Raw genomic sequence first — 72,089 nt, forward strand, 5'->3', positions numbered from 1 at the left:
GAGACCCCTGCAGACCCGCCAGCAGAACAGCGAGCGGAGGAGGAGGAGGAGGAGAGGCTCTCAGCAGTGAGGAGTATCTGGTCAAAGAACTGTGAGGGGCTGACTCCACAGCAGCAAGAGAGTCTATGGCAGGTACTAAAAGAGTTTAGTGACATTTTTGCCCTGAAAGAAAGTGATGTTGGCTTGACACACTTGGTAGAGCACGTCATTGAGACCGGGGATGCCCAGCCTATTAAAGTGCGCCCCCGCCGCCTGCCCCTGGCTCATCAGGAGGCTGCAGACAGGGAGCTGTGTGAAATGATGAAGGCGGGCATCATAGAACCATCTGATAGCCCGTGGGCCTCCGCGGTGGTGATGGTGCCTAAGAAAAAAAGTCCTAGGATGCGTTTCTGTGTGGACTACAGACCACTCAACAAAGTGACGAAGAAAGACTCTTACCCCCTTCCCAGGATTGATGAGTCCCTCGACTTAGTAGCCGGGTCCTCCTGGTTTTCCACCCTGGACCTGCGGAGTGGCTACTGGCAGGTGCCACTGTCCCCGGAATCCAGACCGAAGACAGCCTTCTGCACTAACAGGGGACTATGGCAGTTCAAAGTCCTGAGTTTTGGCCTTTGCAACGCTCCTGCGACCTTCGAGAGGCTCATGGACAGTGTGCTGGCTGGCGTCCCACGGCAACGGTGTCTGGTTTACCTGGATGATCTTCTAGTGCACGGGAGCTCCTTTGATGCTGCCCTGGATGCCCTGAGACAAGTGTTGGAGAGGGTGGCGGCTGCAGGCCTGAAGCTGCATCCCGACAAGTGCCACTTCATGAGGAGGGAGGTGGAGTTTCTGGGCCACAAGCTGGGTCGTGAGGGCATCAGCACTTTGGAGGAAAAAATTCACACCATTACCGAGTGGCCCACACCAGCAGACCAGAAACAGCTCAAAAGCTTCCTAGGACTGGCGTCTTATTACAGGAGGTTTGTGAAGGGCTTTTCCTCCATAGCCGCACCACTCTTCCACCTGCTGCAGAAGGACCGTGACTTCATCTGGACCCAGGACTGTCAGCAGGCGTTCGACACCCTCCGCAGATCGCTGACAGAGTCCCCAGTCCTTGCCCCCCCTGACCCCGCCCTGCCTTTTGTCCTGGACACTGACGCAAGTAATGTGGGGCTGGGAGCGGTGTTGTCGCAGGTTGGACCGGAAGGGGAGAAGGTGGTGGCGTACTTCAGCCGGGTCCTGAACAGGAGCGAGCGGCGCTACTGTGTCACACGACGAGAGCTGTTGGCTGTGGTGGCGGGGGTGAGACACTTTAAATACTACCTGTGCGGCACAGCATTTGTTGTCAGAACTGATCATGCTGCCCTTCAGTGGCTGATGTCTTTCAGGGAGCCAGAGGGACAGGTGGCTCGCTGGCTGGAGGAGCTCCAAGCCTTCAATTTCACCGTGGAGCACAGAGCAGGGACGCACCATTCTAACGCAGACGCCCTCTCTCGCCGCCCATGTGCTGCAGCTGGCTGCCGTTACTGTGAGAAGCGAGAGGAAATAGAGCGGGAACTCACGACAATAGACGGAGCAGCACAGCTCGCCTGCAGGGTTCTTCTGGTGGTGGATGCAGCGGAGTGGAGGGCACGGCAGGAACAAGACACAGACCTGCTGCCGGTCCTGCAGTGGCTGGAGAAGGGGGAGCAACCCCTTTGGGATGAGGTCACTGGGTTTTCCATCTGTACCAGGGGGCTGTGGGCCAAGTTTGCAGCTCTCAGGCTGAAGGAGGGGGTGTTGGAGCGTGCCTGGAAGGATCCTGCCACGGGGGAGGAGAGGTGGCAGGTTGTGGTGCCAAGGTCGCTGAGGTCAGCTGTGCTGGGAGCCTGCCATGGGAGCACTGGCTCTGGCCACTTTGGGGTCTCCAAGACTCTTCGCCGCCTCCGCCAGGGCTATTACTGGGGTCAACAGCGGAGGGATGTGGAGGACTTTTGCCGCAGCTGTGATGCATGTTCCTCACACAAAGGGCCACAAGACCAGTCCCGGGCTCAGCTTCAGCAGCAACCAGCAGGAGCCCCAATGGAGCGAGTAGCTGTGGACGTCATGGGCCCATTTCCTCGCACAGACAGAGGAAACCGCTATGTTCTTGTGGCCATGGACTATTTTACCAAGTGGCCAGAAGCATACGCCATCCCAGATCAGGAGGCTGAGACGGTCGCTGATGTATTAGTGGAGGGGATGTTCAGCCGCTTTGGAACAGCAGAGACCCTCCACAGTGACCAGGGGCGTAACTTTGAGTCCAAGGTATTTGCTGCCATGTGTGAACGCCTTGGGACTAAGAAAACCCGCACCACCCCACTTCACCCCCAAAGCGATGGGCTGGTGGAAAGGTTTAACAGGACGCTGGCCCAGCAGCTAGCCATCCTTACCTCAGAACACCAACGGGACTGGGATTACCATCTTCCCCTTACCCTCATGGCCTACAGGTCGGCAGTGCAGGACTCCACCCAATGTACGCCTGCCCTGCTCATGTTAGGGAGAGAGCTGAGAACTCCTGCAGAGTTGGCTTTTGGGAAACCCCCGGACGCGCCAGAGGCACCACCGGGCCGGGACTACGCAAGGAAGCTGCAGGACCGGCTGGATTCTGCACATTCCTACGCCCGAGAGCAGCTGGCGAAGGCAGGCCTGCGCCAAAAGAGGAATTACGACATCACCACTAAAGGGAGGCACTTCCGTGCTGGGGAGCTGGTGTGGGTCTACAGCCCAAAGAGGAAGAAGGGACGGTGTCCTAAACTGGATAGCAGCTGGGTGGGGCCTTGCAGCGTCCTAGAGCGAGTGGGGGAGGTTGTTTACAGGGTGCAGTTGCCTCCTAGGGGGAGGATAGTAGCGCTGCACAGAGACCGGATGGCCCCCTACAGAGGACAGTCCCTCCCCTCCTTTCCAGAGGGACGTGTACAGAGCGTCCATGACCCTGCTCAGAGGGGCCCCCGACCGGGGCTGCGTTCCCCCCCCCCGGACTCTTCACCCCAAAGCCCCGAAGCTCCGCGTCCTCCTCAGGGGCTCAGGAGGTCAAGGAGGGAACGTAGGCTACCGCCCCGCCTCAGAGACTGTGTCGTTCCCTCGGGGACGAGGAACTTATTGCTGGGGGGGCAGTGTAACGATGGTTAAGTGTTACTGGACAGTGACATGTTGGTTTTCTCTGCACACTGTTGTTGTTCCTTTAAGATTCATGTTTGGTTGGGCTGCAGGAAGTAGTGAGGGTGGTGTACAGGAAGGGGTGGGGGGACCTGGTTGTTCTGTGTGTGTGCCAGGCTGAAGAGAGGTGTAGTTCGAGAGCGCTTCCCCCTGAGTTAACAACCCGCTGGCTTATGTGCCGAATAAACGGACAAACTGAGACCCCAACCGTCTGGTTCTTGTGAACGTTACAATATGTAAGCATTTAAACACTGCAGAGAGTAGAATTAACAGTAACAGTATTGTAGAAATTCATTTCACCGAAACAATAACGTGGCGCACAGTGTGACGTCAAAAAATGTGCACACCTTTGACGCTGCGTTTTCTCAGTTTTCCTAGTCCACACATAAATGCAAAAACGGAGTTTTTAAAAATCTTCGTTTTCAGTGACCAAAAACGCCGTTTACGTGTGGACGAAAGGTGCAAACGCATAGAAAAATCTGCGTTTTCAAAAATACCCGGGTACGTGTGGACGTAGCGCATGCACCAGTTTATTGTATTTCCAGACTTGCTTTCGGCACAATTTACAATGAACGCTACTCTGTTTTTTGTCAGACTTGAAATAGCCGAAATACCTTCACCCTACGGAACTTCTATGGCTCTTCCGTTCGACAATCTCTCCGGCCTTGGAACCATCATCTGTTTTCTCTTCGGTCACGCTCGGTTGATTTTTCTAGTCAGCACACTCATTTCCTCCATTACCCGGGCGGTACGGTGGCTGGCTGCTTCCCAAACAAATACACATGTGCGGCTTGGCACTTGTGTTGTACGTATCAAGTCACGTGACGTGACGCTGCGGCTGTGATTGGTTCGGCTCTGCGCTACTTAATTTGGATTGTCTGTTCTTTTTTTCTTTTTTTAAAGAGGACAAGAGCAGTGAGGTCTATCGCGATAGTTGAATTTCTCTATCGAGTAAAAGTTATATCGCGATACATATCGTTATCGTTCTATCGCCCAGCTCTACTGTGCAATGAACTGACGACTCCTACATATGTGGTAGAATTTTTCGACAATGTATGATACTCAGATGTGTATGCTGAAATGTCAAAACATTGGGCTGCACTCCAGCTCTTCACAAATACATTCATGTGATTCTGATGTGGACAAACAGAAGGAAACTATTCACATAATCAGCTGAATCGTCCTGCATCCTGCAATCCAATCTAGAGCTGTGTGTTTGGCTAAAATGATTTGAGCTGGCTACTAGCTCCTTGAATGTGTCATACTCTTAGTACAATCAACCTAGTTACACTAGTACATCCTAGTGGTAGTGTGCCAATTCATAGTTTGCAAACCAGTCGCAACCAATAGCAAAAGCCAACCGAGAACACCAGCGTGCTGTGTGAGAAACATGCAGGAAAGTGTGCACCAGTGTACAGAGCCCTCACGGAGATCTAGTATAAGTCAACCAACAAGTCCCACATTCTCTAATGTTGTAAAGGCACTAACAGAGCGAGGCCCATAACATCACAGAAGCTAAAATAGATTTCTTATCCTAATTTTAATTTATTTTTAATGAAAAAAAGAAATACAAAACAATAGTTTGATATAGTTGAATAGTTATTCAATACTAAAAATATCTAAGTGTGTTAAATATTGATACCAACAGTGTCATCTTGGCCTCTTCGAGCTTACGGAGAACTTCATCACTCCTTCCCTCACTAACAGCTGAAGTTCATCGTCATCACTCTGAACAACATTTTTGGAGAATTTTCAAGAGATGTGTAAAGCTCTCGTTTGAACAACATTAAAGTCTTAAACAGGTATCATAGACGTCAACATTGGTCATTCAACTATTAACAATTATCTGAGTGCCACATTACAGTTTTTCTCAAATGTTAAAACACAAAAGCCAATCCTGTAACCCAAATGACCAGTAGTCTAAACACATTTACTAAATGTAGCCACCATATTCCAGTACCATAAACACATGTCACATGAAGACACAATTCACAAAACACAACCCTCTGTACTCATAAATCTAAACACATTTTTCCTTGCTAAAACACATGTTGCAAAACAACTCTGCTCATATCCTCAAATGAAAGCCCATGTGATGCAAAATGCTTGCCACAGTCACCAATCTTTGAACACAGGGAACACACCTGGCGTCATTCACTACACACAATGACTCAAAATTGAAGACACTTGTTGCTAATGCTGTACCCACATGTAAAAGCAAGTTCAGAGTGCACAGTATGCTGAAGGTTCCAAACAAACACAATGGATGAAGGCAGAGTCAGGGGAAAAGGAATTTGATGCAGAGGAGGGAGAAGAGCTGGCCCTGGAAGAAGAGGAGCAGGCCAATGAGGAAGAGGAGTTCAAATGAGAGGAGGAAGAGGAGCGACCAACGAGGAAGAGGAGAAGGCCAACATGGGAGAGGAGAAGGTCCAGGAGGGAGAGCAAGACAACCTCGCACCATCATTACGGACGAGATGCGAGCAACAGCTCAGCGACATGATGCCGCACAGTGATTGTGGTGTGTGTGTGGTGTGAATAACGTAAATAAAAAAACTTCACACCCTGTTCATGTTTTCAAGATTACTGTTGTGTGCAATAGATTCTGTTTTTGCATTGAGTTGTGTTACAGTAGTGTACGTACATGCAGGATTTTCTATAGATTTATACTACTCATATGAAACTCACAAATCTAAATGCCTAATCCTCTGCAGAGATCTACGACGATCCGTTACTGTATAGCTTCTAAAATATGCATTGGCAGTTATGAAACAAAGAACCTTCTCACAAATTGAGCATTGTGTTTTCAATTGTTTTGCTGTAGTGTGTAATGCTGTGTATAGTGTTTACAGTTTTGACAGCTTCGAGCTGCTCTCTTGGTGTGGGAGTTTGAGTTTTGCAGTGGGAAGGTGTGGTTGTGTTTATGTAGCTTTAGAGAAGGGTGTTGTGTTTGGACATTGGGGGACCTGGTGGTAACGTTTGTGAAATGTGTTTTAGCATTTGAGAAAAACTGTAGTAGTCTTTTGTTATTAGCATAGTTGCCATCATGTGGTGTTTCTTCAGATTTCAATCATTCAGTCCAATAAAGGACACCAAACAAGAGTTAACAGCTGAATAAGCTGTTTGGCATTGACAGAGAAGGCAAATCTTTCCTGGAGGCAACTTATTCAGCTCTGCTGCACTATCCACAAAAAGTCATTTTCCTTACAAATGTAGGACCATTTAAGTGGAACTAAACAGGCTTACCAACAGTGTAAGATGTATATGCATTTGTAACAATGTTACAAAAAAGAAATAGACAACCAAACAGATTTCCTTAAATTCTGTGCTGTAAAGCAGATATATTACGAATGGGTTCATAAATCTGCCTTAACAGAAAAAATATCTCTTGCAACCACAGCTTTTAATGAGCTGCAACTCGTAAAACAACATTTTTGTAAAAAAAAAAAAAAAAAAAAAGTTTAAGTTTAAGCATAAACTCTTTCTCTTGTGTCTCTCTTTTCTCTTTTTTGTGAGTTTATGACTTGCAGACTAGCAGGTTGCTTCTCCCCTGCAGATGCGTCAACTCCTGCCGCAAAATGATGAGAAATGAATTGATTATCTGCTGAAAACGACTTGTGAAATATTCCAAGTTGTGGCACTGTATGCTTTCAGGGTATGACCGTGTAATCGTGATCTTGTTAGACTTGTAATACCGGTTAACACAACTAATCTCCCCGAGCGTAGCAATACCTGAAGCCGCTGCTCAGAGCAGATGCGGTGAGAGGAAAGAAGAACCACGACGGAGGACGGCGTTAACCCGAACGGTGAAACTGGAGGTCCGGTAAAAGTTCGTAAAACATCCTCCGTACGGTCATTTTTGCTCCCCTGATGCCAAGAGAACTTTCCCAAGCTCCGGTCTGGGAACGCTGCTACGAAAACCCTGTAACATTCTGCGAACCTTCACAGGATGTCCCGTCGTTTCTGGGTATATTTGGTTAAAATTGACGATTAACTGCGGATTAAATATAAACCGAATTGACCGGTTGGTTCTAGTGATCACAAAAACGATGCAGTTTTCTCGTTTGTGTTGACTTTTTAGACTGGTAAGACCAATTGCTTCCAGTTAACACATTTCCAGTGGTAGACAGTGGTTTTTGCATAGCAGACACTCAACAGGTGTGCAGCAATAACTCACCTTCTGCTGCCGACGGGACATGTCGGTGGGCTGCTTGGCGTTGAACGGGTAGGCTATGCACCGGAGGACGAACACATAAATCTGCAGTTTTATTTTCCTCTCCTCTTCCTCCTTCTGAATGGACTCACGTTTCCTCTTTTCCTGTTCTTCATCTGTAGCGCTGTTCACTTTCGTACTTTTGCCGGCGAGGCTTCCAGGTGTCGCGGAGCGCAGCTGCTGGCTGCCCGGGGGTCCCGTTTCCCGTTTCTCTGCAGAGGAAGAGGCGTCCGGTTTCCTCTGAGGCTCTAAGTCGGACTCCCCACCAGTGTCTTCGCTAGAAGACGAATCTAACATAGTGCACTGTGTCAAAATTCTGCTTCAGACTGAGAAAAAAGTCAGGAAACAATTTTTGAGCGTCTTTTTGTTTGTTTTAGTCGACGTGGCCTTGACGTCTGCGTAGGTGGCGCGCTCTGAACCACGACTTCAGTGGAATGTCAGGTTACTGCGGAAAGCAAAGGTAGGCGGAGTTTTCATTGTTAAGAGGTGGTCTCCGCGTGCACTTCGTTCCTTCACAGCTTTAAAGAATGCGTTGGCGCGTGCACAATGTGTTGTGCCCAAAACTAATTTCCAGTGTTTGTGTTTTTTATGTATTATATCTTTGCTTATGCTGATAGCCTGCAGTCAACAGGATTTAAGAAGGGGCTGTGTGTAAAATAAAGAAATGATCTGTTTTGCAAGTTTGCAAGTCTTTATGGCTCTGTGTTATTGTACATACATTATAATCAATTCAGTCCTTTTAGGCTGCTTAAAATATCTCTATATAACTGTTATATTTATTGCAGCTTCTGCTTCCCTCTCGACCTGATCTATCTTGAAAAAGTGAAATGTGTATTTTTGATTATTGTTTTGAGTGTCATTTGTCAACATGGTGATATAAATTTATGATCATTGTTGCAATAGGGGTGGTTTCATCTTACTTACTTTTTCAAACTGACCAAAGGACTTCATCAACTGATATCAGCGCCGATTCCAGGTTAACACAAAATCAAGAACTGGTGGTGGATTTTTAGAAAGACAAACATGCTGGGAATGGGCATTGGCAAAACGGACTCATATAACCACCTGACCAATAAACTGGATTGGACTAACAATTCAAAGGCCATCTAAAACAAAAGTACAGGGCAGGCTGTATCTGCTAATGAGACTCTCAGATCTTTTAGAGCAAAGACATGTATAGATACACATACATACACATCATATATACAGTGGGGCAAAAAAGTATTTAGTCAGCCACCGATTATGCAAGTTCCCCCACTTAAAATGATGACAGAGGTCAGTAATTTGCACCAGAGGTACACTTCAACTGTGAGAGACAGAATGTGAAAAAAAAATCCATGAATCCACATGGTAGGATTTGTAAAGAATTTATTCGTAAATCAGGGTGGAAAATAAGTATTTGGTCAATAACAAAAATACAACTCAATACTTTGTAACATAACCTTTGTTGGCAATAACAGAGGTCAAACGTTTACTATAGGTCTTTACCAGGTTTGCACACACAGTAGCTGGTATTTTGGCCCATTCCTCCATGCAGATCTTCTCGAGAGCAGTGATGTTTTGGGGCTGTCGCCGAGCAACACGGACTTTCAACTCCCGCCACAGATTTTCTATGGGGTTGAGGTCTGGAGACTGGCTAGGCCACTCCAGGACTTTCAAATGCTTCTTACGGAGCCACTCCTTTGTTGCCCGGGCGGTGTGTTTTGGATCATTGTCATGTTGGAAGACCCAGCCTCGTTTCATCTTCAAAGTTCTCACTGATGGAAGGAGGTTTTGGCTCAAAATCTCACGATACATGGCCCCATGCATTCTGTCCTTAACACGGATCAGTCGTCCTGTCCCCTCGGCAGAAAAACAGCCCCATAGCATGATGTTTCCACCCCCATGCTTCACAGTAGGTATGGTGTTCTTGGGATGCAACTCAGTATTCTTCTTCCTCCAAACACGACGAGTTGAGTTTATACCAAAAAGTTCTACTTTGGTTTCATCTGACCACATGACATTCTCCCAATCCTCTGCTGTATCATCCATGTGCTCTCTGGCAAACTTCAGACGGGCCTGGACATGCACTGGCTTCAGCAGCGGAACACGTCTGGCACTGCGGGATTTGATTCCCTGCCGTTGTAGTGTGTTACTGATGGTGACCTTTGTTACTTTGGTCCCAGCTCTCTGCAGGTCATTCACCAGGTCCCCCCGTGTGGTTCTGGGATCTTTGCTCACCGTTCTCATGATCATTTTGACCCCACGGGATGAGATCTTGCGTGGAGCCCCAGATCGAGGGAGATTATCAGTGGTCTTGTATGTCTTCCATTTTCTGATGATTGCTCCCACAGTTGATTTTTTCATACCAAGCTGCTTGCCTATTGTAGATTCACTCTTCCCAGTCTGGTGCAGGTCTACAATACTTTTCCTGGTGTCCTTCGAAAGCTCTTTGGTCTTGGCCATGGCGGAGTTTGGAGTCTGACTGTTTGAGGCTGTGGACAGGTGTCTTTTATACAGATGATGAGTTCAAACAGGTGCCATTCATACAGGTAACGAGTGGGGGACAGAAAAGCTTCTTACAGAAGACGTTACAGGTCTGTGAGAGCCAGAGATTTTCCTTGTATGAGGTGACCAAATACTTATTTTCCACCCTGATTTACGAATAAATTCTTTACAAATCCTACCATGTGAATTCATGGATTTTTTTTTTCACATTCTGTCTCTCACAGTTGAAGTGTACCTCTGGTGCAAATTACTGACCTCTGTCATCATTTTAAGTGAGGGAACTTGCATAATCGGTGGCTGACTAAATACTTTTTTGCCCCACTGTATATATTGGAGGTATACCAAGAGCTAAGAGAAGGGCTCAAGAAGATGTGGAGGGTGAAGGTAACAGTGGTCCCAGTGGTAATTGGAGGACTAGATGAGGTGACTCCCAAGTTAGATGAGTGGCTCCAGCAGATCCCGGGAACAACATTGGAGCTCTCTGTCCAGAAGAGGGTAGTCCTAGGAACAGCTTAGATACTGTGGTACACTGACACCTCTACAGGAAAACATGTCTATTAATCATGGCGTTAGGGGGAGCACCCTCTCTCTCTCTGCCCTCCCCTTCTATCCAGTCTTTAAGTCTGACGTTATTAGCCGTTTCTGGGTCCAAACTTCGCTCCAGGTCCCAAAATCAAACGAACACTGCTGTATCACTGAGAGTTACAAACTGTCTAAAGTCTTTCATCTTTAATAAAACGATCAGCATTGCTGCTTTACCAGGTGTAACAATTAAGTTTAACATCCAGGCATCCATGAAAACAAAATGTATGAAATTTAATGGAGTTAGAAGTTAGTAGGAAGTTAGCTCGCTAGTTTCCACCTAAACATGATATAGCATGTTCTGACTGAGAGATCACAGCTGTTAGTATAATATAAACAGTGCTAACTTTTTTCCACTGGACAAAAGTTAACGCAAGAGTTCCCGATGGTTAGGGACAAATGCAATTGCATGGCAGGATGCTGTGAATGGACCAAACTTCAGTCGGAAGAACAACTGAGATAACCCATCCACAATACGAGGTTAGTCATTAATATACTGCTGCATGGGCTGAGCTGTAGCTATATTGTAAGGTTTTAAAAACTGAGCTTTAAATAGTGATTTTATATATATATATATATATATATATATATAAGAAACAAAACACAACAGTTGTATTAAAAACACAACAGCCTTAATAGACGCAGAGTAGTTTGGACCTGAAAGCAGGATTCATACCTCATGACTTAACGACCGGATACGGCTGACTGGAGGATAAGAGATGGTTGTCATGGTGAACTACAGGAGGCCTTATTACAGGGAGATGTCCAGAAGGCGTAAGATGACCCAAGAGATGGACCCACGCCAAATAAGGGGGATCAAGTTTAAACTGCAGTCTTTCCCCAACCTTTTAACCAATCATATTAATATTTTGTTCGTCACATAGGAAAAATGTTTACTGCCTGGATGTGGTGCTGTTTTGTTCATTTGGTTTGCACAATGGAGGAAGAGCCATGGCGCCATTATTAATTAGAATCTTCAACTGCTTAATAAATTGAGGAAAATAAATACTTTGAGTTTCTTCATCTTCTCTCATAAATTGAACCTGACAGTATGCAGTGAAGAAGTAAAAATATTAGCAAGATAATCGACCTACGTGGGAGTAGCTCTTCTGCACCGTGTTGGCACAAGCATTTGAAGATAACAGTGGATGAATTATATCCTTAAACTTAGTTACGGCACTTTCAAAAAGACATCTGTTGTGATGAAATCTATTCCCCACTGCTGTGTAATCCATTATTGTAAAGGCTAAGCAAGGATAAGCATCAGGTTTTCAGATGAATTAAGAATTTGTCTAGGTCTTTAGGTCACAGTTATGAGCTAAAATTAATTTTATTAGGAAATGTGTCCAATTTTAGTGCAAAGTGTTTTATCTTTGCATTTCCATACTCTTGGCAGTGGAAAATCTTCACCAGCTGATGCTATTAGTCCCAGAGGAGCTATGGAGAAAACAGAGTGTTAAAGCTGGAGTTGTTCCACTGATCATTATGTGGAATGTTAAGTGTTTGAACCATGAAGTGGTTGAGTACGGTGAACTGATTAAGATCCAAAGAGGAACACTGAGAGCGGACTTTGATGTGCTTCATGGAGTATTACAGCTCATTTCAATCCTTTATGCTTCAGCTGAAATTTGTGCCAAAGCTTTATCTGTAACCTACAACTTAACCTGATGTGCAGGGTCAAGTGATGGGTTTATAAGGTAAAGGTATAATTACTGTCACCTTAAAGACCACTGGTACATAGTCCATTAAAAGAGATAAATCTGAAATTATGATCAATCTAAGAATTAATTAATGGTACAGCTTCTTTTAAAAGACAGAAGCAACCAGTGATTGAACCATTCTGATTAATAGATGCTCTACCTGCTGAGACATTTATCTGTTTTATTTGTGATAAATAACGTAATCTTGTAATCTATCTTATCTGCATCACCAGGAGTGTAAACCAGACTTGGCTTCCCTCAATTGATATACCATATTTTCTAACAGGCTGCGGGTATAAAAATGATTACATCAATAATAATCTATATTGCACTTCATGTGTCACTCGAAAAGGAATTTGTGAAAATGAGGCTGGTCTGATATAGAACAGGTTACGTGTTCAAAATTAGTTGCTATAATTATCTAGATAAGACAATCCCCATTGTGATATTAAAAACTCCCACAGAGACCAGCAGTTGTTTCTGATGGCATGTGTGCTGTGGATAAACCTCTGGTCTGTGATGGCAAACTGAGTGGAGACCAGCAGCTGATGAGCTTCGGTGATTTATCATTGTAACACAGTGGTTCTTAACCTTGTTGGAGGTACCGAACCCCGCCAGTTGCATATGCGCATTCACTGAACCCCTCTTTAGTGAAAAATAAAATATGATTTTTTTCAAATTCAAGACATAGATATGTTTTTTACTGGTGCACAAAATGAGCCGTGGTGGAGGCTCTGCCGAACCCCTGAGACCGACTCACCGAACCCCTAGGGTTCGATCGAACCCAGGTTAAGAACCACTGTTGTAACAGGTGAGTTTTGTCTTGGTGAATATGGTTGATGTAGAAAAGGTGGAGTGTGAAAAAGTTATCAATAACCCCTTTAGTACAGGGCGGGCCATTTATATGGATACACCGTAATAACATGGGAATGGTTGGTGATATTAAAGTCCTGTTTGTGGCACATTAGTATATGTGAGGGGGCAAACTCCTCAAGATGGGTGGTGACCATGGTGGCCATTTAGAAGTCGGCCATCTTGGATACAACTTTTGTTTTTTCAATAGGAAGAGGGCCATGTGACACATCAAACTTATTGGTAATGTCACAAGAAAAACAATGATGTGCTTGGTTTCAATGTAACTTTATTCTTTCACGAGTTATTTACAAGTTTCTCTTTGTTCACAGCCATTGACATGTCGAAGAGGTTAACACGTGAGGAGCGGATCGAAATTGTGTTGATATCTGGTGACCACTTATAAAATGTGTTCAATGTGCTGCCCATTGTGTTGGATTGTCAATGCAACACTCTTCTCCCACTCTTCACACACTGATAGCAACACCGCAGGAGAAATGGTAAATGGTAAATGGCCTGTATTTATATAGCGCTTTACTAGTCCCTAAGGACCCCAAAGCGCTTTACATATCCAGTCATCCACCCATTCACACACACATTCACACACTGAGAAATGCCAGCACAGACATCCAGAATCCGTAGTTTCAGGTGCTGCACATCTCGTAGGGTGTCTTGCATTGAAATCTGCTGCAATGACCCGGTTACTGCATTCACCAGATATCAACACAATTTCGATTCGCTCCTCACGTGTTAACCTCTTTGACATGTCAATGGCTGTGAACAAAGAGAAGTTATGTTGAAACCAATCAACCTCAAGGCCACTGGATATTTGAAATTGCTACATGACGATGTCTTTCCCTCGTTTTCCAGCAAGATGGTGCACCACCACATTATGGGTGCCAGGTCCGAGCATTCCTAGATGAGCAGTTTCCTGGAAAGTGGATTGGTCGTCGTGGGCCAGTTGAATTGTCTATGATGTGAAGATACGAGATGTGCAGCACCTGAAACTACGGATTCTGGATGTCTGTGCTGGCATTTCTCAGTGTGTGAATGTGTGTGTGAATGGGTGGATGACTGGATATGTAAAGCGCTTTGGGGTCCTTAGGGACTAGTAAAGCGCTATATAAATACAGGCCATTTACCATTTACCATTTCTCCTGCGGTGTTGCTATCAGTGTGTGAAGAGTGGGAGAAGAGGGTGGCATTGACAATCCAACACAATGGGCAGCACATTGAACACATTTTATGTGTATATGTGAGGGGGCAAACTCCTCAAGATGTTTGAGGAGTTTGCCCCCTCACATATACTAATGTGCCACAAACAGGACTTTAATATCACCAACCATTCCCATGTTATTACGGTGTATCCATATAAATGGCCCACCCGGTACATCAGCAAGAAAAACTGTGAGGATAATGAAGAAGGGAAGGCAGCTCTGTCAACATGACAACAGTTTTTTTTTCGGTGATATGGGGCCACTGTAAACATATGATTTATATATATTAAGCTTGACATTAAACAGAATTCAAATTATTTCAAGTATGAAGCAGTAATATTATCCCATTTAATACTGATTGGGAACATTTTTCTGTAGAACAATTATTTTCACTTTATGCACAATTTTCCACTAATGCGTCGTCCCTGTACCAAAGTTGCCATGTCCCAGTGGCCCCCAGGATTACAGGCCTGTCATCCTGTCATCATTACATCATGAAGACCCTGGAAAGACTCATCCTGGACTAGCTCCGACCCATAGTAAGACCACATCAGGATCCCCTTCAATTTGCTTACCAGCCCCATCTAGGAACTAAGGACGCCATCATCTACCTGCTCAATCGTGTCTACACCCATCTGGACCAGTTGGCGAGCACTGTTAGGGTCATGTTTTTTGACTTTTCCAGTGCATTCAACACCATCAGGCCGACCCTCCTGGGTGATAAGCTGGGTGAGTCCTTTGTCACGTGGTGCGAGCAGAATTATCTGCAGCTCAACGTGGCAAAGATCAAGGAATTGATTGTGGATTGTAGGACGACCAGGAAAACCTTGACCCCGTTTCAATATTTAGTATTTATAATCCTCCACAACGTGGACATTGTGGAGGACTATAAATACCTTGGAGTACACATAGACAATAAACTGGACTGGGTTAAAAACACTACTGCACTTTACAGGAAGGGCCAGAGTCCACTCTATTTTCTGAGGTGGCTGAGGTCCTTCAACATCTGTCGGACAATGCTCAGGATTTTCCATGAGTCTGTTGTGGTCAGTGCTGTCCTCTATGCTGTTGCATGCTGGGGAAGCAGGTTAAGGGTTGCTGATGCCAACAGACTCAATAAACTGATCCGCAAGGCCAGTAACGTTTTGGGGATGGAGCTGGACTCTCTTAGGGTGGTGTCAGAGAGGCAAATGTTGTCCAAGATAACACAAAGTTGGACAATACGTCCCACCCACTGCATAACATGCTGACTAGCCACAGGAGCACGTTCAGTGAGAGACTGAGATTACCAAAAAGCACCACTGAACGACAAAGGAAATCATTCCTGCCTGTGGCCATCTCCCTGTACAACACAATCTAATACTCCGTAAACACTGCTATAGTTACATCTTTTTGCACACGCTCTTTCTTACTTATTAATGTTGCTGTCTATGGCAGATGTGGTTATATTTATTCATAACTACATCTGCCAACCCTGGATATTCATTATTTGGTGATTTGTATATATTGTATATATTGTGGTATTCCTTATATCTTAACATATTGCATTGCTAATAGTCTAGTCTGTTTTTGTTTTTGTTTCTATTAGTGTTACTGTACTGGAGCAACCGTAACCCACATAATTTCCCTAGGGATTAATAAAGTATTCTGATTCTGATTCTGATGTCTACTGAGGTATTTCCATAATGTTTCATTGCTTCCTTTTTTATAGGAATGTTTTCTTCGAACACTAAATAATTTCTGGAAATACATAATAGATATTCATTGATGATCCTTAGATGACGGCCTTTAGTTTTCCTACAATATGTTGCTGGCCTCTTCTGGGCAAAATGATAAACTGCAGCCATGATATTTACACAAACAGCTTTATTTCAAGCATTTTCTGTATTTATCTATATCTATGCATCTATAGAAAGCTATCATGCATGAACAATTCAAATATACACATAATTATCTAATAATTCACTGGCTTTACCAGAGCTGGCATGCTAGATTCTTGTTGTAGTACCACGTCACTGTGTATCCACTGAAGTGAAATGGTTTTTAGGCCTTTTTCTCGATGAACTGTCAGTTTGGATTGCGTGTACACAGTCCGAGCTGGTGTGTCTCATCTCTTCTGGAGGTAGTGTATGAGGACTTTCTCTGAGCTCAGAATGTGACTGGGTCTTTTGAAGTCCAGCGACTGCAGTTTCTGGATGCCTACGTACACATACATGCAAGCACACACAAAAAGGGAGGTGTTTAAACTGCCATGTCAACCAGACTTTATTATATTTATGCACATCAGTACACTCTTTTTCAAGAATATAGCAACAATGAAACTTTTTACAGTACATTTGATTATAAACCAACTTGAAGTGTAAGTCGTTTAAATCAGCTTTTTTATACCTCTACAGTAACAGTTTCTGAAGTGTGTAAAATGTGTTGCATAATGATAGAAATTCATTGGAATAAATGAACTTATTACTGCTTCTGAGTACAGTAAATTATTACCGTTCACATTAAGACTTCTGTTTCAATGTTCTTAGTTTCTCAGTCCAGAAATAAAAAGCCACGATCATGGGAGTTGCCATAATGAAACTATTTGTTTTCAGGTTACTCTGGATAAGTTTAGAAAGGCCCTGTAGGTTTTTGTCTCATGGTAGCCTGGCCTTCAGATTCCCTGCACCAGCAACCGTGGGTGTGATATTTCATAAAGAGTTTGAACTTTGCACACAGCCTCTGGAGGACAAATGGTGTCACTGCCTCTATGGATGCCCTTTTCAGGTTGTGCTGCTCTCTTCAAACAGGAAAGAGCTGCGTCTAGACTGAAGAAAAAACAACCCAAACTTAAAAACCTTTATTTTCACGGGTTTACATTTAGGCTACTGTCTGTGTGTATAAATGGACTGATTCTTATATAGTGCTTTTCTACTCTACCTGAGCACTCAGAGCACTTTTATACAACTTGCCTTATTCACACCCATTCATACAAGTGTTTTTTCTGTGCTCTTTCTGTCTAACATTCACATACATTCATACTCCAAGATCGGAGAACAACGTGGGGTTTGTATTTTGTCCAAAGATGTTTGGCCTGCAGACTGGACCAAACCAACAACCTGCTGATTAGCAGAAGACCTGCTACAGTGACCCAGTGTGTGCAGGTGTGTCTGTGTGTGTGCATGCACAGGTGTGAGAGTTTGTATGTTTGTGCTTTAACTTCAAGGTTGACTCTTTATGACATTTTGTTTTGTTGTTTTTGCTATAAGACATTGTAGACCTTCCACCATCCATCACATTTCTATCACTAATACATTTCAGGGTTGTGGGGGACTGAAGTCTATCCCAGCTGCCATGGGGGTGTAAGGGAGGTACACCTTGGACAGGTCACCTGTCTGTCACAGGGACCTACACACTGTTCTTTTTCTTTTTTTTACAGTAAATTATAAGCCCATTGTAATGAAATATGTTTTATAAATAAAATGGACACTGATACTGGTAAATGGACTGGTTCTTACACATCACTTTTAAATTCTACCTGGGCACTGAGAGTGCTTTATACAACTTGCCTCAGTCATACCCGTTCATCTAAGCACTTTTTTTCTATCCTTTTTCTACACAAGTACTTTCTATCTAGCATTCACACTTCCATGGATGCATCGGAGAGCAACTTGGGCTTAGTTTCTTGACAAGGATATTTGGCATCCAGATCAAATGACCTGAGCCACAGCCAATCCATATTGATGCTGATGCTTTGGAAGCCTGTGTTCTGGCTGTCATGGCCGTCATCTCTTTGCCTCTAGCCTCAGCACAGGTATAGGTAGGTGGATCAGTGAACTATGTATATCTTGCCAGTCAATATGCAATTCAAGTTCTCTGAAATTAAGATACCAATCTGGAGCTGTGGGCCTCAGGAGGAGGAACGCATCAGACCATGGTTAAAGAATTGCCAGAGACTAGCAACGTGGAAGTGGCCACAACAATAATCGGGTAATGAATGTCAGAGTCTCTACGCATTTTTTAAACCACATCCCGATCACCTCTCTGTAGTGCTGTGTGCATGAGCCTGATGTACACGACTTCCATAACTCGAGACGGAATTTCTCATTTAGATGTTACTACATGTGAGAACCAGAAGCTGTAAGAAGAGGAGAGCAAAATAACCAACACACCTGATTTTAAGTAATATAGAAACTGCATAATTTTCATACATCATAATGATGGATGATGGATTGAAATGCCCTGCAGGTATGCTGGTGAAAGCCATTAGAGAGAATCGTAATCCTTGATTTATACCCATGGGCCTTGTGAGACAAAAGGTCAGCAGCAGAAGATTGTATATAGATTTCAGGACACTGAACACTGTAAGGAAAGATGATTCACCTGGCCTACATGTGTGGAATGATTTCTACCATTAATGGTTGCAAGCACAAAATTTACTTGTGTGTGCAACCTGTTTTACTTATCACACACAATGACGGATGTTTAGAGAGTAATTTGGGATTCTTTTGCTCAAGGACTCTTACCAGAGTGGAGGAGCAGGGAGTCAAACCATTAACATTCTGAGTATTGTTAGGAGCAGTTTGGTTTGGGTTCAAGGAGGGAGGGAGCATATATTAGCCAGGGGAAACCTACACACAGTAATGCCAACTACAGTTTATTTAACTGGAACTTGAGGCCATTAAATGCTGCAAACTGAGAAGGATAATTTGTCAGGAGAATGCTTTACAGTGTACTGACAATAACGTGCTTGCCGAGTTATGGACAGCAAACCGAATACAGCAGAACTATAGAGAGTAGCTCAGCTTGCCTCTTTTGAGTCTGATAGTAGTGTAAGCAATAAATATTGTCTTTCCAGTTTTCCAGCAGGTTCCTGGTCAGTTTCAGTGCCCAGGAAAATATGATTTCACAGGAACTGGGACGATCAACCATTGAGCTAAATACTGTAAAAGAATGTAATGGAGAGTCTAAGAGCAATGGATGGATGCCAATGACGCCGGCATACCACTGTTTAAAAGGTATATATGATCTTGCCGGATAAGACAGTATGGAGTGTTTGTTGCAAAATGTGTTAAACATGATATACTTACTAAAGCTAGCTGACACAGAGCTGCTGGTTAGAATACAGTGGGGCAAAAAAGTATTTAGTCAGCCACCGATTATGCAAGTTCCCCCACTTAAAATGATGACAGAGGTCAGTAATTTGCACCAGAGGTACACTTCAACTGTGAGAGACAGAATGTGAAAAAAAAATCCATGAATCCACATGGTAGGATTTGTAAAGAATTTATTCGTAAATCAGGGTGGAAAATAAGTATTTGGTCAATAACAAAAATACAACTCAATACTTTGTAACATAACCTTTGTTGGCAATAACAGAGGTCAAACGTTTACTATATGTCTTTACCAGGTTTGCACACACAGTAGCTGGTATTTTGGCCCATTCCTCCATGCAGATCTTCTCGAGAGCAGTGATGTTTTGGGGCTGTCACCGAGCAACACGGACTTTCAACTCCCGCCACAGATTTTCTATGGGGTTGAGGTCTGGAGACTGGCTAGGCCACTCCAGGACTTTCAAATGCTTCTTACGGAGCCGCTCCTTTGTTGCCCGGGCGGTGTGTTTTGGATCATTGTCATGTTGGAAGACCCAGCCTCGTTTCATCTTCAAAGTTCTCACTGATGGAAGGAGGTTTTGGCTCAAAATCTCACGATACATGGCCCCATTCATTCTGTCCTTAACACGGATCAGTCGTCCTGTCCCCTCGGCAGAAAAACAGCCCCATAGCATGATGTTTCCACCCCCATGCTTCACAGTAGGTATGGTGTTCTTGGGATGCAACTCAGTATTCTTCTTCCTCCAAACACGACGAGTTGAGTTTATACCAAAAAGTTCTACTTTGGTTTCATCTGACCACATGACATTCTCCCAATCCTCTGCTGTATCATCCATGTGCTCTCTGGCAAACTTCAGACGGGCCTGGACATGCACTGGCTTCAGCAGCGGAACACGTCTGGCACTGCGGGATTTGATTCCCTGCCGTTGTAGTGTGTTACTGATGGTGACCTTTGTTACTTTGGTCCCAGCTCTCTGCAGGTCATTCACCAGGTCCCCCCGTGTGGTTCTGGGATCTTTGCTCACCGTTCTCATGATCAGTTTGACCCCACGGGATGAGATCTTGCGTGGAGCCCCAGATCGAGGGAGATTATCAGTGGTCTTGTATGTCTTCCATTTTCTGATGATTGCTCCCACAGTTGATTTTTTCACACCAAGCTGCTTGCCTATTGTAGATTCACTCTTCCCAGTCTGGTGCAGGTCTACAATACTTTTCCTGGTGTCCTTCGAAAGCTCTTTGGTCTTGGCCATGGCGGAGTTTGGAGTCTGACTGTTTGAGGCTGTGGACAGGTGTCTTTTATACAGATGATGAGTTCAAACAGGTGCCATTCATACAGGTAACGAGTGGGGGACAGAAAAGCTTCTTACAGAAGACGTTACAGGTCTGTGAGAGCCAGAGATTTTCCTTGTTTGAGGTGACCAAATACTTATTTTCCACCCTAATTTACGAATAAATTCTTTACAAATCCTACCATGTGGATTCATGGATTTTTTTTTCACATTCTGTCTCTCACAGTTGAAGTGTACCTCTGGTGCAAATTACTGACCTCTGTCATCATTTTAAGTGAGGGAACTTGCATAATCGGTGGCTGACTAAATACTTTTTTTGTCAGGGCTCGGCTGTGTGGCGGGCAGGAGTAGGACCCAAAATGCAGGACTCACAGGCACGAGGGAATGAACTCAAAAAGGCAGCTTTATTGCTGAAGAGGCAGAACATAGGAAATACAAAACTAAACTGGGAAAAGTAAACTAACACTCGGAGAGAGAGACACAGGGAAATCCACGCAGCATGAGGGACGACGTCACACTGAACAGAGGGAGACGCAGACAGAAATACACAGAGGGTTAACGAGGAAAGTGGGAACACACGGGGAACACAGGTGACACTGATAATCATAACGAGACAGGGCAGGGTGAACTGAACATGACATGTACGGGCGTGAGAGTCACAAGGTAAACAGGAAGTGCACAGAGGTTCAGACAGGAGGAGAGAGAGCACGGGGAAAACACAGACATAACGGGCTGGGGAAACATGAAACAACCACAAAGGGAGACGAGGGCTCATAAATACATCGAGGGCACACAGGGGGAAAAAGCCATGAAGGGAAAACACTTAGGGAACAACACAACAGGGCAACTCAGAAAACATGGCCTAAGCAAGGAACAAAATACAAACATACAAGGAAACTAAGAACACTGGGCCAACATGGCCCAGGACCATGACAGTACCCCCCCCCCTCAAGGGCTGGCTCCAGACAGCCCAAACACAGAAAAACAAAACCAAACAGAAAACAACCCAGGGCGGGCGGCGGGGGCCCAGGACGGAGGGCTCGGAACAGAAAACAAAAGAAGAGCACAGCAAACACCGGAGCCCAAGAAAATAACCCAAACACAGAGCAGTTCAGGGGGCCGACCATGCGGAAGGCAACGGCGGAGACGTGGAAACAAGTCAGGAGGCCGGCCGTGCGCAAGGCAACAGCGGCGACGTGGAAACAGTTCAGGAGGCCGGCCGTGCGCAAGGCAACGGCGGCGGCGAAGGAGACAACGGAGCAGTTCAGGAGGCCGACCGCGCGGAAGGCGGCGGCGGAGGAGACGACGGAGCAGTTCAGGGGGCCGACCGCGCGGAAGGCGGCGGCGGCGCCGAAGGAGACGACGGAGCAGTTCAGGAGGCCGGCCGCGCGGAAGGCAGCGGTGGCCCTCCAGTGTCAGGCGTGCTGGCCATGGCCCGGTGGGCACAGGACCAGTCGAGGCGGGACCAGTCAAAGCACAGGCTGAGGCTGCAGCAGACAAAGACTCTGAGGCTGCAGCAGACGAAGACTCTGAGGCTGCAGCAGACGAAGGCTCTGAGGCTGCAGCAGACAAAGACTCTGAGGCTGCAGCAGACGAAGGCTCTGAGGCTGCAGCAGACGAAGGCTCTGAGGCTGCAGCAGACGAAGGCTCTGAGGCTGCAGCAGACGAAGCACAGGCTGAAGACCCTGAGGCCGGACCAGGCGGAGCTGCAGAGGCTGAGGCCGGACCAGGCGGAGCTGCAGAGGCTGAGGCCGGACCAGGCGGAGCAGAAGCACAGGCAGAGGCCGGCCCAGGCGGAGCAGAAGCACAGGCAGAGGCCGGCCCAGGCGGAGCAGAAGCACAGGCAGAGGCTGGCCCAGGCGATGACGAAGCGGTCGCAGATGGCGGCTGGACAGGCTCCTCGGGCCCTCCAGCTGATGCGGCGTGAGGCTGAACGGGCCCCTCGGACCCTCCAGCGGAGACAGGAGGCTGAACGGGCCCCTCGGACCCTCCAGCGGAGACAGGAGGCTGAACGGGCCCCTCGGACCCTCCAGCGGCGACAGGAGGCTGAACGGGCCCCTCGGACCCTCCAGCGGAGACGAGGAGGTGCTGGCCGGGCTCACTGGAACCCCCAGCGGACGAGGTAGATGGCGGCGTGGGAGCCGCGGAGTCCTGGATGAGCTCATCCGAGCTTCCAGCAGGAGCTGATGTAGAGCCAGAGAGGTTTGGGACCCCTGGCTGAATGTTAAGCCGAACAGAAGACCGTATTGCTATCGGGGACTGGGCCAATGGTTCAGGTGCGAGCTGAGCTACTGGAGAGGCGGATGAGAGTGGGAGCTGAGCTACTGATGGTGGTGAAGTAGATAACTGCACGGGGGACTGAACTGATGTCCGTTGTAACGGAGGTGGTGAGAGTGGAGTAGGCAGTGGAGTAGATGACTTCACAGAAGAATGAACCAGAGGTGAGTGCACAGGAGACTGAGCTAGAGGTGGTAGTGATAGCTGAGGGGGAAGTGGAGCTGGTGATTGAGTGGATGACTGTGCTAAGGGATGCTGCACTGGGGACACTGGAGACTGCACTGGGGACACTGGAGACTGCACTGGGGACACTGGAGACTGCAGTGATGGTTGTAGTGGAGGTGTAACGGGTGGAGGAGTGGCTGAAGTGGCTGTGGGTCGGGCGGCTAGTGGCTCAGCTACAGGGTATAGTAACGGCAGGGCTATGGGTTGAATGACTGACTGAGTAGCAGCCTGAGTGGCTGGGTGTAGTGACGGTTGTGGTGGAAGAGAAACAGGTGGTAGTGTGGATGATGGAGCTAAGGGCGACTGAGTGGCAGACCGAACTGATGACTGAAGCGATGGTAGAGGTGAAAATGGAGCTTGTGGTGGAGTTAATGGCTGAGCTAGCGGGGACACAGGAGACTGAACTGAGGGTGGCTGCGAGGGAGCTAGCTGAACTGAGGGTGGCTGCGAGGGAGCTAACTGAACTGAGGGTGGCTGCGAGGGAGCTAACTGAACTGAGGGTGGCTGCGAGGGAGCTAACTGAACTGTGAAGGGCTGCGCAGGCGATAAGCAGCTCGCATTGACTTCCGCCACACAAAACACAGCCCCTGAATGAACAGTCATAATGTCTGGAAAAGACACAGAGTTCTCACTCACCACAGCAGGTGAATTAGAAGGCCGAATGTCCGGCTGTGGGGTGGCGCGTCGGCGGCGTGAATGCCGTTTTCTTCGGGAAGCCGGAGGTGCGGTGATGGAGGAAACCGGCAACGACGGAGAGATCGCGGCCGGCTCCTCATCCTCCGACCACATTGCTGCGAGAAAAGCAGCGGGTGAGTGACAGTCAGAGTGGAGGGTGGATGGAGAGAAGTCCAGTGGCAGCAGCGTGGAAACGTTTCCCGATTGTGGCGGTCGCTGTTGCGGTATGACGAGCTCGCGAATTTGTACTGTCTCCTTGGCTTTCTGCAGATTGGACAGTAGGCCCGAAAATCCTGAGAGCTCGTGGAGATGGGGATTCCCTTTGAGAATAGCCTCGATGGCGTTTATCCCAATGGACATGGCTTTAATGTCCGAGGCGTGGGAAACTCGCTCCCACAGGCCGAAGATGCGGGCCAAATCGCTTTCCCGGGAGGAGCCTGCTGGGTCCATGTCTGGTGACGTCGTACTGTCAGGGCTCGGCTGTGTGGCGGGCAGGAGTAGGACCCAAAATGCAGGACTCACAGGCACGAGGGAATGAACTCAAAAAGGCAGCTTTATTGCTGAAGAGGCAGAACATAGGAAATACAAAACTAAACTGGGAAAAGTAAACTAACACTCGGAGAGAGAGACACAGGGAAATCCACGCAGCATGAGGGACGACGTCACACTGAACAGAGGGAGACGCAGACAGAAATACACAGAGGGTTAACGAGGAAAGTGGGAACACACGGGGAACACAGGTGACACTGATAATCATAACGAGACAGGGCAGGGTGAACTGAACATGACATGTACGGGCGTGAGAGTCACAAGGTAAACAGGAAGTGCACAGAGGTTCAGACAGGAGGAGAGAGAGCACGGGGAAAACACAGACATAACGGGCTGGGGAAACATGAAACAACCACAAAGGGAGACGAGGGCTCATAAATACATCGAGGGCACACAGGGGGAAAAAGCCATGAAGGGAAAACACTTAGGGAACAACACAACAGGGCAACTCAGAAAACATGGCCTAAGCAAGGAACAAAATACAAACATACAAGGAAACTAAGAACACTGGGCCAACATGGCCCAGGACCATGACATTTTTGCCCCACTGTATCTCATCATTTCAGTTCAATTCATTTTCATTTGTTCCAATTTTGAAGAGAAATCTCTTCACAACAGCCAACCAAATGATCAACACTCTCCAGGAGGTCGGCGTATCAATATCCAAGTCTACCATAAAGAGAAGACTGCATGAAGGTAAATACAGAGAGTTCACTGCAAGGTGCAAGCCACTCATAAGCCTCAAGAACAGAAAGGCTATATTCGACTTTGCTAAAAAACAAACAAACAAAAAACATCTAATAAAGCCAGTTCTGGAAAAAACATTCTTGGTACACATGAAACCAAGATCAGCCTCTACCAGAATGATGGCAAGAAAAAAGTTTGGAGAAGGCGTGGAACAGCTCATGATCCAAAGAGAACTACATCATCTGTAAAACATGGCAGAGGCAGCCTGATGGTTTGAGCGTGTATGGCTGTCAGTTGCTCTAGGACACTCGTGTTTATTGATGATGTGACACAGGACAGAAGTGGCTGAATGAATTCGGAGGTGTTCAGAGACATACTGTCTGCTCAAATCCAGCTAAATGCAGTCAAATTGATTGGGTTTCATAATGCAGATGGACAATGAACCAAAACCTACAGCCAAAGCAACCCAGGAGTTTATTAAAGCAAAGAAGTGGAATATTCTTGAATGGCCAAGTCAGTCACCTGATCTTAACCCATTTGAGCATTTCACTTGTTCAAGACTAAACTTCAGACAGAAAGGCCCACAAAGAAAGAGCAACTGAAAGCTGCTGCAGTTGAAAAGGAGGAAACCCAGCATCTGGTGATGTCCATGATTTCAGGACTTCAGGCTGTCATTGCCAGTGAAGGACTTTCAACTAAGTATTAGAAATTAACATTTTATTGTCAGTTATTTAATTTGTCCAATTACTTTTGAGCCCCTGAAATAAAGGGATTGTCTTAAAAATCCTTTAGTACCTCACGTTATTATGCAATCTTTTTGTTCAGCCCACTGAATTAAAGCAAAAAGTTTGCACTTCAACTGCATCTTGGTTGTTTCATTTAGAATTAATTGTGGTAATGTACAGAACCAAAATGATAAAAAAGTTGCCTGTATCCAAATATTTATGGAGCTAACAGTAATAACTGCAGTTAACTCAGAAAGACCAGTTGAAGAAAAAGAGTCAAAATAAATATCACTGGTCATGTAAATAGCAGTACATGATGTTATGTCTGTGAGTAGCTTTTTCCACATGTGACAGACACCGGGGCACATATTTTTTGACATACAAATGCACAAACACACAGACATCCATACACGCAGATGCACATGAATACTCAAAAATAGTAGCATATAGCAATAGTCAGTAATATCAGTAGGATTATTCCAGCTTTTGATGAGCACCATTGACAGTAACTACAGTCAGAGGTCCAGGGAATGAACACGTTTATCTAAATTGATCCTATAACCCACTCAATTTTCTTCCACTAGGCTATCAGAAGTCCACGACAGATTTAGCTCTACTAACGAAACATAAAAAGAGAGAAGCACAGAAGAGCAAAAGAGAGAAGCTCACTGACCACAAGCCCTCACAGACTCACTGGATGGATCACCATACCAAAAGAACTCCTCATTCGACGATCAGTTTATAGACCAAAATGGATTCTAGTCCATAATATCTTCCAGTCTTCAGTAGTCCAATGATGGTGTTTCATGGCCCAGAGAAGCCTCTTTGTCTTATTCTGATGTCTTAGTAATGGCTTTCTTGCTGCATCTCATCCTGTCAAACCTACAGCTCGAAGGCTTCCTTTCACAGTTGAAGCTGAGAATTGCTTACTACGACTACTATTAAGCTGTGAGCTGCCTATCACGCAAGCTGTTAACTCTCAGAAACTTGTCCTCTGGTTCAGTTTTCTGCATAAAGATTACTTAAAGCATAACTTACATATATAGTAGAACTATTATAATATGTCCACTTTATCATAACACTGAATATGGGGGAACTGTCCTCACTGTGAATGCTTACAGGCTGCAGCCTATGAACAAATAAAACTACTTCAGCTGTTCACAGTGGGTCACCACAGCGGGTAGAGCTCCATATTTGATATGGCAGACTTACATGAACTGACAAAAATGTCCCTCCAGACACAATCCTCTCCGGATTTGGATCTCCTCTTTGGAGCTTTTGCTGTTCAGCCAAATGTGTAAACCACTGCACTGTGGTGCTACTACATGAGTGAAATACATGTTGTGTATTTTGGAATGATATTTCATCTTTAGGCTGCTTCTTTGAGGTTACTACTGCAGTGATTTGGCACTATATAGAAAGAACTGAATTTAACTAAATTATCCAAAAATTGATTATGACTGCGGAAGTAAGTTGTAATTCAGCTCTTCACTTTTTTTTTACCTGGTGCTGAGTGGCAAACTTTTGAAGTTGAAGTCTTGAAGCTGTGAAGTTTTGAAGCTCCCATTCTTGAGGGTTTTTTTTTGTTTGTTTGTTTTTTGCCTTTTGCTTTTTTTAATGACTTCATCGACAGCTACATTTTTTCCTCTGTTTTTTTGACCACAACAAAGAATGGGAGGGAATCTCAGTATTTTATTTGTTTCTATAATGGCTGACATCCCATGTAAACATCCCATGGAACATGACCACATGGTAAGTAACACTCTACACTCTCTCTGTAGGATCTACAAAACTTCTTCAGTCATATTCAGTAAGGGCTGACTTAGACTTTATCGTCCTGTGAAGGAACGTTTCTATGGCTTGAATATTAAACTGTTAGAATGCACAGAGGGAGCTTGTCTTTGCTGTTGCAATTTGAAACCAACATGTTGTTTGGATTTCTTCATCACTTGAGGCAGAGGTCCTCCAAATGACTGTGGCTGTGGTGAATGGATGTGGATAATTAATGGATTTAGGCCATCCTGCGACCAATTACTGCACACGCAGCTGAGCACTTTCATCTATTTCAACTCCACTGACAATTTCAGAAAATCTTTCATTTTCTATTTAATCTCTTTATTGTATCATATTAAACTATGACTGTCTGAGACCTGATTTTTTTTTTCATTTTTTACTTATCTATACATGTATCTGTCTATTTATGGCTGCTGTAACACAGGAATTTCCCAGCACGTGAGATAAATTGGGCGTGGGGAGTGGTGGGGGGTAGAGTTGTTGATATTTTTTGGCCCATTGATAAGGCACTTCAAAGTTGGGTTACGTGAATGCAATTTTATTCCATTTTGAATGGAAACAAGTTATTCTCTGTTTATTTTTTGTACTTTTTGGTTTTCTTTTCTGTTATTCTCAAGTTGGTATGAGGAATCCATTTCTTTTTTAGTACCCATTTCACCTACCTCATCTCTTCCTTATATATCCCTTTAGAATAACTTTGCTTAAGGATACTATGTTAATAAGTCTTTCAGAAACAGAATGAGATAAAATCATGCCATACTGTACCTCGGATCACTGCATACCAGCCAAGGAGGCACTGCTTCAAAACACTGTTGTTGTCCTCTGAGACAAACCTCCTGCCATCTGACAACAAAAATTGGAGAAGACACTTTGTGCTAACACTGATCTTCTTACATGTATGATTCTCAGATGTACTGTAAAATAAAAAAGTCAAAGCTAACACAACTAACAGCTGAACTCAAGAGCTTCTACGGGAGATCAAGTGTGTTACTGATATGTTTTAATAAACATATGGTTCTGGGGCGCACAAGCGAAATGAGAATTATAGGAAGTGACATGTATAACCAGATTTACTTATTTTAAACAACCCTATCTCAACAAGCTTGAATCATAAGATGTTCTTTTTATTATTCCAAAATACATTGTGAAGATTTGTGTTACAAAATTATACAAAATGTAATGCATATGCAATAACAGTAAACTGAGTGCAGAAAATTGAGACATATTATTAAAAAGTTGGGATGATTGTTTTTTAAAAAGTTTAAATTAGAACTAAAATGAGTTTGACATCCCCGATATAGAGAGAAAAAGCGTCTGTGTTGTGGTTAAACTCACGTTTGCCCTTCAAGTACATCATGGACTGAGGGCCCCAGTGGATATTCAGCTGAAGGGGAAATACACAACAAATGTTTCCTGGTAAAATATGTGTTACAGAAAATCAGTGGAACAAGTGAGTGGCTATGAGTTTTACCTTCTGCGCATAACAGTAGTCAACAAACAGGCAGATGACTAAAGTACATGTCCAGATAACTGCCACTTTCGTCATCTGGGAATAAAAAGCAAACAAAAAAAATGTTTGTTGTCCAATATTTTGTATCCTGTACATCAACATGCCAACATTGTAAGAATCAGAAAAGTGTGTTAAGCTTCATATCACTTTATCATGCCGAAGAGCTGAAATTGGCACATGTTGAATGTATGTTGCATATTTTATATACATGTATCTGTAAATAAAATGTTTTCAAAAATCCAAGAATAGGTCAACAAAGTTGTTGCCTTTACTTTAATATAATTCATCCATTCATCCATTCATTAGTGACAAATCAGTAACACAGTAGATTAAAATAATTGTGTCTATTAGTCAAAAACAATGCAACTAGTAAAATAATTGAAATCCAAATATAAAATAATGTAGTAGTTAAAGGCATGAAAAAATGTCATACACATACACACACACACACACACACACACACACACACTTATTTCCACTTACTATATCTGCTGTAGCGATAGCATTCAATCCAGTTGCAGCATGTGTGAGTGTGGGTCAGAAAGATATTCCAGTCTGCTTATATCTCCAATGAAAAGCAGGAGTAACACGTTCGATCCAGCCCCACATGAAGCCTGGCAGGACTCCTGTTTACTAAGAGCTAAAAAACAGACTGACGTCAAGACTGTGAGGTGCAGTGAGGAACATCAATCGTGGATCTGTTATATGAGGTCTATAAGTGGTGTGTTTGTGTGTGAATGTGTAACATTGTCCCAGTGAGTAACAGATATTTTATATGTTTACTGTTTTATTGTTGCTATTTTCATGAAATGTTTCCTAATATCAGAAATTATTATTCCTAAAAGTTTCTGTCATTCATTATCATTTATTGTGTCATTCGTTATCTGAGTCCATGGCCCTAATTTTCAGTTCATACATTCTAATAAACTGGAGATTTAAATGTTATACATGCATGACTTCATGACTTTCATGTGTGTGTGACACATGAAAGGAGGTAATTTTGCAATTTCGTTGACCAGGTGCTGTCCGCCGTGCTTGAGCATTTCTGCAGCATTTCTGCAGACACCATGTCCAGACCCGGTGATTGTCCAAGTCAGTGGCTCGGTTGGGTGTACTGAAGGCGAACGTGCTATCGACTGGACACTGGTTCAAGGTGTCTTTGAAGTGTTACAAACAAAAAAAAACATTATAGTAAATGTACATCTGAAAGGAATGGCTTTATATGGCTTTATATGCCACCACAACTACCTAAACTTTATTTACACACAAGCTGATTATTTCTTTGGACAGTGTTGCAGACTCAATGTGTGTAACACTTTCTTTTTCAGATCTAGTTGCTATCGGGAAAAGAAAACAGCTCAGAAGATTGGCTTAAAGTAGACATTGTAAGGCGTTGTGGTGTGGATGTGGAGAAGAGAGGACCCAAACAGAGGTTGGTGAAGGATGTGCACATTTTTTTAATGTAAAGGCAGGATGAACAAAACATGAGACTGACTGGCTGAAGGGTGAGCTAACTCAACTGGAAAACTGGCACGTGGGATTGACGATAACAAGACAATGAACTGAGGGAAACAGAGCTTAAATACACAGGCTAATGATGATGATGATAAGAGACTGGTGAGTACACAGCTTAACTTAATCTAACTTATCTCTTGTTCTGCTTCCTGTGTTATAACACACGTAGACAGGTGGTTAACACAGTAAGACAGGAAACACATGGAAAATAAACAGTGAATATGAACAAACTGAAACACTGGGTCAACAACCCATGAACCCTGACAGACATAGAGATAAAGATGACTTTATTGTTGCTATACTTCGGCATCGTACTCTCTAGTTAGCTAACTTAAACTAATGCAGTTATATTAGCAGCAACCAGCCAACCTGGTGATGTCACTCTCGCTACTAGCACATAATAGTGCTATACTTCCTCTACAAACTTTAAGCACTTTTTTCTTAAATCCAGCTTCAAAGTGTGAGTGTCTCAGTGCTGAATTTGACAGCTGATCACAACAATTTCTATGCTGATCCCAGGAAATTTAGTGTGGTGATCAGTCAATAATCTGATAAGGTCTAATTTGTTCAGTTTGCTGATTACCCTCGTCATGGACCCTGGGTCAGAGTTGTTGTTCTGGACTTATTTTTGAAAGTGTAAGATAATGATGTCTGGTTCCTGAATATGTTATTTTCTAGACTTTCATGAGTTTTGTGTTTTAGCTTAGGTTGACTGTCTCTCACACAAAATCACCATCGAAACACAGCACACATCCCGCCAATGATTCAATTCCTCATAAACCACTGAATCAGGAAGTTTTGGACATCACTGATCACTTGACTGTTCAGACGAACCAACCCTCGGCAGTGTTTCTGAAGCAGTGTGTTGATTTTTTTGACACATGCACCTGAGCTTCAAATGGGCCATCACTAATTTAAATTGTCTTTTTAAAGAGTTCCTGAATTATTTTATAGTTAAAAATGTAGAACAAAAATATTGTTAAAGCACAAATAGGCTTTGATTTCGTCACCATTATCCACACAGGATTATTCAGACTGGTAAGAAAATAAATCCACACTACGTACCAGATATCAAAGAATATCTTTATTATCTCAAGGCTAATTTATAAATAGAAACATTGCCCTATATTCACAACAACATAAATAACACAAGAATACACAAATTAAAAAAGATAAACATGTCTCTTATGTAACAACTCTGAAAGCTAAATCTGAAGCTTAAAATAAGAAAAGGAAACAGTGACATGAATTTACATTAACAACAAACATTTCAGAAAGTTATTCAAATTTCACTTTGACCAGTAAAAGCTTCCAGAAACCAGAGATTACAACTTGTAAATATACAGATAAAGATCATCCAAGTCTACTTTTCTGAAGTTGCAAGCAATCGGTTTTTCCCATCTCTACAGTGTACAAGTGTTAGTTTGTCTTTTTCTCAAACATGGTTTTAGCAATCTGAGAAAGACAGCGTCCAAACTCACACAGGACCATGTGCTCAGCCTGGGCAGGGCTCTGAGTGTCTCTCTCAGCCATCTCAGCCTGAGCAAAAAGACAGTCACCTACACCCTCTAGTACAGCTGGGGTTATCACCGATACAGGCCACCTGAGCACACAAACAAACATTCACAGACATGAGTACTCTGGTATCTTTTTTTAATAAGATAAATAAATAAATAAATGGGCTTGTTAATTCAAGAAATATTTAAAAAAAAACTCCATAAATACCTCTAATTGTAAGTAGATGAGTACCACTTTCATAGAATTAGTGCGATCAACAACTTAAACAGAGTTGTTTAGGTTGTTGATCTGTTTGTTAACATAAAGTTTTCTGCGCCAGCAGTAGTGTGAGAGAACATATTTAAGTGCTTGATATCTAACATTCACACTCAAATGGATAATGAGTACCTTGTGGTTAGTATCTTGCCTAAGCTTATTTGGCATATAGTCTGGAGCAGGCGGGGATCGAACACCAACCTTCTGATTATTAGATCGGAGGACAGAAGGAGATAGATCAAAAGCTCCACTATTGAAAAGAGCCAGAGTTTAACCCTAATTAGTAATGATTAAATGCACAAATAATATATATATACACACATAGAGAAAAGAGGTGAAAAGAGGTGAGTGGAGAAGAAACAGTGCATCATAGGAATCCCTCAGCAGCCTACACCTATTGGAGCATAACAAAGGGAGGATTCAGGGTCACCTGATCCAGTCACAACTATATGCTTAAGCAAAAAGCAAAGTTTTAAGCCTAATTTAAGCAGGACCAGGCTGAGCGGCAGACCAAAGTGCTGGAAAATCTGGTTGCTCTGCCGCTACTCCCCCTTGGCACCAGTGATGATGCTCTGCAGGATGTGGGTAGGGGAACACCCCAAAGCCTCTTCTGGATGGTTTTCAGGCCGCAGTAGAGGCCGTTGGCCTGAGCAGGGCGTGGACGTGCAGCGATGGTGCGTGTAGTGTCAGCTGGTTAACCAGCCGGCCATTCAAAAAGCGCTTTGTGCCTGTTACCTTTAATGGAGGTCCTATTTGTGCATATTGGCATGGACCTCATTGGGCCATTTCACTGGGGTGCACTCAGATACCACTTTGTATTAGTTCTGGTGAATATGCAACACGATATCCCGAAGCAGTGTTGAACCTAAGAGCAAAGCTACACATGTTGGTGAGGTTATCACATGAGAATTTGCTCCAGGTTCAGGAACGTCGCCAACACTAAGCCCAAATGTAGCAACTTATTAGCATTAAACAATATTCAAAATACGTTATTCCCCCATATAAAATGACAATTTTACTTTACCTCTTTAGTGAACATCCTTGGTTCTCATGTGGCTAAGCGTCCTGTGTTATTGATTACTAGACTAATTGCTAAACTCTGATGAAAAGGCATGGTGATGCAGCATGGTACAACACCTGTGTTTGCAACAACTGACACCAACTGCTGTCTGGTCTCTGAGAAATGCATAAGGTGTCTCTGGTGTTGATGCTTTGATACACTGATACTGGCCATAGTGAAAAGAGTGTTACTTCCAATTTGTTCACACACTAACCGTAAAAGACACCTATGTATCTCTGTGTTGACACAATGACACTATTTCACACCCTGGTTTGAGATTATGTTTGCCTAATCATACCAATTCTGTATGATTTTCTTGTGTGGGCTTATCAAAAAGAAATACTTTCATGACTCACTTGTCCTTCGCATTGACAATCTTGTCTTTGGAGCCAGTTTGTGGGCCTGCGTCATAGTTCCTACAGCCCACACACTTACAGCCGGAAGTACACATGATGTTGGCCTAAACACAAATCAAACAAATATAGGTGAATTTTTTAACAGCTGATTCATGATCACTGGTATTCGTACTTATGCTTCAAAGGTAATGTAATTCTTAGCCAAATATCTGCAAAGACCCAAACTGACATTAATACAACCAGCATAATATCATTAAAATAATATAGTCAGTTGTGGGGGCTGCCAAAACAGGTACATGGAATGTCAATGGTGGTGAAGAAGTCTGATAGCGGTAGTGCAAGGTTCAGAGGTAGTGGCTGGATCAAGCTCACCTCAGCACAGCTTAGGTCAGGGGTCACACCAACCTTTTTGAAAGTGAGAGCTACTTCTTGGGTACTGATTAATATGAAGGGCTACCAGTTTGTCACACACTTCTCAAATACCAAATTTCCTCAATTTAACTTAATTATGTGTTATCGTGGTAAGTGAAAATGTTGTAGAAGTGATCACTTGAAAATGTAAATACTTGCAGAGATTTATAGAAATAAAGCGTTGCATATTGATATTTATCTGTTTCCTACCTGGTTTCCTACTTGCATTCTTTATAATTATGGTGAAAAATAATTAACATAATTAGTGTCTTTACATAGATGAATATCATTAATTATTAATTACAACAATTTTTAACAAATCATGCACTGTGACATACATTATTTTTGTATGTATGTAACATACAAAAATCAACTTTCAAATTTTACAGAACTTATTGGCAGCATTTTAAAGCAAATTGTGACATGTTACACTTAACAAACACATTTGTTTTTCAATAATTAAATTCAACTTTGACATGACACTGTAATGTTGCCACTGAGAACATCTAATATGGCTTTCTTTGTCTGTTAGTGGGAAACCTGGCATTGCATGCTGTTCACCAGTGTGTTTGTTCTTGATGAAGTTCATGTCAGAAAAGGCTGATTCACAAAGATAGGTTGAACCAAACAGGCTGGCAACCTTCATAGCTGCTGTGCAAACACCACTGTACTTTTCTGTGTCAACAAGGCACCAAAAGTTTGGTGCACCCTGATAGGCTTTGAGGTGGACGTCATTTTGCAATGTTACAATTTCGATTTCCACCTGTCCAGCATCCAAGCTGAACATTGAACTTAGTTGCTCAGCAATGCATGTTGTGTCCACATTCATGAAAGGATTGGAAATGAATGAGACACATGGCTCAAGCTGATCAAGGTCACAAAACCTGTTCTCAAACTCTTGACCAAGTCAGTTTATGACTTGAGTGTACTTTTCTGCAACTTTGTCAAAAGTCTCAGATGCAGAAGCATTGTCTTTCAGCACCATCTGCACAGAGGGAAAGTGCAGCACCTTTTTTCTCTGTAAATGCACAGAGAAGATGCTCATCTGGTCTTTTTTTTTTTTTTTTTTTTTTGCCTGTCCCGTTTGGCTCTTTTGCCCTCAGAATTGTTGTCTAAAGGCAAAGAAAGATGCCCAACGGATTTACTTTACCAAACTGACCATCCCAGCCTTGCCGTAATGGTCCATTTGATTCACCTTTTATTGTTTATTTTATTTTCACTTACTGAATACGGGACAGACTTGACTGGGGGAAAGAAGGGGAGAAAGAAAGAGGGAAAGAGAAACAGCTGAGAAGAGGGACGGGGGAGAGGGGCAAAAGACAAAAACCAACAGAACGGGCAGAGAAAAAAAATGCATATATCAATCACCTGGGTCACCTGCTGAGAAAGAAAAAAGAAAGCAAGCAGAAGAGAACAAGAGTAATAGAATAAACAACATCACAATGATATATGGGAATATGACAGTAAATACTAAATATTAAACATTATTGTGCAGCACATAAGATCAACAGAACACAGTGTGCTTTGAGGTAGGAGCCAAAAAGGGTGTAGTTTGTGGGTGTGATCACCCGTGTGTACACCTGTGAGCATGGACGCGCTTGTTTTTTGTTTTTTAAAAGGTTCCTTCATGTAATAATCTGCTAGAGGGTGTGGGGGGGCCACAGCCCCGTCCTCCAGGGCATGAAGCAGGTGTGGAGGAGATCAAAACTCCAGACATCCAGAGGCCCCCAGAACACAAGAGACCAAGGAAGACCAACAGAGGGGCAGCTGCGCCACTGTCCCAGAAAGAGCTGAGGAGAGTCCCAGATGAGGGCTCACCCAGCAGCCGCGGAGCAGAAGCCAGGGGGAGTTGCAGTGACGCGCCCGTGAGCTCCGCCGGCAGCCAGCCGCGCCTGAGTGACCGAGCCCCAGGCCGAGAGGCCGGGGGCACCCCACCTCCGAAGTGGCCCGAGCGAGCCCCAGGCTCCAGGCCCCGATAAGCGGCCGCCAAGGAGTGAGCCGGTGTGTACCTGGACGCCCACCCCCGGACACAAAGAACCACCAACGCACCGATGTCCGAGGGGGACCGCCACTGGCAGGGGAAGTGGTGGTAGGGGGAGATAGGCCTCCAAACCTTGGAGGGCCTGAGATGTCCCCAGAGAGGTGGCGCCTGACACCCAACCTGACATATAGACACAGACATACAGGCACACACAGATACAAACATCCATTCCCACCCTCATGCTCTCATATGCACTTACTCCACACTCAACCAACGTGGAGACAGACATAAAGAGACGTTGTACACACGATCACACTCCCCAAGCGTACTCTACAAACCGGGTCTAGGTGCCCTTGCCCCTGGAGGGGGGAACTGCACCCAGACCCAGGTGGTGTTACCCTTTTCCCTACGGTGGGGGGAGGCAGACCGCCCCGACTCTGCAGCAGGAGGAAGGCCCCACACTCCAGACCGCAGTCGGACGGCCAACTCCTCCTCCTAGCCCCCCCGCTCCAGCAGGTCGCAGAGAATGGGGGTGAGAGAAGACTCCAAACCTCCCTCCACCCGCTCATTGTAGTGTTGATGCATGTGTGTTCTAAGGTGCATTTAAAACCCAGGAGGGCTTGGAGCTACCTGCCAGAGAGCAGCAGGTAAGCACATGGTCCCTCCTGCTAGCCCTCAATGTCTACGTGTATTTAAAATTGAGAGGTGGGCAACGAAGCCAGGGGTGGGGTGTACACCCTGATGGTACTTTGGACTCCGTGTATCGTGCCCACCCCCAAGATCCTATATGTATGTGTAATGAGAGTGTGAGTAATGTGAATGTCTAAGTTGTGGGATAAAATTGAGGCAGAGGCAGCCAGAAGGGGACAGAGGGGGGGGTAGCCTCCTCTGCACCCTGGTGACATACCCCTACTCCAAGGTCCTGCATGTGTGGGTGGTTGTGGTGGAGCGGGAAGAGGGAGGCAGCTGGAGATGGGGAGGGAAGGAAGGGAGGGGCAAGTGACCCTTCCCTAGGGCCAGCTCCCCCGCTGACCCCAGTAGGCACCCCCATACTCCGCGACCCGCCAGGGAAAGGGGGCCCAGGCCCATCCAGACCGGGGCCCAGCGCAGCAGCGCCTCCCGGCCCCACAGAGCCCGGGACAGTCCTCCCAACCCCACCACAGAGAAAATTGCACCCACCCCACCATCCACTCATCTTCCAGACTACATAAGACAATAAACACCCAGGCTGAGATCTTCCTCCACCTCTCCTGTATCTCCCCCTCCTGCAGAGGGAGCTCCTGAAGAGAGGAAAGCTCCTGCAAGATGTGACAATCTCCCCCACCAGTTGAAGAGCCCCCCAGGTGGCTCGATGCACCGGCGGCACCCCGCTCCAGGGCTGGGCCCCCATGCACCCACCCGCCCACAACCCCGGCAACACACCAACCAGGACCCAAGCCCCCGAGGCCCGGTCCGGGTCCCAGCCCAGAGACGGAGCGCCCCCAGAACCTCACGCCCATCCCGGACCCACCCAGGGGCAGCCAGGCTACCAGGTCAGTAACCCACGTCCGTCAGCACAGACCCTCCCCTAGCCCCGCTGCACACAGCCGCGAGGAAACAGTCACCTGAGAGCCAACAGAGCCCCTAACCGGACATGACCGCTACCCCGGGTTGAGCCCCCCAAGGAAAATGCCTTGGTCTTTAAATCTATTTAAAGCACTTATCATAAATAAAAATAGATGCAGCTTACTGGTAAGTTGTTATGGCGAGCTATTTTTAGAACAGGCCCGCGGGCGACGACTCATGTGGTCCTTGCGGGCAACCTGGTGCCCGCGGGCACCGTGTTGGTGATCCCTGGCTTAGGTTCTAGAACCTGTCTTGACTCAGTTGTCCAGGGGGTGGGGGGCTTCGAGACTGTGATTATCGATCTGAATATGAATGGTGTTTTGTTATTGGACTCCTGTAGTAATCACAGCTTTTTCCATAACCTACACAACATTCAGGCATATGCGTATTCATGAGTGCACTTGGCACCGGGACACCCTAGGTCACAGGCCAGCGACTGATTTTGTAATTATATCATCACATCTGCAGATGTAGATATATCTTAGATTGTATGGTGAAGAAGTACTTAGGCGGCAGCGTAGAGTAGCGATTAGCAATGTTATCTCACGGAAAGAAGGGTGCTCAAACCGTACCTGGTCTTGTGTGTGGAATTCACATGTTCTCCCTGTGACTGTGTGGTACTGCAACTTCCTCCCACAGACCAAAGAAATGCATGTTGTGTAAAATACTTATTCTAAAGTGGCTGTATATGTGAGCTAGATAAAGTGTACGGAATAAAGTACTGTAGGAATACCACCACTTCCCCTGCCGGTGGCGGACTCCCTCAGGTGTCGGTGCGTTGGTGGTTCTTTGTGTCTGGGGGTGGGCGTCCAGGTACACACCGGCTCACTCCTTGGCGGCCGCTTATCGGGGCCTGGAGCCTGGGGCTCGCTCGGGCCCCTTCGGGGGTGGGGTGCCCCCGGCCTCTCGGCCTGGGGCTCGGTCACTCAGGCACAGCTGGCGGCCGGCGGAGCTCACGGGCGCGTCACTGCAACTCCCCCTGGCTTCTGCTCCGCGGCTGCTGAGTGAACCCTCATCTGGGACTCTCCTCAGCTCTTACTGGAACAGTGGCGCGGCTGCCCCTCTGTTGGTCTTCCATGGTTTCTTGTGTTCTGGGGGCCTCTGGATGTCTGGAGTTTTGATCTCCTCCGGGGCTCCTCCGGGGCTGCTAGGGAGTGTGGCCCCCCCACACTCCCTAGCAGATCGTTACATGGAGAAACCTTTGGAATACAAGCGCGCTGATCCACACAGGTATGCACACGGGTGTTCACTGCTCGTAGACCCAAATTACACCTTTCTTGGCTGCTACCTCGAAGCACATCTGTCCTGCGTGCTGCACAACAACATTGAATATTTAGTATTTACTGCTGTTTACACTTAGCTAGATTAATGCGATGGTGTTGTGTTTAGTATGTTGCTTTGTTTCTTTTTTTTTTTTTTTGTCTTTTTTTGCTTGTTTTCTATTCTTCTCTCAACAGGTGATCCAGGAGATTTTTATTTTTTTTCTCCCCCCCTTTCTCACTGTCCCTCTCCCCTTCTGTTTTTCCTTTCCTTCCTCTTTCTTTTTCCCTTTCCTATCTCTCACTCATGTCTGTCCCGTCTGTAACATCTGTAAATAAAATATAATAAATAATAAAAACAAAGATCGACCAAATGGACCAATACGGCAATGCCACGATGATCCATTTGGCAAAGTAAATCCATTGGGTATCCTTGTTGGTCTTCAGACAACAATTCTGATGGCTAAAGAACCAAATGGGACAGGCGGAAAAAAAAAAAAAAAAAAAAAAAAAAAAAAAGGAATATATGGTTAAACAATATTGTTAGGGTGCCTGGGTCGTCGACCCAGTGTTTTGTGTTTTTGGTTCTTTGATTTTGTTTGTTTCATTATAGTCTAGCTTTGCCTTATGGGTTATACGATTATTCTTAGTTTAGGTTCTCTGTGTGGGTTTTGTTAGAGTTGTAGTGTTCTGGTTTTCTGTCTGTGATCCATAGTTGCTGTCTCCCCTGTCTGCTTTATCCCCGTGTCAAGTCTGCGTCTCTGTGTTATGTTTCCTGTTTTACTTTGAAAGTCCGTGCCTCATGTTAATGCGTCTGGTTTCGCTTCCTTTGTCTCGTTAGGCCTGATTTGCCCCAGCTGTGTTTCCCTCCTGTCTCTCATTCCCTGATTGCTCCCTCTGTGTATATAAGCCCTGTGTTCTCATCTGTTCGTGTTGTGATTGACCCTCATCTTGCTGTGTGGCCCGCCCGTGTTACTGTTATTTTCAGTTTAGTATTTGTATTCTCAGTTTTGCTAGTTCTGTGTTTGCCATCTAGCAATAAATCTGAGTTTGAGTTTACTTTCTGCCTCTGAGTGTCTGCGCATTGGGTTCTCCTTACCACCACTCCTGCCTGCACACAGCCTTCATATGACAAATATACACTATGGGGTCCTTAAGTTTTTGGATAATTACTCATTTTTTGTAATTTTGGCTCTTTACACTATCGCAGTGAGTTTTAAATCACATCAAGATTTTAATTCAAATAGTTTCACAAAAGTACTGTGTGAATTGCTTAATAATTAGAGCCATGTTTTTACATAGTCTCCATTTTCAGGCGTAATTGGATAATTGCCTGACAGGCAATTTCAAGGCCAGGTGAGGCTCTGTTTCCTTCTCATTTCCAGGTTAGGTAGATAAACGATCTGCAGTTGGTTCAGAGAGATAAGCTAGCTTTTTATTGGAATATAAGGAAGTGTCTGAAATTGAGAGCAAAAACTTTAGGAGGCCAATGTGGTATATTCTAAGACTGAATGCTGAAGCATATCACATCATTTGTCAAACATGGCGGAGGTGATGTCATGGTATGTCCACATGTGGCTGCAAGTGGAACTGGGTCATTAGTGTTTATTGACTGAACTGTTAAAGACGAATGCAATAGATTAAATACGTCTGCAATACAATCACATTGAGATTGTTTGATTCAAAATCCACTGTGTTGGTGGGGCAAAATGACCACAAAAAAAAAGTCCAGTAATTTCTCCTGTGCCCACACTGAGGATATATGGCAACCGGAGACCACAGAAAATGAATGACATTTCATGACTTCTGGTAAGAATGATCAAAATAACTGAAGGCGAGGAGATGGTGGGCAGGACCTGAGAGAGATTTTTCTCTATTTCCAGGCAAGTTAGTGAAGGGACTACCAGTGAGAGTGAAAAATACCACTGACTGACATGACACATGACATGGTAGTAAGTACAGTGCACATGCAGATTTATGGATAACTGTGCTGGTAGGTATGTCAAACTAAGCCATCCACTAGAAGAATCATGTGCCTTGTGTATGTGACTTTGACTCAAGCAGATATACCCTCTCACCAACATGAAAGATTGAAAAAGGTACCTCCACATTTAAACACGCAACTTGTTTTATGATTATGGGACCATTACAATGGTACTCTTTATGTATGTGTGTACCTCATAGCATTCACAGTAGCGCTTAAGGCAGCCAGAGCGTTTACAGTTGCAGCCTTTGTTGTGCCAACCTCTGACTGCTCCTGACTTCACACCAGCAATTTTTGGCCTGAAGGCATCTGGGTTATGACCTAAACACCACTACATAATGACAATATGGGTATCTTATGGTTAGAATAAGAAAGAAGCACAAGCTAAGCAAAATATACACATACATACATACATACATACACACACACCATCTACATACTGCAATTTCCAGGTGGAAACAACACAGTTTATAAAATTGTATTTTTGGAGGTGCACACCATATGCACATTGGTTGTACTGATACTACTTTTTGTGGATGAGGCTCCCGGTCTTGGAAATATGCTTTAAGCACTTTGACGACTTTTCAAAAATGGTTAGATTGCTTGATAAGAATATCAATACGTAAGAAGAAATGTTCCATCCAAGAAAGTGTTAAACTAAGTCTCAACTTGGGTTCAGATCTGCCAATTTTAATACCAGTCAATCCATCTGGCATCTCATTGACATATACAGTATACGTACAGATTTTTCATTATTTTCTTAGATGTTAAAACTAACTCACACAAACATTAATGGGGTTTTTGACTTGACCATGTTTTCAAAAAGCACTGCCAACCTTAATCGCCTTGAGACGCTTCATTTCATGCTCTGCATTGTTGTGGCAGTTAGAACAGTCACAGTTGCTGCACATCACTCCATTGGAAAAACACTCACAGTAGCTTAAAGAGAAACACAGAAATACACATCAAACAACAATTACCTTTAAAATGTAATTTGTAAGTGTCTGTTAGTAACATTACACAGTCAACTGGAGGGAAAACTTCATGCAAATCCAAACATTTTAAGGTGAAGACTTGGTTTAAGGTTAGGAGAGAATGCTCAGTTATGATGTAATGACACAAATTTCAAAGCATAGTTTCACCTTAAGTTACAGTCATGTTGGAGACCCTTGGGCCTAATCTGTGTGGCCATGTCCAGGCGTTTTACATGTGGTGCCAGCCAAAAGAAAGAATTTAAATTCTGGGTTTTCCCTCCCGTGTCCCTGCTCTTTGTTCTAGTCATTTTTTTCAGGAGCAAACATATTTTATCCTCAGGTTTTTCAACTTTTTTGTACGTTCCCGCAAATCTATCCCGATAGAAATTTGCGAGTTTTTATATTGTATTATGTGCAGGTAAAAATACCTTTGCCAGCCCACAGAGAGTAGATGTGGCTGAACTACTCCCGTGTGTGTACAGTTTCCTCTGGACAAGCCCCACTATAGCCTTTCTCATAGAAAACCCAGTTTTGCGCTTTGATACACCCACTTGAAACCTGTGTTGGATAAGTAAATTAAGCCAAACTAAATTAAGAGATGCTCTGCCCACCCTACCCACAGAGCCCCATGGTTTACCCACAAATACCCACTGTGGGCTTGCACAGGCATGTAGAGTATACAGCAAATTTTTCACCAAAAGTGATCAATTTCAGTGAATGCTGATTAGGCTTTATTTGCGTTTCCCCATGTGAATTAGTGTCAGTTCGCCTCACTGCATAGACTTTGTATGTAATCACATGATGCAAATGTCCTTTACATTTGTTGTAAAAGCACAATGAGCCTGTAATAAATTACCATCAAGCACATCTTATCGGTGACTCCCACCCAACCCCCTGAGAGTGACTTGATTTATTTTTCATATCTTTGGCAGGCCATATTTAATGAATCCATGCATAATACTTAATATTACAAATTCAATACTTAAAATAATCTCATACTATGAAAATTGTCATCAGCCCTCTTAACTCTTAAAGCCACATGAACAACATTTTAGTGTTAAATTTTAGTTATTGGTTAATCTTCTAGTGTTTAGTGACATTGTTTTGAAGTAGAAAAGCAATAGTATGATGTCTACTCACAGTTTGAGGCATTGTGATCTGGTACAATGGCAGGGCTTCCTGGACTTTGAGTCACAAAACATGCCAACATTTCTATAAGGGTAAAAATTAAGAATTTATTCCCATTAAATAATATACATATACTATTGGTAAAAATAAAAAACAACAAAAAACAAAACATAACAAGGAATTCAAGGATTTTTTTTTAAAATGTATGACAGTGTGCACACACACATAGACGCACACACAAGCTTTATGTAAATGAAGCACAGACAAATCTAAGCTGAAGCCAGGGAGGCATATATAATTCTAGTGTGTCATTAGTCGGCTAATTAACACTAATAAGTACACCATCAGTGAAAAGTTTGGACACACCTTCTCATTTAATGCCAAAAAGTTTATTCTGTCCATCAGCTGACCCAACCTGGTTCACTGGGGAAACCTGCAGTCAGCTGAGACTGAAAAAGTCACTCGGATGAGTGACAAAAAGTTTCTCCCACTGAAAACGCTACGTGCAGATGAACAGAATCAACCTTTTTGGGATTTCCTTACCTGAATGATTAAGCATACATCACCTTCTCATTTAATGTTTTTTCTTTTTTTGTGACCATTTACATTGTAGATTCACACTGAAGGCATCAAAACTAAGAATGAACCCATATGGAGTTTGTGAGTAAACAAAATAGTTTGAAATAACTCAAAACATACTTTACATGTTTTGGCCACCCTTTGCTTTGATTACTGCTTTGCACACTCTTGGCATTCTCTCGATGAGCTTCGTGAGGTCATCACTTGAAATGGTTTTCCAACAGTCTTGAAGGAGTTCTCTGAGACGCTGCGCACTTGTCGGCCCTTTTGCCTTCACTCTGCGGTCCATCTCATCCCAAACCATCTTGATTGGTTTTAGGTCAGGTGACTGTGGAGGCCAGGCCATCTGGCGCAGCACTCCATCACTCTCCTTCTTGGTCAAATAGCCCTTACTCAGCTAGGTTTGTTTGGGGTCCCTGTCCTGTTCAAAAATAAAAGATAGTCCAACATCATGTCGCTGCAGGATGGTGTGCTGGCCACGCTGGTTCAGTGTGCCTTCAATTTTGAATAAATCCCCACCAGTGTCACCAAAGTACACCCACACCATCACACCTCTTCCTCCATGTTTCACAGTGGGAACCATGCATCGCACAAAGACATGGCAGGTGGAACCAAAGATCTCAAATTTAGACTCATCAGACCAAAGCACAGATTTCCACTGGTCTAATGTCCATTCCTTGTGTTTCTGGGCCCAAACAAATCTCTTCTGCTTGTTGCTTTTCCTTAGTAGTGGTTTCTTAGCAGCTATTTGACCATAAAGGGCTGATTTGTGCAGTCTCCTCTGAAGAGTGGATGTAGAGATGAGTCTGCTCCTGGAACTCTGTGTGGCATTTATCTGGGCTCTAATCTGAGATGCAGTTAACATGCGATTTCTGAGGTTGGTAACAGATGAATTTATCCTCAGCAGCACAGGTGACTCTTGGCCTTGTGAGTCATGTGAGCCATTTTCGTGTACAGTTTGATGGTTTTTGTGACTGCAATTGGGGACACACAGTTTGCATAATTTTCTGGAATGACTGACCCTCAGTTCTTAAAGTAATGATGGACTGTCGTTTCTATTTACTTTGCAGATAGTTTCATGCCATAATATGAATTCAGCTGACAGTTAGGGCTGTCAGCTGTGTACCAATCTGACTTCTGCACAACACAACTGATAGTCCCAACCCCATTAAGAAGGCAAGACATTCCACAAATGAACGCTGACAAGGCACACCTGTGTCGTGAAAACCATTTCAGGTGACTACATCATGAAGCTCATTGGGAGAAGGCCAAGGGTTTGCAGTGCTCTCAACTAAGCAAAGGGTGGCTACTTTCAGGAATCTAACATATAAAACATATTTAGAGTTATTTATCAATGTTTTCTTCGCTGCATAATTCCATGAGGCATGTTGTATAAATGCTGTCTGTTAGATTTTTCCTCTCTCCTAGTCTTCACACTCACTTACACAGTATTTTAACAGAGCAAATTTAGCTGTTTATATTTTTCTTTTCCAGCTGTAAATAAACAGAATGACAATGAAATGTGAACCTGGCCTATTAACTAAAGGGTAAACTGCTAATATGCTCAAGCCATTAACCCGAGTGCTCAATGAGAAAGGTAGAAGCCACAGTGTCTCATTCAGGTCTGTGCTGTTGTGTATTCTAGGGAATGAGCCTCACGGCTTCCTCTTGGCTAATTATCAGACATTCAAATCTTTTCTCTGAAATGGGTGGTACTAGCAGCCTTTCAAGTTAGATTTACAGTTTACAGATTCTACAACATATGTGCATTATTGGACCTTTAAGACAACAGCAGTTACTGTTGATTTTTTTCCCCTACTTGGTCAGTATATTAAGCACAATGCTCACACTTTGGTTTCAGTTTCACAGTCCTAACCTTGTGGGAAGCTGATTTTTGAATGTCTGATCTTGAGCCTCGTATAGTGGACCAGCTGTCTGGTGGTACAGGGGAAATAAAAAAAAAAAAAAAAGACTTAATACATGACTGATGAAATATTAGAAATTCAGTTAATCAACTGATCATTCAAAATGGGAAAAAATAATTTCTAAGTAATTCCTACCTGACTGGAAGTCCCCAGTACAGTCACTTCTGATAAACACAAAAGGAAAATCACCATCTACAGAAATCCCAATTTAATCAACAACTGTAAAGTGCCATAGCTGATTTTTAAAAATTAAAATCAGCTATGGCACTTATCGGTTACAACTGTGTTGCAAGAGACTATAGGAACATAAACTGAGCTTGCAACATCTGTAATAACTATTATGACATCTTTATGTTTAAAAATCACAATTTTCTACTTTTTCTTTTTCTATGTCCAGGTTTGTTGGTGAAAATGACTTAGTCCTATCTTCTTGCTGCAAGGAAAGGAAATTCAGCAAAAAAAATTAAAAAAATTAAAAAATCCTGGTTTAAACTCTGGCAAGGGCCTTTCTGTGAGGAGCTTGCATATTTTCCCTGTAAATATATGGGTTTCCTGTGGGTACTGATGATTATAAATTGAGAAAAATTGTTTAAAGCATATAGAATGAAGCTATAATCTAAAGTGCTTTTAGTGGCCAGTAAGACCCTGAATGAGATCAGCACTTAAGAAAATGAATGGATGGATTGTTGAAAATGCTAATTTTTCTCGTGGCAATGTACAGGTGATCGTTAAATATACTATAAAAGTGATTATACTTCCACAGAACAGACCAGAGGTCATGGAAAAAATACAGCCACGGAATGAAAAAAGTGATATACATACAAAGACAATTGCCAGACATAATAAAATACTTATAAAATAAACATCCACGTATCTAGTCTTGTCTTTGGCTGCTCAATCTGAACACACAAGTGGTGCTCTGTTATTGGACTTCTGTGCAGACCATCAAAAAGGATGGAGTGCCCACTCTGGGTCAGATATGAGTTGGGAACCCAAATGGAGGAGTTTAAGCATCTCAGGGTCGTGTTCATGAAGGAACCCCAAAGGCTTTTTGATTAAATTTCTGGAGATGCATTAGTAGATGAAGACTGTAGTAAATTCTTAAAAATAAAATACAATAAAAATAAAATTGTGCGATGAGGAAGCAATCTCAAAATACCAGCTAGGCTGGAAGCTATCTAGGCTGGAACTTGTTTGAAAGCCAATATAAGATTAATATTAAAAATGCTAATAGCAGGTCACTATTTTCAGGAGGAGGTTAAAAAAGAAGTCCTGTTAAAATGAGTCAGATAAAACCATAAATCAAGGTTTAAGACTTGCTCTTTTATGTGTCAGACTTTATCTTATGGCTGGCACAAACTAAACTTGAAGCAATATTATAACCTCTAGTACGTAAATTTACCATAACCTTTCCCTTGAGTTAGAGTGTCATTTCTTTGAGCTGATGCAGATTCCATGGTAAGAAGCACAGGTCCTTGCTGGTGTGGATTAACTAGCGCCAAGTGCTCACCTCCGTTGACCATACACACCATCTATAGGGTGATAAAATAATAAGAGCAAACAAAATTTCTTATTACTTCTATTTTAATTTAAAACTTCAGTTTACCATTATACATTAGACAAAACTTCAGAATGAATTCAGGCACAAAAAATTATTAGAAGCAACATGGCCAGAGAAAGCCATTAATATTGAGCTACTCCAAGTGACACAAAGTAGTTGAAGTTGAATTTTTCTCAGCAATAAGAGTGACTCCACACAGTATCCTCAGAGGGAAAGATACTGCTGCTTTACATGAAAGTGTAGAAAACGTAGTAAATGTAATTACAGGGCTACCTAGACATTCAGAGCCTGTAATGCTGCCAGCAACCACTCCTCAGCAAAAAGTGAAATGTGGGACAATGTGATGTGCAACAGCGAAATTGTTTCTTGTGTGGACATCCTTTAACAATAGTGCTGGAGTAAATATAGTTTGCACAGGTGGTTGTCACAGGGGTAACCAAAAGCTTTGTTTTTCTTCTGATTTCCTGAGACAAATACATTTGATATAAATGCAATTAAGCCTGGCGGGGACATCTCTCCTCAATTGTATACTTACCTCATTTCCTTGTGTCAATAACTCTCACCAGTTCATCTTTAGCCAGCCTCAGTCTCACCCTGGATTCTCCACCACCATTCCCTCGCTTTGCTGTCACACCAATTAAATATTCATTGCTTAACCTACCTATCACTTCAAGTCTTTCTCCAGCCTTCTGATGCTCGGTTCACTTTTCTGATCACTAATCTCTCTCTTCCTGTGTTACAGAACCACTCGCCCCCGTGAATCCCTGTTCCGAGCCCTAGTGTTGTTTCACGTAATTCTCGCCAGTAAACTGTCTCCTGCGTCTCCCAAGTCCCTGTGTCTTTTCAGGCGATTGTCGCTAGTTAACTGTCACCTACCTCTGTGCAAATAAAATCTATGAAATTGTTCACTGTCTCCGTGTGGTATCTGCACTTGGGTCCATATCTCGTACCAGCCTCTGGGCCTTGTGGCACAGCTAAATCAAGTAAATATTATTCTGATGTTTTTCAGTTCCTCACATCACAATAAGATTATTTATGAAATCATAACTTTAGTCTATATATCTTTAACTAAGCGATGCAAAATATTACTTTCATAATATGAGAAGTTTCCAAGTTAAAGGCCGTCAAATACATGGGAAATGGGTCATAATTATTTTTCTATCTATCCATCCATGCATCTTCTGCTTATCTGAGGCAGGGGCAGCAGCCTAAGCAGAGAAGCCCAGATCACCCTCTCCCCAGCCACCTCCTCCAGCTTGTCCGGGACAACACCAAAGTGTTCCCAGGCCAGCCAAGAGGTATAGTCTTTCCAGCGTGTCCTGGGTCTGCTCTAGGACAACCTCCCGGTGGGACATGCCCAGAACACCTCACCCTGAAGCCACCCAAGAGGTGCCAAGGAGATGTCCTTGTCAGATGCCCGAACCACATCATCTGGCTCCATTCGATGTGGAGGAGCAGCGGCTCTACTCTAAGACCCTCCTTTCCGACACCCTGACATAGACTTTCCCAGGGGGGCTGAGGAGTGTGATCCCCCTATAATTGGAACACACCCTAGGGTTCCCCTTTTTAAAGATGGGAACCACCATCCCGGTCTGCCAATCCAGAGGTACCGCCCCTGATCTCCACGCAATATTGTAGAAGCATAACAACCAAGACAATCTTACAACATCCAGAGCCATCAGGAACTCAGGGCAAACCTCATCCACCCCTAGGGGCCCTGCCACCAAGGAGTTGTTTAACCCAAAACACCACTTGGGTTCAGATCTGGGAGGCTGTTCCTCCCAATCACGCTCCTCCAGATCTCACTGTTTTTGCCCACATGACCGTTGAAGTCTCCCAGTGGGACAACTAAGTCCCCAGGTTGAGCACCCTCAAGCACACTGCCCAGGGACTCCAAGAAGGCTGGGTACTCTGAACCGTCGTTTGGTGCATAAGTGCATACGACAGTCAGGACCCATTCCTTGAACTGAAGGCGCAGGGAACAAACCTTCTTGTCCAGCGGGAGAAACCCCAATATACAGGCAGCAAGCCGAGGGAATACTAGGATACCCACTCCAGCCCGCTGCCTCTCACCAAGGGCAACTTAGAACTGGGACAGAGTCCAGCCCATCTCCAGGAGCCCTGCGTTGAGGCGAGCCCGACTATATCTATCATGGTACCTCTCAACCTCACACACTAATTCAGGCTCCTTCCTCACCAGAGAGGTGATATTCCATATGCTAGTCTTGGTAGCCAGGGATTGGTCTGCCAGGGCCTCTGCTCCTGGCCACCGCCCGACACACATATCGTCCCCGACCCCTAAGGCACCTCCTGTGGGTGGTGGGCCTACAGGAGGATGGGCCTATGTCCCGTTTTTGGGCTGTGCCCAGCCAGGCTCCATGAACTAAGGCTTAGCCACCAAACTGGTTCCAGGACAGGGCACCAGTAACCCTATCCCAGACAGGGTGAACTGTTCCTTGATCATATACTAATAGGGGTCTTTTGAATCGCTCTTTGCCTGGTCCCTCATCCAGGACCAATTTGCCTCCTACCAGGGGGACAACATAGCTCCTGGGAAACCTGGGACACACAAACCTCTCCACCACGATATGGTGGCGATTCACAGAGGGCCTAATTATTATTTTTCAACATTTCTCAGTATAGAGGTAAACAAATTCATTATTTTCAGGTCAGAGATAGATATTTAAGCTTTGTGGAAAAACTGCTATCAGAACAATTTTACTGGATATCATAATCTAAATTTCTTTTCTTTCTTTTTTTGTTGAGCATGATCTGTTTTTGTCACGGTTCACGAGGCGAGCTGTATGGAATTATTAAAGGACCCAAGATGCGGCACAACTGAGGTGAGGAAGCTTTTTTGAAGGAACGTGCTCAAACAACAAAGGCGAGGGTGGCGAAAAACAGAACTGAATAAAACCTAAACTGAGAAAACTAAGCATAGAAAGCAAACCAGAAACAGAGATGCAGGGAGCGACGACCAGAGACGACGGAGGGAGATAAGCAGACGAACCAGCCATGCACACGAGAAAACACAGGGCTTAAATACACACAGGGCAATCAGGGAATGGGAAACAGGAGGGAGACACGGCTGGGAGTGATTGGACATAACGAGACAAGGGGAAGCGAAACTAGAACACTGACGGGAGACGCAGACCTACAACATAAAACAGGAACTCACACATGCAAAGACACAGACTAAAGCTACGTCCACACGTACCCGGGTATTTTTGAAAATGCAGATTTTTCTATGCGTTTGCACCTTTCGTCCACACGTAAACGCGTTTTTGGTCACTGAAAACGAAGATTTTTAAAAACTCCGGCCAGGGTGGATATTTTTGAAAACTCCGTTTTTGCATTTACGTGTGGACTAGAAAAACAGAGAAAATGCAGGTCAAAGGTGTGCACATTTTTTGACGTCACCCTGTGCGCCACGTTATTGTTTCGGTGAAATGAATTTCTATAATACTGTTACTGTTAATTGTACTCTCTGCAGTGTTTAAATGCTTACATATACACACAGTTACTGTCCCTCCACACATACGACTCGGTTCTGCTTCTATGCCCCAGCTTTGTTTACTTTTTCCCACCGAGGCTTCTAGACTTCTGATTGGTCAACATTTCTGCACGGTTAGGAATATATCGCCACCTGTTGCTTTGGCATGTTCATAGCAGCGTTTTCCTTCATTTCTGCCTTTATGTGTGGACGGGATTATTTTTTAAAACGAAAACGGAAAATCTCCGTTTTCAAAAATACCCGTGTATGTGTGGACGTAGCCTCAGAAACACGGACTTTACCCAGAGGAAAACCACAGACAGAAATGACTAAACATTAACTGAGGAAGAACAGAACCAAACACCAAAATATATCACAACAATAGAAAACAGAAAACGCTGGGTCAAAGACATGACATGACAGTTTTTCAAGTGAAAATGAGCCACATACATCTATGCATTCATATTCTTTACACTTTAAACAGTTTATCTACCATGTCTATGGACTGTGAGAGGAAGCTCGAGTGCTCAGAGGAAGCACCACATGACATGGACAACATGCAAACTTCAAACAGAAAGAGATGTAAAGCCTGTTTGAAACAAGAGCCTTCTTACTGTGAGGTGAGGCTCCACCTAGCACTATTGTGCACACTGTTTTACTATTAAAGCTATGATACATTATGTGATACTGATGCTTAAAACTGGGTATAGAGGGGGAAAAAAATCATGCTCAGTATATTTGTTGCAGTTTTAACAGCACTTAAATGTGTTTCTGAGTCCTGAAAATTACATGAGGCAAATTCCTGTATTCAAAAACATTGTGCCTTAAAGTCTGCACTGTTTTTTTATTATTATATTTAATACAGGCCTTGCAGTCTACTAGAAGTTCCACAGATAATTCAACAATACAAATACATAATTATCAGTGTGTTAATTACATGCAAATTGCTTGAATATTGTTTACAAAATAATCATATTAGCATAATAAATTCTGTGTGGCTATAGAGAGCTGACATCTGGTGATGTTCTTTTAGTTTACATACAAGAAGGCAGGGATAAAGTGTTTTCCCTGTAGGAACACTGTACATGGATGCAAAATTAAACTTGACCTGCTGAAATCTAGTCTTTCTTAGTGAATAGAGAGAAATTTGTTAAACTTACAGGGTGTGTGATGTGAGACATGGCTTCAGTCAATCCCTCCTGAAACTGTTGATGATCCATGGGAAAAGGCTTGTGTAACTCACCCTGAAAATACACAAATATACAAACGTCTTGCATTGTTTATAATTTGCTTTCAAGGAGCCAGAGTTTATTTTTTAAATGCACAACAGAATACTGTCAGTCAAGACTGGAATCCCCAGAGCCTGGGCCTCAAAAAAAAAAACCATTGAAGCAGCACGGCATCATCTTGACAGAGAATTGAACAAAAGACAGCCAACATCCAAAGAAGAATGCCCTTCGAGAAGCCTGGAGGAGAAAGCTTTCCTAACAGAGTTCAGGCTACATTATAGAAAAAAGATTCTCATACCAAATATTACATTTCAAGCTCATTAAAGCTCAAAAACTCTGGGTTGAAATGTTGAATGCGCTGAAATACATCGAATTATTTACCTGAAAGCCAAAGTGAAGAACTGCTGAAAGCTGAACTTCACACAGAAGAAGTTTCAAAGTTGAAAAGTAGCTGAACATCTTTAAAATGTACATTAGAAAAAGCTGACTAATGACAAATGAAAATGGAAAAAAATTGAAAATACAAATCTGATTAAATATTGAAAGCTCATCTTTAAATAACTTGAAAAGTTAAATTATGTATTTTACATTTCTAAACTCAAGAATCTCCAATGAAGAACCAGAATATTTGCAGAAAATCTGCTGTGTGTGTGTGTGTGCGCTTGCATGCGTTTGTGCACGTGTGTACCTGTGTGTGTTTGTGATTTGGATCTCAATACTGTGAATGCTTAATCAGCATTTACACAGAACATTGGAATGTCATCTTTGTGGTGGAGAAGAACCCTGAGCTTGTGCACATACAGTGGAATATATACCCAAATATTGGTTAATAAAGTACTTCATATATTTCTTAACTCACAGTAAATCCTAGAAAATGGTTAATTGAACTAACCGGCATCATGCTGTAGAGACTGTGTTCATTGGTACACCAAGAAGCAGAAACTGAGTTGTGATGGCTGCCATCTGGTGGGGCAGGCACAGGGCTGAGGAAACAAGACACATTACTTTCCTTTCACAAAGGTCCAGACATAAAAAGCAAGGTTTAAATCTTCATACTTATCAGAGTCATTTTGAATAACACACCAGCAAAAAAATTGATTGTAGTTCAAAAGTAGTTAGTTACTTAATGTGTCTATAATGTGTAAAGCTTACCCACTGACAAGGTGGTACTGGCTCAACTGTGGCTCCAGGAAGCAGTCTGAATAAGTCAGCTGACACTGAGTCGACTGATATGGATCAATGAAAGAATCAATATGATACCTTAAGTTGAGAGGGTCCAACATTTCTGATTGGACAGTATGGTGATGAGGATTGGGAACTATCCCTGGCAAACTGATGTTTGAAGTAGGCCCAGACCAAATGGGGATCTCTATTGAGATTGGACAGACATTATTGAGTCTCTCAGAGCAGCAACCTTTTGAAGAAGAATCAGCAGTATCATCATGTTCCTCGTTGTACTGTGGCTGTAGCTCTGTCGCAGGGCTATTCATCCTGGCAGAATAGAAAGACCTGCTTTAATAAAACATCCATCAAATACATCAATAGTGAATTTTGGATTTTTAAAGCTGAAGATTCAGTTCAACTGCCAAGTTGGCTTTAATAATATATCTGAAGACAGTTAAACACTACATGTATATAGGCTCATTTACACCTTGAAGCCTTGCTTTTCAAAGGCCGACATACAAGTCACTGTCTGTGAAGCTGGATTTAAGAAATAAGCGCTTAAAGTTTTTAGAATATTTTAGAATATTTTTACTATAATTATGTATTTTATGTCAGTGCAGAACAACACCAGGTTGGGTGGTTAATTGGGGTTAAAAGACTTACATTAGTTTATGTTAGCTAACTAAGAACCAACTACAAGATGCATTTCCTGAAGAAAATGCAGTGTGAATGCTGATAGCAGAATGGTTTGAGCTGAATTTTTAATCATTGTTGAATATTTGGTGAAATAACTTTCAAATGAGCTGAAATACACTGAATCGTTCACCTAAAAGTCAAAGTGCAGAACTGTTGAAAGCTGAAGTTTACACAGAAGAAGCTCATATTCCTTAAATCACTTGAAGAGTGATAATATGTATTTTAAAATGTCTAAACCCAAGAATCTTAAAAGAAAAAACAGAATATCTGCTGTGTGTGTAGATCAGTGACTTCTTGTCAAACAGGAAGTCAATAAAATAAGGCTTAAGTGATGGACAGCAGCCTCTTGCCAGAGGACTGTGTGACAAACTGTTTATGTGAGGGGTCGTCAGCATATTCTTAGCAGAGATGATGACGTGCTGTATTTGCAATTCTGCTTTTGTTGCTTCCTCAAGCTTGACTCAAGCTTGTCAGTTTGGTGAACCAAACAGATTCTCCTCACACAGTCCTAATTTATAAAGTGCTTTAGAAACCTGAACATTACAGCTAACAGGTTTGTGCTATATAAATAAATAAATAAATAAATAAATGAATAAATAAATAAATAAATAAATAAACTATAACTAACAGGTGGATTTTCCCATGTCAGTGGAGCTAGCCAGACAATAAAGATCCACTTACTGCTTAAGAGATACACAGAGAAGGTGGACAGCATGGCTGCAACCATTTGTCGACACTACAGGAAGCTATGGGGGCAATATTGCCTATATCATCTGCCAACACTGCACTCAATACTAACGAAGAACATAGCGCGAACAGCAAAACAGCACGATGGAAGAAAACGAAAGCAAGGATTTTATAAAAAAATGTGAAAGCATTTCACAAAAAACGTTAAATGTAAACTTCGAAAACTTGTTGTTTTGGACTGGAAAATAAAATCCTTTTTTTGTCAGAAGCCATTTTTAGTTTCGTATTTGCACATTATTTTTTGTTTAAATACTACTAGAATTTTAATTTGTATTACCTAATTTTTTTAAAACTTTTATTCTAATGGTCTTATTGAGAAATGCTAAAAATAAATTTATTGTCAAATTCATGTGTTTCCTGGGTCATTATTTTAAGGTTTTGTGAGACAGGACAACAGGGTGAGATTCACAGGTGGGCAGACTTGAACAGGTGAGGTACTGGTGCCTAAAAGAGGAGGCTGCCCACAGGAAGTAGGGATAAAATGTACTGAAATAACTGATATTTATATAGCACTTTTCACAGAATAAGAACCACAACGTGCATCACAATAATGTCAAACAGATGTACATAAAACAACACAATCGATCATACAGCACAACTCTAGTTAAAAGCCAATCTAAATAAATTTGTCTTTAGGTGCTGTTTAAAAGAATAAACACAATCAAGGCAACGTAAACATGGAGGCAAAGCACTCCACAACCTGGGGGCCACTGCTCTAAAAGATCTATCTCCTCTGGTCTCAAAACGTGTTTGTAGGACCAACAGCCTTTGATTAGATGATCTCAGGTTGCGAGAGGGAGCATGGGGTTCTAAAAGATTGGAAATGTAAGCAGGAGCATCATGATTCAGAGCTTTAAAAGTCAGTACTATGATTTTCAAATTGTAAAATGCACTGGAAGCCAGTGAAATGAGAATAAAACTGGTGTAATGTGCTCTCTTTTTCGTGTCTTTGTTAAGAGCCTTGCAGCAGCATTCTGGACTGACTGGAGACGGTCAAGATTCTTTTTGCTCAAACAAAGAAATAAAATAAAATCGTCTCTTTTTGCTTTTCATCCGTAAATACTCTGCATACTCTTTCATGTGATTCAGTTTATTTTGAAAAGACTCAACAGCATCTTGAGCTTTATTGTGAAAGTTTTATATTGAAAATAAACAAGCGGACAGGGGATGGTTTTACTGTCGTTGTTGTTGCTAATGACAACGTATAAAAACAGGTGCTTGTCTGTCTGTAGTGTGGTTATATTAAATATAAGAGAAAGAGAGAACTTTAAGAAATTAATATAGCCACTACAGTGACCATCAAAACGATGAAAAAATATTGCCGTAAACAGCTTATTTTGCGACACCACGAAACAAACTATAGCATAACATGAAACATAGATGTTTTTATAAACAGAACAACATTTAACTTTGTTCACGATTCTCCAGCAACAGTATTTCAGAATGACTGAAATTATTGTTCATTTTTACTGTACAACATTCATTACACAGTCACATATGATAATATATTGTCAAATTCAGCACAGTTCGTAGAGTAACCACCTGTTTACTGTCATAGTTCCTGTGTTTGTCTCGCTGCATTTGCTACATTTATCAAGACAGTCAAATTCTGTTTACTCAGCACTTAGAGTAACCACCTGTTTACTGTCACACCCCAACTCCGATGAGAGCTTCCACTATTTTGTAGCCTACTTTTTAAATTTATAATGTGTTCTGCGGTAAAATATCTGCGGTGTAAAGAGAATCCGTTTTATACATGAGAGGCCGTTGAGCTCATTCTACTTCAGCTGGTATCTCGAAATGTTAACTGGTTCATTAAAAGTCAGACGTTACGTTATTCCGATTAGCCTAGGTTAATGTATCCGTTAACCTAACGGTACTTATAATTAATCATTTTGACATCTTTACCTGAATATAAATCAGTTACACAATGCTAACTAATTTTTAAGTTTTAACCACACAATGTAGCTTATTGGTGACTTACACAAATAACTGTGAATACTTACCTTACTACAGCGGTTTCTTGGGTCTCCTAACCTAGCCTTTCAAGACAGCCAGAACACCGGACGTTACTACGGTTACAAACGCGGTTCTACATGTATACATTACGATCAGTTACACGTGTGTTCACCGTTTGGATTCAAGTGTGAAAAAGATTGTGGCCGTTACTGACAGACTGCTGCGCTCATAGCCTACTTCAAGGAGAAGAACTGCGGGCTTTATGAGCGATGCTGGTGTGCAACACATCTATTTACTGCCTCTTTTCTTTTATCACTCACAATTTTATTTTGCCCTCAAAGTGATTCCCGAAATTTATTCCAGTAACCGTTTCACAATAAAGGCTTTTTGAGGAACAGTGAAGGGCTTCTATTACCGCGAACGGCTACAGGGCTTTTAGTTTGAAACAGATACAGGAAGTGTTCGGCTTTTCATCGGTCGCTTAATGCACAGGTGGTCTTTAAAGTAATAATAATTCAAAATAAAAATAAAAGAATCGAAACAGAAATGGGCAGTTAGGTAAAGATGATGGAATATTTAATCGATAAGTGATTTTCCAGCTTCAACGCAGTGTTGTCACTGATGGAGATTTTACACCGAAAATTTAAATCCCTGACGGAGTCTCACCCATTTCAGTGAAGAAAATAAGAAAAATGAAGGAGACTGTTATCAATCTCCAGGCCCGTTGTATGAGAGATAACCTTGTCTTTTCAGGTATGTTGGAGAGGACTCAGAAGAAACTATTAAAAACTTCATCCAGACCCACCTAAAGCTTCCAGAGGACACCATGAAGAACATCAGCTTCGATATAGTCCATTGTCTCTGAACCAGAAGGCCTGGGGCCCGGAGGCCACGTCCAATTGTCGCCAAATTTGACCATTTCAAGCAGAAGGAGCAGGTGAAGAGTCACGGTTAGGGAGCTGAAAGGAATAGACTTCAGCATAAACGACCAGTTCTTTAAGAGATCGTCTATTTACTTTTGTATTTCCACATCACAGTGTCAGGTCTGTGTCTTTGTGGAGGTCTCATGTTTCCTTTTTTATTTTGATAGTTCCTTGTCCTATGTTCAGTGTATTCAGTTTTGCTTCCTCCCCGTCTTGTTATGTTTGATTAGTCCCAGCTGTGTTTCCCTCCCGTTTCCCATGCCCTCGTTACCCCCATGTGTATTTGAGCCCTGGGTTTTCCTCTGTCTGTTGTCATGTTGTGCATCCTCACTGCTGTGGTTTCCCTTGTGCTCCTGTCTAATTCCTAGTTCTCAGTCCCAGGTTTGTTTTCTTGTTGTCTAGTGTGAGTTTATTGTTTCCCAGTGTTTTAATTCTTAGTTTCCATGTTCAGAGTTTTGGTTTGTTTTGGGGTTGTTGTTTTTTAGTTTATTTAATGGAGGATTTTTCAGCAATAAACCATATTTATTATAGTATAATGTAACCAACATACCTCTGTTTATAAATTGTATTTATTATAATAGCAACCAGCATTCCTACCCCTAGACATACCTCCTACTCAGTGTGCACTACCACTGATTACATTGCACCGTATATTGCACTGATCACTTGCTCATTACATTGCACCTGCTCCTTTATATGGTACATATAACTTGTACTTATCGGTGTAGATACTTGCATTATTACATACATTCCCTGTGTAGGCATCTCTTAAATTTCAAGGTTTTTTTTCTAAAGGAATTTTAATGTAAAAATCTACATGCTGCTAACAGAGAGATGCCAAACTGTGTTTCCTTGTTCTTGTAACAGTGACAGTAAAGATTCAAATTCAAATTCAAATTCAAATTTTATTTGTCACGTACACAGTCATACACAGTACGATATGTAGTGAAATACTTGGACAACTGCTCGTGACCTAAAGAAAACAAAAAAGGAAACGGCTATGAATAAGATAGGAAATAAATATGAAAAATTAAAAAGGGTAAATTTAACTAGGAAGGAATAAAATATAAATTAAGGTTAAAAATGAAATAACTGTACAACACAAATTAGAATGAAGGGTAAATTTAACTGGGAAGAATAAGATAAAATATATAAATTAAAGTTGAAAATAAAATAACTGTACAACAAAATACACAATATAGAACTATATAAGAATGTATGAAGAAATCTAAATATAAATAAATATATACACAATAACAGCAGCTGTACAAGTATTAACCGGAAATGAAGAATATAGTGACCAGTGTTGTGCAAAAACAAAGTCCAGAAAGTCCAGTGTGTGTGTAAGAACCATATGTGTGGGTCAGTACTGTGTGGTGGTGTGATTGAGAGACCGTATCGCCTGCGGGAAGAAGCTCCTCCTCAGTCTCTCTGTGTTGGTCTTCAGGGAGCGGAATCGCTTTCCTGACCTCAACAGAGAGAACAGTCTGTTGTTGGGATGGCTGAGGTCCTTCACGATCTTCCTGGCCTTGGTCCAGCACCGCCTGCTGTAGATTGAGTGCAGGTCAGGGAGCTCGGAGCGGATGGTGCGCTCAGCTGACCGCACAACCCTCTGTAGAGCTCGTCTGTCCTGCATGGTGCTGTTCCCGAACCAGGTTAAGATGTTTCCCGCCAGGATGCTCTCTATGGTGCAGGAGTAAAAGTTCCTGAGCACCTTGGAGGGCAGTTGGAAGTCTCTCAAGCGTCTGAGGTGGTAGAGACGCTGTCGGGCCTTTTTCACCACGGTGTTGATGTGACAGGACCATGACAGGTCCTGCGTGATGTGAAGATCTATTCTATTCTATTCTATTCTATTCTATTCTATTCTATGCTATTCTATTTAATAAAGCTGCCGTTTTCAATTAACTTCCTGTGCTGTGAGTCCTGTGTTTGGCTCCTACATCCTGCCTGCCACATAGCAAACCTTGACAGATAAATCGCTGACAATTACTGTCAATGACATACACACACGACAAGTGTGTACACGCTAGCTTATATAAGTTGATATGCACACACATAATCAGACAACACCAAGCACCACTCTTGTCTACATATTACACTTTTATGGAACCTTTTTTTTTTTTTTTTTACAAACGTATGACGTACGAAGTTTGTCACATGGATGTGCATGAAGCTGGCTACAGACAGAAGAGTTTAAAGATATTTAACAAGTTTTAAAAACTACAGGCAGATGTTGTTTTATTACAAGAGACTCATAGGCCTGTCACAGCTACAGACGAACTTAAAACACCTGAGTGAATGTGAGAGCGAATGGTTGTCTGTGTTTCTATGTGTTAGCCCTGCGACAGACTGACGTCCTGTCCTGGGTGTACCCTGCCTCTCACCCTATGACAACTGGGATAGGCCCCCTCTCCCCCCGCGACCCTGAATAAGAGAATAAGGATAAGAGAATGGATGAATAAATGATTTATACTTAACAAAAAGTTATATATTGTAAATATATATGGCCCAATGTTGATGACCCCTCATTCTTTCACGTGTTTTTTTAGTGCACTCTCTGAACACCAAGATTGCTCACTTGTTCTTGGGGGTGATTTCAGCTTTTGACTAAATGAAGACATTGACAGGTTAAGTACAGCACGAACTCAGCACAACTGGCAATCGACACATATAGATAAACCACCTTTTGCTGCAATTACAGCTGCCAGTCTTTTAGGGTATGTCTCTACCAGCTTTGCACATCTAGAGACTGAAATACTTGCCCATTCTTCTTTGCAAAACAGCTCCACAACTGCCCTGTGACAGCCTCAGAGGTTGTCTAAGAGAATATTGGGAGCAACAACACCATGAAGTCCAAAGAACACACCAGACAGGTCAGGGATAAAGTTATTGAGAAATGTAAAGCAGGCTTAGGCTACAAAAAGATTTCCCAAGCCTTGAACATCCCACGGAGCACTGTTCAAGCAATCGTTCAGAAATGGAAGGAGTATGGCACAACTGTAAACCTACCAAGACAAGGCCGTTCACCTAAACTCACAGGCCGAACAAGGAGAGCGCTGATCAGAAATGCAGCCAAGAGGCCCATGGTGACTCTGGACGAGCTGCAGAGATCTACAGCTCAGGTGGGGGAATCTGTCCATAGGACAACTATTAGTCGTGCACTGCACAAAGTTGGCCTTTATGGAAGAGTGGCAAGAAGAAAGCCATTGTTAACAGAAAACCATAAGAAGTCCCGTTTGCAGTTTGCCACAAGCCATGTGGGGGACACAGCAAACATGTGGAAGAAGGTGCTCTGGTCAGATGAGACCAAAATGGAACTTTTTGCCCAAAATACAAAACGCTATGTGTGCCAGAAAACTAACACTGCACATCACTCTGAACACACCATCCCCACTGTCAAATATGGTGGTGGCAGCATCATGCTCTGGGGGTGCTTCTCTTCAGCAGGGACAGGGAAGCTGGTCAGAGTTGATGGGAAGATGGATGGAGCAAAATACAGGGCAATCTTGGAAGAAAACCTGTCTGCAAAAGACTTGAGACTGGGGCGGAGGTTCACCTTCCAGCAGGACAACGACCCTAAACATAAAGCCAGGGCAACAATGGAATGGTTTAAAACAAAACATATCCATGTGTTAGAATGGCCCAGTCAAAGTCCAGATCTAAATCCAATCGAGAACCTGTGGCAAGATCTGAAAACTGCTGTTCACAAACGCTGTCCATCTAATCTGACTGAGCTGGAGCTGTTTTGCAAAGAAGAATGGGCAAGGATTTCAGTCTGTAGATGTGCAAAGCTGGTAGAGACATACCAGCTCTACCAGCTGGTAGAGACTGGCAGCTGTAATTGTAGCAAAAGGTGGTTCTACAAAGTATTGACTCAGGGGGCTGAATAATTACACACACCCCACTTTTCAGTTATTTATTTGTAAAAAATGTTTGGAATCATGTATGATTTTTGTTCCACTTCTCACGTGTACACCACTTTGTGTTGGTCTTTCACGTGGAATTCCAATAAAACTGATTCATGTTTGTGGCTGTAATGTGACAAAATGTGGAAAAGTTTAAGGGGGTCGAATACTTTTGCAAGCCACTGTATTTCATGTCTGTGTGTTCCACATCCTTTTGTCAAACTCATGTTGTCATGTTTACGTCTCATTATGTTCCCTGTTTTATTTTGACAGTCTGGTGTTCCATGTTCAGTGTGATTAGTTTTGCTTCTCTTGTGGCGTCATGTTCCTTCGTGTCAGCTGTGTTCTCCATGTGTTTCCACTTCCCTCATCACCCTTCTGTGTATTTCAGTCCTCTGTCTCCCTTTGTTCATTGTTGGGTTGTCTGTTTATCTCGCCTCATGTTTAAGGATTTTCATGGCTCCTCAAGTCTCGGTTTTCCGTACTCCTGTTTAGGTTCATGTTTATGTTTATGTCATAGTTTTCATGTCTTGTTCTAGCTGTTCCCACTTTAGGTTATCATTTAGTCTTTGCCTGTGTTTGCCTTTGTTTTGTTTTGTTTTTCTCTATCAGCCTAAATAAACTGATTGCTTTTTGTTATACCTCAGTTTTTCCTCCCGTGCATTCTGTCTCTGGGTCCATACCACAACACACCGGCTTCTCAGCCGTGACTGTTTGCAATTTTTATTGAACCACTAGCAGCAACAGCAATTAGACAGCCATAGTGATTAAGGGCATAAAATGCAAGAATGTAGAACATAAAATCAGTGTTTATGCTGATGATGTGTTGCTTTTTCTCCAGCATTCACAAACCACTCTCTCTGAGATAATTACATTAATAAACTCTTTCTCAAGCATTTCAGATTATTTGATAAACCAGTTAAAATCTACAGTTCTTGCGATTAATTGCTCCTTTCATAATCCTTCTTCACCCCACAGCAATCTGGAAATATTAAATATTTAGCTTTAATGTTTCTACTAGGTTTGCAGATTTAACTAAATTAAACTACATCCCACTTTTAAAGAAAGTAGAAGATGATCTAGATGGAAGTCTCTATCCATATCACTCATGGGAATGGTTGCTTCAAAAAAAAAAAATTATGGTCTTGCCAAGATTCAATTATTTATTCTCAATGATCCAGAGGCCACATCAGAATTTCCTTCAGTTCACTTACCAGCCCCACTTCAGAGCTGAGGATGCCATTATCTACCTGCTCATTTGTGTCTATGCCCATCTGGGCCAGCCGGCGAGCATGGTGACGGTCATTTCGACTTTTCCAGTGTATTCAGTATCACTAGGCTGACCTTCCTGGGTGATAAGCTGATAGCAACACAGGTGGATGCCTCTTCTGTGTCCTGGATTGTTGATTACCCAACAGGAAGATCCCAATATGTGCGTCTTCAACATTGTGTGTCTGATAAGGTGATCAACAACACAGGGGTACCACAAGAGAGCGTCCTCTCCCCCTTCCTCTTCAACACAGACTTCAGCCACTGCACAGAGACATGCCATCTTCAGATGTGTTCTGATGACTCTGCGGTGGTTGGATGCGTCAGTGAGGGTGATGAGACAGCGAACCAGTCTAACAAAGACCAAAGAATTGATATTGGCCTTTAAGAGGACCAGGAAACCTGTGACCCTGTATTTCAACTGAGGGGGTTGATGTGGACATTGTGGAGGGCTATAAATACCTTGAGTACACATTGATAACAAACTGCACTGGATTAAAAACACCACTGCACTCTACAGTCATCTCTATTCTCTGAATCAGCTGAAGTCTTTTAACATCTGTTGGACAATGCTCAGGATTTTCTATGAGTCTTGCATGTTGGGACAGCAGTTTGAGGGCTGCAATCAACAGACTCAATAAACTGATCTACAAGGCCAATGTTGTGGGGGTGGAGCTGGACTCCCTTACAGTGGTTTTGGAGAGGCGGATGTTGTTCAAGATAAGGACAATGCTGGACAATACCTCCCACCTACTCCATGACGTGCTGGCCAGTCACAGGAGCATGTTCAGTATTCTATTTAATGTCTGTAATAGTCTGGATATTTATAATCGAGCTATTTGTATACATGTATTCTGATTCCTATTATGGTGAGGGGCTGTTTTTCTGATCAGTCTCCTGTCAGTCCAGAGAAGTTACTGACGGACTTCACGGCCACTCAGCTTAAGAACCCTGCAGACACTGTCAACCAAATAACTTTTCACCACATCCACTATCTTGATGCTGCTAAAAAAGGATGATAACAAACCAATACCTATAATTGCTCATTTTGAATATTACAAGAACAAGAACTAGTGAAAAACAAAACAAGGAACTAAAAGGAACACACTAAGGTATAAATGATAAATTCCCACCCGAAATTCTGTCCCTCATAGGAAAGAAGTCATCTACGTTGAAAAACTCTGTACTGATAAGTTTCCTGGGACAAAGAAATAACTCCTTGGCTGTAATAATGAAAAAATGAAACATGTAATTAAAAATGCTATAGGTACCATGCTACATTTTATACAATGAGAACAGCACACTCACCTCAGCACCTCATTTCTTACTGTCAAGCTGCTATAAATAAATAAATAACACTAGCTTAATGTTAGTGTTACCACAATGGGAGCAAGTCAATGTGAAGAATCAACTTTGATAATGCTCTCATGACTTATGAGTTAAGTTCAAATTCAAAAGCTCACCTGTCCTTCATTTGGTAATTAATTAAAATAATTAAGCTTGTGTAGCTCTGAACAAGCTGAACATAAGTGTGAAAAATTGGCATAAACCACACGGAGAGGAGAAGGACGTTTTTCCCTTGGACTCTGGAGACAAGGGAATCTGCCAGTGTCGTGAAAAAACAAGCAGTGCCCACCCGTGCAGGAACTGGTCGACCTGGGCATCAAACTGTGACCTCATGCACCTTACAGTAGTCAACACAGAATTGTATAGACCTGAAATCTTCACTACAAGAACTATGGGGCTTGTTGTGTTCAATTTCTTCAAAGGAAGTAGAGGAGAAATATCCTCTGTTTAAAAAGATTTAATTTGCTTCAGCAGTTGGAATTACAAGTTTACAGTGCTGGACCTCTCTGTGAACACAGTCATCTGTCTTCACTGAAAAGACGACCCTGAATTTGCCCGTACAGTTTTATACCCCAACAAAATCATTATTATGATAATTATCTTCTTCTGGAACCAACGTGGCGCTCCTGATGTCTCCCTTCGAGTCCCCTGCTCCGCTCACGTCTGACCTCGTATCTGCTCCTTTTCCTGAAATGACAGAGACAAATACACCTCCCTGTCCAGCCTTGATTATTTAATATTAACCTACTTCTGATTCCATTTATCTAGTTCGGGACATTCTGTTCAGACTCCCTTTGCCCAGAAAATGTCCTTCTAACCATTATCTGGTGTGATGTGTAAGCATGCAGCAAAAAAGACCCTCTGCACTTCTACGTCAATTCTCAATATTTCAGTCCAGTCAATACCACTGAACGACATTTTTGACCGTCTAAACACAGAGTGCCAACTCGTTTATGAGCACATTGCATTGTGTATATAAAATCATAAAAAACTGCATCATTTAATCATTTTAAATCCTAACAGGCTACACCACGCACTGTGCAACTCTTTTATTACCCACATCTTTAGCAGTTCCACCAGTTCATTCGAAACAACAGGTAACTGACAGGACTGTGAATGCAACAACCATAGCAAGGTGCATTTCAAAATGGTGCTCTTTGAGCGAGGTATTACCAGGCAGGAGGGAGAACTCATCTGCAAAACGATGTTGCAATACAGCAGCATCTACTCTCTGGGCTTGTGTGAAATGGTCATCACAACAGAGGAAGATGGGAATGGTGGAATTTAGGAACTCCAGCCCCAACTCATCTCTTTCCTTCACCAGGCTCACGAGAAAAACTGTTTCAGCCTTTCTCCATGCTTTAAGGAGAGTAGGACCATTTCATAGTCAACATCTCCCACTTGCCGTGTGACCATGAAAGGTCCTTGCCACTTGACAAGTAGAAGAATGGATAATACAAGCACTTTGTCTCTTGGTGAAAATTATCTGAGCCTTATCCCTCTGCTGTACAGGCACTGCTGAAGTTCTTGGGCCTGTAGTAAATTTTATCGTGATAACCTCCACAACGTGTGTAGCTTTGCTCTCGGGTCCAGAATGTACTGAATTTCTTTTTTAGCTGGGCTTGGACCTTCCTCCCAGTTTTCTTTAATCAGGTCCAACACACCTCTGCAGCTTCCTGCTGAACAGTAACTCAAAGCTAGTCAGCTATTATCTCTTCATGGGATGCCCACTTGAATCAGTGCCAGCTCCACACTCATGGCAGAAATGGTGCACAGTAGCACTGCTTCAGACCGAGTCAAGACCAAGACAAAGTCAAGACGAGACCAAGATTGAGACCGAGACAAAAAAGTCTTTAAACTGCAGCCAGATGCTGCTTCGGGTGTCAGGCATATTTATGTGTTTTTGCACTCGCACAGCCCTCCTCAGCCCTGTCTACTGTCTCACTCACTTACTGAGAGGACAGACACACGCTCCACTTGACTGTCGCGTCTCTCACGCTCTCTGTTTTTCACATAATGATATTATCCTATATCCTCGCATGTGATTGGCCACAATATGGAGGAATTGGCGCATAGTTGAGCCACTGTGTGAGAGCTGAGCAGCGAAAGGAAATTAAGTGAGGAGCCGGCTCTCGCTCAATGGGAGTCGACTCTTCTGACTCACTACAAAGCACTCTCAAAGCACGGCTCTTAGAGCGCATGACACATTATCGAACGTTACGTTGTGTGTCACGGATACTGTTGACTCCAAATCTCCCGACCACTATGTCGATCTGAGATAGCAAGACCGAGACAGCGAGACCAAGACAAGACCAAGACCACGTAAAAGTGGTCTTGGTCATGGTCATTAACAATATTGGTCTCGAGACATCCAACTCTAAAAGTGATATCCCGCTGCACTCTGGTGAAATGGTCCAATGAGGCCCATGGCAATGTGCTTAAATGGGACCTCGATTAAAAGTAGTGGGAACAAAGGCACTTTTGAAATACCTGGCTGGTTCACCAGCTGACGCTCCAGGCAGGACCACACCACTGATGCAGATCCTCTGGTCAATTATTGGCTGGGCGTAACTGGGCCATTATTCACTCCTGAGTTTTGTCATATCCTGTATGCCGTGCCACAGGGTTATTTGGCACCAACAACTGTTGTGTTCTTTTATTGTGTGAGTGTCAAGACTTACTTGCTACAGGTTGTCTCTAACCATTACAAAATGAGTGTCGGTCAGAGCTACGTCATTGCACACTATTTGACCTTCAATTTTCAAGTCAAAGGCTGAGCATAGAGAGTCGTCATGAGACTAAGAAATCTCCTGTGGCGTCAGTAATTCTCAGGAAGGCCCCAGTGTCACCACTTAACACTGTGCAGACACTACATAGGTAAAACTCTGAATTTAGATTTTTTAACATACATCAAAGAGGTGTAGGCATGTTTGTTACAAACTAATTGTAGCTAAAATGTAAGTGATAAACAGTGTAATTGACTGTTAGAAGGAAATAAATTCAAATTATTCAGTGAGTCTAGTGCCATTTATTTTATTTCACTCCATTCTCTGAAAACACATAATAGTATATTCTGGTGATAATATAGAGTTGTTTTATACAAAAGTACCAATTCTGTAGATCCACCTATAGTCAGCACACAACTACTGGCTTTAAGAGGATATAAAATTTTGTTTACACAAGAGGAGAAAGATCTGATATTGAGGGTCAGTCAGTCAGATGGTACCAGAACAAATCTACCAACCTACCAGTGTGCTAGGAGCTACAATATTGTAACATTTAGGAGCTACAATACATTTATGGCAGTTGGAGTCCAGAGAAGAGTTGAAACACAACAATTATAACAGAGAAGCAAAAGCCTTAGGGATTGGCCAGTTCATCTGATGTGACAGAAGGAGGCAGGCTGTCCAAGGCTCCCATCTCTGTAATGTTGCACAAACAGAACAGACAGAACATCAATACTGAGACATAATAGGCAGAAAGTTGTTTTTCATTTTATCATACCTCTGTTTGTTTGCACTCAGCAGACACTCTATTAGATTCACCTTGCTAACTGCCTTAATTCTTTGTGGCATTGAATCATCAAGGTATTATCCTGAGATTTTGGACATGACAAGAAAATTTTGACATGATTTTATCACATGAAGGATCTGGTGACTGTTCAGTGAACTCATTGTCATGTTCAAGAAATCAGTTTGAGGTGAGTTTGTGAGATGGCACGCTATCCTGTTAGAGGATCAGTACACTGTTGGTAACATAGGGATGGACATGGTCATTAACAATATGATCAGTTGGTACCATTCTGCCAAGACATACAGCTTGAACCTTCAGCACAAGCCTGGATGGATTCACATTTTCATGTTGTAGATGCAGAATTCAACAGGCCAACTTGTGCATCACTGAGTTCCTGCAATGTAACTGGCTGATTAGAAATACTGCACTAGCAGTCAGCTGAACAGTCTCTGACATGGTAATAATACTATCAGTATACATGGCTATACAGGATCCCTGCCAGGTTTGATCTGATGATAAACTTGTATGTTTTATTGTATGATTAGATTAAACAATTTTCAATATTATCACACCTCTAGATGTCATAAAGTCAAATATGCAACATTACATTTTCACATTTAGTTTTGTGCATGGGGTAATTTGTGTGCTAATTCAATAGAAAATGAAGATTCTATCACTGAAAGAATATTTCCATGTTTAACAAATGGACCGATATACAGACCTGAAAAAGTTCGCTAATCAAACTTTGGTGTGCTTTTAAGAGTTTGTCGTTGCAGTGACTTCTGTATGCAGACCTGTATTATTTTGTTCATGAACTCCCCTCGCTTTCAAATAAGTGAGAAGCATTACCTTTAAGTTTGAGGTATGACAAGAAGTCAATGACAGTGTGGATAATTTCTTCATCTGCTATTCTCAGGGCGCCTGTGGAGGTACATCAAGAATGACAGGTTGAAATGGCAGGAGCTCTGATATACACAGATCATACAGAGAAATGAAATTCTCTCAGATACTAAGGTTTACGATACAAGTAGGAGTATTAGATTTAAACAAAGCATCAGTTGTGAACTCATGAACAAAGGTTAATGGGAATGAAACATGAAGGCTACTGAATTCCATACAAAGTAGATGTGTCTAAGCTTTCTTTAAAAAAAAACAAAACGTAAAAATGTAAAACATTTCACCTTCCAATGATCCTAGTTTGACTAGCCCTCACACTCTGTGATTATTGCTTTCAGCCTTAGTCCATCGCAGTGGAAATGTTTCGCTGCTGAAAACCAGTGAAGATTTCTACAACAGTAATTTAAAGGCTTGATGAATGGAAAATCTTTATGACACTTTATGACGCGGTGAAAGGAGAGAGATCGCTTTAATTTTGGTATGCTTTAAAAGATGTCTTCTTTTTTTTTAGATTAAACGGTACAAGCACTGCTTGTCTTGTTTTTGCTGTTATTTGTTTTTGTTAGATTTCTTTATTCAGTGTTTTAGATAAATGATCATAAAACACATAAAACATTTCCAGAGTTTCCAAAATATAAACTAGCATTTTTTTTGTAAAAGACACAAAATATTAAATAATACATCAATAAATAATCTGGGGTATTATTTTGTTTAGGAACTTGAGGCTTTATTGCACTGTTTCCCTTTAAAATATATGTGGCTCCTCTTCTTTTGGGCTATTTAAAGGACTTAAATGACTACAAGTTCCTATTTTCTTCAAGGCATTTTAGGTCTCCCCCTCTACCATCTCCTTCCTCAGTGTTCCTTATACATTAAAGGTAGCTAATCAACATGACAGCTATACATAAAACAGTAATAAAAGCAAAACATTCAGTATATCAAATTAAATTAACCAAGAAGATACATCATAAAATACCTTTTGATTATTGTTAAATAACACTCGAAATAAAATATCTTCTTTAAGAGGAAGAAAGATTGTCCTGTTTCTTTGTGAGACATACAGACCTGTTCTGAAGTCCTCCTCCTGGCCTATGTCCCTCTTCCCAGCCAGACCCGGCTTGTCTCCTAGTCTCGTGTGTCCATGTAGTCCATCTAGTCCATCTGGATAATGAGGAGTGATCGCAGTTGATGCGCTCATACAAACATCAGATGGCCCAACTAAGCATTTAATTAATTCATTCCCATTATCAGCTCAGTTCACTAGAAATTCAGCAATTTTAACATTTTGGTAAATGTGATTTATGTGTAATTTTCATGTACTTACAATAATAATAATCCTTTTCAGCTGCTTAATTTTTTAATATACTGGCTGTGACATTTAATTTTCTGTTTGATTAAGGTGAAAATGACAATTGACAAAGTAAAAATAATATGGAGTAAATGGTTAAAGTTTTGTGTATGTAACAGAAAATACGTACAAATATCCCACTGGTTTAGAGGCATCATACAACAGACACACACACATACACAGTGCACACCGCTACCTGATTCCTGTAAGAAGTTCTAAAGGACATTGTTCACACGTCACACAGTTTCAGCATGATATTTGGTTTGTAATTGTTTGGTTCACTTTCCAAACTCGTACAGACCACCTGCAGGGCTTGGCTCATGGAATTGCAGTAAGTAGAGGTTTGATGGAAGGAATAGAAAAAGCACACTTGTTGAACGGCAGTTTTAACAGACAAGTAAATGCACTGAAACACTAGTGATGATGAAAATCAACATAAAAAAACAGGCAAGCAGAGGGTTTTACTTAGCCATGGTAGTGTGCTGTAGACTGTCGGTGTGTCTCCACATTTACATTTTAATTTGTTTTTTATGTGCCTAAAGAGCAGGTTGAGGTAGCATGTGCAGAGTTCAGTGGCCTCCGGTTAAAATTGTAAATTAAAAATATTTGCATTTCCTTTTTTTCATTTGCTTTAATTACTAATCATACTCTTCCCAATTCCAATAATAACGGTAACTGTACTATTGTACTACATAGTATTCTTAAGCTAGACCAATAATTAAAAATGTTATTGTGATATTTTGAAATTAAAGAACAGACAGCAACCTGACTGAGATTTGTAGTTTAACATGTGAAGCTCACATGAGTTGAATACATTATATTGGCTCATATTTGTATTTGAAGAATGGAAAACATGTACAGTATCAGGCCAGTTTGTCTCACTTTGCAACATTACTCACCAGCTACGTGTTGTTACAGTGAGCTCACATACTTCAGTGCTGTCATTTACTCTGAGTGGTTTTTACATGTGACAATTGTTTGACTCTAATTGGGGGCTTCGTCATTAGCTAAAGTAGTCCTTGAACTAATACCCCCTGTTCTCTTTGTGTGCTTTTAAAAGTCTAGCTAAAGTTTTACATGTGAGACCCTGGCATGAAAAAATAAGGTATTTTAATGATGTTTGCCATCCAGGGTAAAAAGGTCCTATTGGATCTACCTTGTGTTTTGATCTTTACATACAATCTTTTATCAGCAAATTGTTAATAAAATAAATTGGTAGCATGACTTGAAAATATTTTTGATAATATTAAAAAATGTAAAACTTCTAAATTAAGTTACTGGGCTATCAGCTCTTTGTCAGCTGTACTGCTATTTCGGATATCACAGTGAAAACTCTGTGTTAGTCAGTGCTACATCTTCTCTGCAGTGAACGTGACGATAGTCTTCTAAACGATCGTATTTTCTTCCCATTCTGTCAACACGATGCATCTGGAGTGTAATCCTCCAAAGTCTCAAAAATGCTGTATGCTAAACCTTCCTTAACTCATTCTTGAGGTCATCAATGCGTTACTTGGCTCAAAGCACAGACAGAATTGCAACATTTGTATACATAAGCAAAGAAACAAAAGCAGCTAAAAGGTGTGATGTTTAAACAGAGCAATTCCTGGTGACCCCAAGGCCCTGCAGCAGCTGTATGTTTCTATCTTACATTGAGTGACCAGCTCGTCTCTGCCTCTGGCACTGGGAGAATCCTTTATCTGAATTAGGTGATCAATACGACCTGAAACACAGGATGAGGCAGGAGCAACCTTTACCTGGGCTTCACACACACACACACACACACACACACACACACACACACACACACACACACACACACACACGCACACGCACACGCACACACACACACACACACAAACACACACACGCATGCACACAAAGGGACAACATTCTTCAGGGTTCCTGCCCTGGAATGACTCAAACTCCAGCTGGTAAGAATATATACCTTGACACACAGAACTGGATACCCAACAGTCACTCATGATAATCTTTGAATAACACTAAATTAGCATTGGGCCATTTCACCACATACTATTAATGAGGCTTTTGTAAACAACGTTACTGGAACAACCACAAAACAATATGCGCTGGTGTGTGCATGTAAGCTTCTGTGTGTGTGTGTGTGTGTGTGTGTGTGTGTGTGTGTGTGTGTGTGTGTGTGTGTGTGTGTGTGTATACACTTACGGGGCCCTAACAAGTAGCCAGCGCTGTTCATAGTCCAGCCTCGCTTTTCTTTTGCCTGCAAGATATGAAGATGGATACAATAAGCAGCTAAAGGACAAGGAGACAGTTTTAATGAGTTTTTGATGTGTAAATCTAAGAGCATTTTTCTTAAATGTAAAACATCCTTATTGTCATGGTCTGTAGGCTTGTCATATGCCTGCAGGGAGTTTGTGTATTTTACTTTCCTAGTAAATTTCTGAATATGTTTTTTTCCCCCTTAGTTTTCTTACATGTGGA

At 42.7% G+C, this 72,089-nt stretch overlaps 4 protein-coding genes across 6 annotated transcripts in view; all 4 read right to left on the reverse strand.

Annotated features, from left to right (window-relative positions):
• cadps2 (Ca++-dependent secretion activator 2) overlaps nt 1-7,760 on the reverse strand; it is a 194,711-nt gene extending 186,951 nt beyond the window's left edge. Inside the window, exon 1 of the mRNA XM_085357839.1 lies at nt 7,331-7,760. Coding sequence (XP_085213965.1) covers nt 7,331-7,663 — 333 coding nt within the window. The 5' untranslated portion in view covers nt 7,664-7,760. The remainder of the gene's footprint in view (nt 1-7,330) is intronic.
• An 8,551-nt stretch (nt 7,761-16,311) lies between these two features.
• On the reverse strand, nt 16,312-29,064 carry LOC146628445 (spexin prohormone 2-like). The gene is made up of 4 exons (XM_085357840.1): nt 28,990-29,064; nt 28,854-28,902; nt 28,284-28,361; nt 16,312-16,403 (listed from the first exon to the last, which is right to left on the reverse strand). The coding sequence occupies exons 1-4, from the start codon at nt 29,062-29,064 to the stop codon at nt 16,312-16,314; spliced, it is 294 nt and encodes a 97-aa protein (XP_085213966.1).
• A 2,898-nt stretch (nt 29,065-31,962) lies between these two features.
• On the reverse strand, nt 31,963-57,264 carry tesmin (testis expressed metallothionein like protein). Its single transcript, XM_085357841.1, has 12 exons — nt 57,233-57,264; nt 53,014-53,352; nt 52,754-52,844; nt 51,793-51,876; nt 46,981-47,110; nt 45,714-45,742; nt 45,530-45,588; nt 43,087-43,158; nt 41,809-41,911; nt 41,166-41,303; nt 33,733-33,836; nt 31,963-32,146 (listed from the first exon to the last, which is right to left on the reverse strand). The coding sequence occupies exons 1-12, from the start codon at nt 57,262-57,264 to the stop codon at nt 31,963-31,965; spliced, it is 1,365 nt and encodes a 454-aa protein (XP_085213967.1).
• A 9,967-nt stretch (nt 57,265-67,231) lies between these two features.
• Nucleotides 67,232-72,089, reverse strand: part of gal (galanin/GMAP prepropeptide) — a 5,380-nt gene continuing 522 nt past the window's right edge. Inside the window, exons 2-6 of one of the 3 annotated variants that reach the window (XM_085357843.1) lie at nt 71,814-71,868; nt 71,278-71,349; nt 69,347-69,433; nt 68,234-68,305; nt 67,232-67,293 (exon numbers count right to left, since the gene is read on the reverse strand). In XM_085357843.1, the coding sequence (XP_085213969.1) occupies nt 67,232-67,293; nt 68,234-68,305; nt 69,347-69,433; nt 71,278-71,349; nt 71,814-71,868 (348 nt within the window). Of the gene's footprint in view, nt 67,294-68,233; nt 68,306-69,346; nt 69,443-71,277; nt 71,350-71,813; nt 71,869-72,089 lie in introns of all 3 variants that reach the window. The other 2 variants (XM_085357842.1, XM_085357844.1) reach the window with 2 other exon arrangements.

The sequence above is a fragment of the Diplotaxodon limnothrissa genome, linkage group LG7, assembly GCF_057381915.1.
Source record: "Diplotaxodon limnothrissa isolate DT_005_m linkage group LG7, D_limnothrissa_male_GT1.1, whole genome shotgun sequence".
NCBI lineage: Eukaryota > Metazoa > Chordata > Actinopteri > Cichliformes > Cichlidae > Diplotaxodon > Diplotaxodon limnothrissa.

Coding starts and splice junctions, on each gene's coding strand:
- LOC146628445 (XM_085357840.1), bottom strand. CDS start 29,064: ATGACGAAAGTGGCAGTTATCTGGACATGTACTTTAGTCATCTGCCTG. Junction 28,903..28,989: donor ACTACTGTTATGCGCAGAAG/GTAAAACTCATA, acceptor TTTCCCCTTCAG/CTGAATATCCACTGGGGCCC. Junction 16,404..28,283: donor CTGGTATGCAGTGATCCGAG/GTACAGTATGGC, acceptor ATGTGTACGTAG/GCATCCAGAAACTGCAGTCG.
- tesmin (XM_085357841.1), bottom strand. CDS start 57,264: ATGTTCTTCATGGTGTCCTCTGGAAGCTTTAG. Junction 45,743..46,980: donor AACTCAAGGGAAAGGTTATG/GTAAATTTACGT, acceptor TGTGTTTATCAG/AAGTGACTGTACTGGGGACT. Junction 41,912..43,086: donor AGATCACAATGCCTCAAACT/GTGAGTAGACAT, acceptor TTTCTCTTTAAG/CTACTGTGAGTGTTTTTCCA.